General features: G+C 45.6%; 1 protein-coding gene across 1 annotated transcript; it reads left to right on the top strand.

Annotated features, from left to right (window-relative positions):
* Positions 1 to 43,258: 43,258 nt before the first annotated feature.
* LOC308161409 (leishmanolysin-like peptidase) lies at positions 43,259 to 64,100 on the top strand (the record flags this gene model as incomplete). The annotated part of the gene is made up of 17 exons (XM_080535425.1): positions 43,259 to 43,393; positions 44,207 to 44,304; positions 44,451 to 44,481; positions 44,627 to 44,709; positions 45,263 to 45,380; positions 46,392 to 46,570; positions 49,218 to 49,323; positions 49,513 to 49,607; positions 54,282 to 54,399; positions 54,616 to 54,723; positions 57,371 to 57,447; positions 58,502 to 58,612; positions 59,360 to 59,492; positions 60,339 to 60,498; positions 62,325 to 62,455; positions 63,011 to 63,221; positions 64,000 to 64,100. The coding sequence occupies 17 exons, from the start codon at positions 43,259 to 43,261 to the stop codon at positions 64,098 to 64,100; spliced, it is 1,995 nt and encodes a 664-aa protein (XP_080391551.1).
* Between the last annotated feature and the right edge of the window lie 7,989 nt (positions 64,101 to 72,089).

Genomic DNA, 72,089 nt, shown 5'->3' with positions numbered 1-72,089 from the left:
TGAAACTAGGCCATCATTGTCATACAGGTCTCTGAGAGTATTTACACCCAGAGAGCTCCATGTTTGCTGGGTGAATGGTCGGTTACCTGACATCAAGTTTAGGTTATTCCATAAAGGAGTGGAGGAACCGAATCGCAAGGAACCTCCCATGATTTTCTCAGACGCTTTCCACACCTTAAGGGCGTTATCTATAATGCAACCAAATCTATGACAGAGTCCTATGTCCAGTGCCTGAGAAAAGTAAATCCTCTAATCTGACTGGACTGACCAGGCCTGCCTCTATTGACCTCCAAGGTACTTTGGAATTTGGATTCACCCAGGTACGTAAGGCTTGAGTCTGGAAAGCTAAAGGTGCGAAAGAGCTAAAGGTGCGAAAGAGTCACAGTCACCAAACTCTACACACTCCTTCTCAGGTACCAGCGGTCGGTGCGCCGGGCGTTAGGATGACCTATGATAGCAGTAAGGCGTGGCTCTGCGCTGGGTGACAACAGCCTCAATTAGGTGTGTACTGTTAATGTATGTCCGAGGGTCCCCCCTCTGGCTCTCGGCGTCGCTCTCCGTCCGGTTGTGTTCGCTGTCCGACCAGTACTCCCCGTCGCACGGGTCCCCCCTCTGGCTCTCGGCGTCGCTCTCCGTCCGGTTGAGCTGCTCGTCCTCGGGGATCTCCCCCACCTTGCGGTTGTCCGAGTGCACCTTCATCTTGGCCTCCCACACGGTCAACGGTCACATCTCACCTTTATTATTGCCTATCCCCCACCTTGCGGTTGTCCGCGTGCACCTTCATCTTGGCCTCCCACACGGTCAACGGTCACATCTCACCTTTATTATTGCCTTGCTGGGAATCTCCCCCACCTTGCGGTTGTCCGCACACGGTCAACGGTCACATCTCACCTTTATTATTGCCTTGCTGGGGATCTCCCCCACCTTGCGGTTGTCCGCGTGCACCTTCATCTTGGCCTCCCACACGGTCAACGGTCACATCTCACCTTTATTATTGCCTATCCCCCACCTTGCGGTTGTCCGCGTGCACCTTCATCTTGGCCTCCCACACGGTCAACGGTCACATCTCACCTTTATTATTGCCTTGCTGGGGATCTCCCCCACCTTGCGGTTGTCCGCACACGGTCAACGGTCACATCTCACCTTTATTATTGCAGGGCTTAAAGTGGGGAAAAATCCTGTGCCTGAAACTTTTTCTTGGGGAGGAGGGTCACAGTTTGAGATATTGGGAGAGCGGGTACAGAAGACAGCTTCTTGTCTCAATGTTTAAATGCATTAATACTATTTAATAGTCAATACAACATATATGTCTCAATGTTAAAATGCATTAATACTGTTTTATACTCAATACAAAATAAAATAATTTATTTAGATGTCTTTAAAAGAACAAACTGATTAAATCACTTAAGGCCTGCATCACTTATTAAGCCACTATCACTATAACAATACATAATAACATATATACATGTCTTTAAAAGAACAAACTGATTACTTATTAAGCCACTATCACTATAACAATACAGAATAACATATATACATGTCTTTAAAAGAACAAACTGATTACTTAAGCCACTATCACTTATATTCTCTCTCATAAACAAAGCCCTGCAATTTCTCAGAGACACTCCTTTTCAAGGCATTAAGTGTTCCAGGGGAGACAGAGGACACTTTGAGTGGTGCAGTGGAGGCAGTGGGTGGTGCAGTGGAGGGTTTGAGTGCTTTGGGTGGTCCAGTGAAGGCTTTAGGTGGTGCATTGGAGGATTTTAGTGCTTTGGGTGGTCCAAAGAAAGCTTTAGGTGGTGCAGTGGAGGATTTGAGTGCTTTGGGTGGTCCAGTGAAGGCTTTGGGAGGTCCAGTGGAGGCAGTGGAGGCTTTGGGAGGTCCAGTGGAGGCTTTGGGAGGTCCAGTGGAGGCAGTGAAGGCTTTGGGTGGTCCAGTGGAGGCTTTGGGAGGTCCAGTGGAGGCAGTGAAGGCTTTGGGTGGTCCAGTGGAGGCAGTGAAGGCTTTGGGTGGTCCAGTGGAGGCAGTGAAGGCTTTGGGTGGTCCAGTGGAGGCAGTGAAGGCTTTGGGTGGTCCAGTGGAGGCAGTGGGTGGTGCAGTGGAGGCTTTGGGTTGTGCAGCCATATTCCTGGCCTGGTGCACTAATTTGTTTACTCTCACTGAAGCCAGAACCCTTGCTGCATCTGTCAGCTTTCTCTTCTTTAGTGCCTCTTCCCTCTCTTTCTTCTTATTCAGGTGCAGCTGATATGTTTGATATGACGCTAGGCAGGACCTCCTCAATGGCTGGTCTATCATCATCGTTGAGGCTGTCCACTCCCTTGCTTTAATTGCAGATTTGACAATTGCAAGACTCTCGTAAGTCTCCACATTCATTGAGCATCTGTCTGCTTCAAGGATGTCATCCATGAGATTGAAGGATCCCTCAACCAGGGGGCCAGTGAAGATGCTGAGAAGTGCTTTGACCAGCTTACCCAGAGTAGGAAATTTCGCATCTCTCAGGATTCCACTCCACCAGTCTACATCAAGTCGACTTTCTTCCTCAATGTAACTCTGGCCACGAGCTACCAGGTCCACATCTATTTGGTATGCCCGTACCTCTTCATCTAGTTGACCAATCTCCTCTGGTTCAACTACATTAGGCAAGGCTAATGTGATGAAAGCACCTAATGTGATGAAAGCCCCACAGACAGATTCATCTTGAATCAAAGAAGGAGTCAAAGCCGAGAGTGCAGTGATGATGTGGTTGTCGAGAGGAAGCTTTTTAAGAAGGAAATCTGCTGCCTTCATATATAACCTTCTCTGAGAGAGCTGTAGAGATTGTTAACCCATATCTTCCCCTCGACACGAGCCTTGTTCAGTGCAGAGTATCAATGTGTGCCGACAAACAGCCTTTTGTCAGACAGTTGCAAGTCTCGACTCTGGACATCAACTTTGACTAGCCTCTTTGCACTCAGTGGGATGGCGGAGGGCATCATGACATTGGACAGCAGTTCTCTGACCAGGGCCACCATCTCCACATGCAGCAAGTGCACCAGGGGTTTCTCATGCTGCAGTTTTTTCAGAAATCCCTGAAAGGTTGGAAGGACACCTGCAAACAAAGTACAAAATATCAGAATCAGAATCAGAATGACTTTATTCGCCAAGTAGGTTTTCACATACAAGGAATTTGCTATGGTTGTTGGTGCATACAGACAACATAAGAATAATAATAATAAGAAGAAGAATTAAAAAGCAATTACATGACAGAACATTTAAATATATTCACTACCAATCAAAAGGTTTGACACATATAATATGTTACACTAGCAGTCATTATTACTCTGTTCTTGTTGGATTGAGAGGAATAAAACATCAGTCAGGGTTGTGCGCTCATGTACAGCTATTGCCACTCGAGTTATCCTACTTGTAATATACCTCTGAACATGTCAATCAAGGCTGTCAACCTATCAAACTCCAAGAAGAGCACAGAGATCCGTGCCTTCCGGTTCTGATTCTCTGCTGTTCTCATCCGGGACGCTGCCGCTTGTTCTTGCTGAAGAACATCTACTCTGGCCCTTTCCTCAAATGTTAGTGCATGCCTTTCAAACACTTGGTTAAGAAGCCATCTGCAGTACACACAAACACACACACACACACACACACACATTTTGTTTCATTGTGGATTACAGATTAAAACTCAACCTGTTAACTCAAATAAATTGTCAATGTCAATGGCCTTGGATAGGCTATAGTTAAAAACCAGGAAAATAGGCCGAAACTGAAAACGTATTCTCCGGTAAGGAAATTGCAATGCTCATGTTGATGCTCATGTTACATACTAATTTAACTAATTCATGAATTTTATTTTATTACATTTTTAGCAAATGATTATCTTTTTATTTTAGCAATTGATTATCCGAAATCTAGTCTCTACATTAACTACAGATTAACACAAGCAATACAGTACAAATCATTAACAGTGAACTGTTCATTTAACACTAACATAATTTGCATTACCTGTATTTATGCTCTTCATTTGGATCCAACACATGGGAGTAGTGCAACACTAGTACATCCATAAGTTCATGTAACCTGTTGCACACCTATGAGGGGTGGAAGTAATACACATTAATTAATATTAAAATCTTTTTTATGAATAGCCTACATTTTTGTTGCTTTCACCCCTCATTATACACACCTCCAGGATCTGTAGAAAGCGGTTGCCGATGGGCCTGATTAAGCTCTTGACTGGTTGATGAAGAAGAGACCGGAACTCTGCAAAGATCTCCTTCTGTTTTGGGGACTTTTCTATATCATAATAGATGTCATTGCAGAATCCTTCCACCTCAGAGGTAAATGGGCTCATCATGGCCTTGGCGGCATTGTTAACCATGTGAACTGTATCTCCACATATGTCGAGCAGGTTAGGGTTCTCCTTCCTTGCTTGTGTCTCCAGTCCAGTCTTCTTTCCTCTCATCACTGCACAGTTGTCAAGCAGAATACTGATGACTAGTGACCAGTCAAGACCATTGGACTCCAGGATATCTTTGAGCTCCTGCATGAGGGCTGAGGAGTTGGCGATGTTTACTTTCCTGCTCGCTAGGTGTTGTGTTGTTACCTTGGCCAGATCATCATCAAAAAAACGAACAAGGACATTGAGGATTTTGTCCATGTTAAGATTTGTAGCTTCGTCGATATTCATTGAAAATGTAGCTTTTTTTAGCTTTTCACGTAGCCGTTTTTTAAATTCCGGGGCAAGGCCATGTGTGTTTAAATAGCTGGCGTGCTGGTTGGAAATGGACAGTTTTGTCAGTGCATTTTTATCTTGTGATAGCGTCTTACACAAATCGACGAGTGGCTGAGCCACTGTGAAAGACAGATCATGTTCGGCTATAAACGCACACACTCGGATCTTTTGCTCGCAAACACGGTCGGTCATTGAAGATGAAGTGGTACCTGTAGCCGTCGCTCCCGGCAAGGTTGTTGTGTGAGCGAGTGCTCGAACCGATGCTTGGTGACCGGGATCTGAGGCGTGTCGAGCGATCACCTTCTTCCCACTGCTGCCGTAGAGGAGTCTCTTCGAGCACGGAGTACAGAAACAAGCACCCGGCTCCCTCAGTTTGAGGCACCACGTCCCATAAGGCTTTCCGCCACTACTCTCCTCTATCCATGCCCAGCGCCATTTATTTCTTACTCCTCGTTCTAATATAGCTGTGTCTTCGCCAGTTTTGAGAAACTTGGCTTCCATTTTAATAGACTAAAGTTAGCGAGATAGCGGGCTGCTAAAAGCGAACGTCTCTACAAGCTCACATTACACTCATTCAAACTTCTTAAGGCCCGCCCCACTACTCTGCCTCCGATTGGCTAGAAGTCGTTGGTTGGCTTGAGCAATGTGATACCATTGGTAGGCGGAACTGTCTCTTTGCTGAAGATGACTCTTTAAATTACGATGTAAACCAATAGCGTGTGATATATATATATATATATATATTTATTTTTAATTCCCCCGCGCCGGAAATCCGGCACTGTGCCGGAGTACTTTAAGCCCTGTTATTGCCTTGCTGGGGATCTCCCCCACCTTGCGGTTGTCCGCGTGCACCTTCATCTTGGCCTCCCACACGGTCAACGGTCACATCTCACCTTTATTATTGCCTATCCCCCACCTTGCGGTTGTCCGCGTGCACCTTCATCTTGGTCTCCCACACGGTCAACGGTCACATCTCACCTTTATTATTGCCTTGCTGGGGGTGAGGGGAGCCAGCGTGCCGGACCTCCGTTTTGACGACCGCGGTCTTCTCCGGCGTCTCTCCCGACGCGGCCGCCTTCTCCTGCTGCTTGCCTTTCTTCTTCTCCGAGGCGGCCTTCTTGGCCTCCAGGCGGCGCTGTCGGCAGGACTTGGCCGGCTCGGGGAGCTTGCGGACGGCGCGGCGGAAGTTGTCCAGCACCTGGATGGCGCCGGACTTCATCTTCTGCCACTGGCCCTCCTCGCTGCCGTGCTCGTCGGTGAGCGAGACCTTGTAGAGGGGCAGCACATGGAGCTGCTCGTCCTCGGGGATCTCCCCCACCTTGCGGTTGTCCTCTTTCGTCAGGGTGCACACCTGGGAGAGAGGCGGTGGTGGGGGGGGGGAAGGGGAAGGGGAGAGGGGGCGTGCCGCGTCACGGGCCCCTCTCTCTTGTCCTTGGTCTGGCCTGGTCCCGGACTAGCCCCTGCCGCCGCCCCGTACTTGCGCTTCTTGCCGTAGGCCTTGATCTCCTCCTGGGAGAGGCCCAGTAGAGCAGCCTCCTGCTGCCTCTGCCGCGCCCGCTCCGCGTGCACATTCATCTTGGCCTCCCACATGGCCAGGCCGTGGACGGGCTGGTTCAGGTTCTTGTGCTGGTAGAAGACCAGGGAGATGCGCGTGGGGTGGGAGCGGTCGGGCCTCTTCAGCGGCGTGGTGGCATGCAGCTCGCGCCGGGCGCACTCGATCAGGATGGAGCCGTGGGCCGGGGCCACCGCCACGCCGCCGATGTTGGGGTCCAGGAAGTTGTGTTCGCTGTCCGACCAGTCCTCCTCGTCGCACGGGTCCCCCCTCTGGCTCTCGGCGTCGCTCTCCGTCCGGTTGGGGTCCCAGCAGGCCTGGGGATCCGGCGGCTGCAGGGCGTCGGGGAAGAGGCGCCCCTCCGGGGCCGGGGACGGGGTTCCGGCCATGGAGCCTCCGCACGACTTCCAGGCGTTCTCCTGGAGCCCCAGCGGGGTCAAGCCTCGACTCTCTCCCGCCTTGGGCCACATCTTGTCGGGGAAGCCCCCTCCGGCTGGGTTGCCGTACCCCATGGGCCAGGCCTTGGGCTGGGGGCTGGGAGCGGGGCTGTCCCAGTGGCGGGGGGTGCCTGGGTGTGGGGAGGGAGAGGGGGAAGGGGCGACCTTCAGTGAGGGTGATGGGGAGGGGGCGTGAGAGGCCATAGGGGTGTTTGGACCGGGGTAAGTGTTCCACTGCTGCTGCTGCTGCTGGGGGTAAGGGGAAGACTGTAGGGAACGCTGGTGGAACTGCTGCTTGTCTGGAGTGAAGGGAGAGTCTGGAGGGCCTGGTGGTTTGGGGTTACTGTCCCAGCTTTTCGGCATCATGCTGCCGTTGGGTTTGTGCCCGGGCCAGGCCTCGGGCTGCAGTGTGACGCTGCCAGTGCCCTCGTACACGGGTACGTCCATGGGCTCCTGCTTGATGACAGGGGTGCCTCTGTGGGAGGCCAAGGGGGAGGCCGAGGGTGGCCGCGATTGGCCGAAGTCCGGAGGCTGGTGGGGGTAAGCGCTGCTGCGTTGGTTGGCCGCGTCTCCGTGCTGCTGCTCGGGGTGGCCAGGGTAGGAGTGAGCCAGTCTGGCCTGGAGACTCTGGACGTCTGGCTTCTTGTCCACGGGGGGAGGAGGAGCAGCCTTGGCTCCGGGACCGGCTTTGGGCCAGTTGGAGCCGTTCTGGCCCTCGTAGCCGAGGAGCTCTGGGGGGAAAAGTGCATTGGGAGGGTAGTTGTAGTACCCGTAGGGCAGTGCCGGAAGATTGGGGTGGTAGCCGTTGACGGGGCCGGGTGCAGGGGGCTGGCCGTTAGAAGGGAGGCCGGGACCCCTTGCATAGTAGCCAGGGTAGGAGTAGACGTTGTAGGGGTCCGCCTGGGGGTAGCTGCTCAGGGCTCCGTTGAAGGGCTGGAGGCAGTCCACAGGCTCCTTCTTTATGGTGGGCTTCACTTCCTGTTTACGTTGGTTGGCAGCTAATAAAGAATAAAAGCCATAGAATTGCTGAATAAATACCCTAGAAACACAGCGTGTTCACTGTAACGGTCAAAGGTCACATCTCACCTTTATTATTGCCTTGCTGGGGGTGAGGGGAGCCAGCGTGCCGGACCTCCGTTTTGACGACCGCGGTCTTCTCCGGCGTCTCTCCCGACGCGGCCGCCTTCTCCTGCTGCTTGCCTTTCTTCTTCTCCGAGGCGGCCTTCTTGGCCTCCAGGCGGCGCTGTCGGCAGGACTTGGCCGGCGCGGGGAGCTTGCGGACGGCGCGGCGGAAGTTGTCCAGCACCTGGATGGCGCCGGACTTAATCTTCTGCCGCTGGCCCTCCTCACTGCCGTGCTAGCTAAGCATAACTGACCATGTTAAACTCCATTGACTACGTGAGCCTTAGCTAGTCTAGCTAACGTTAGTTCAAGCGTCTTCTTTAACCTAAAATCGTTCAAAGCCCTCCAACGAGTGCATAGCTAGCTAGCTAACCAACACTTAGAATAAATTGCTAAAATAATAGCATCCACAACACAACGTTTTTGTTGGTTTCGCCAGCAAGGCTCCTCTGTCTGGGGACTGGGGCTGATTAACACTTAATGGGGGAGTCTTGAAGCTACAGCAATGAATAAGACGCAGGCTACTAGGCTAGGCCTACTGACATTTTTAACCTTGCATGAACATTATCAATAATACCAAAAGCAAAATATTATCTTAAGCATTGTAAGCATGTGCCATCTCTAAAGGACCGTAGGCAGGAAGCTGCAGTTTCTTTACTAAAAGAGATCAATCAATCAATCTAAGCTTTATTTGTATAGCACATTTCATACCCAGAGGCAACACAATGCGCTTTACAGAGAACAAGGGATGCGGGTCCCACCCCTACATATTCCAGAAGTTTCACCAGGGGGCCAGAAAGGTGAGCTGTAAAAAAATATTCCCTGACCTCTCTTAATGAGAGGATCGAACAAGCTCTTGGAGCTTATGTCTAAAAGCTTGTGTCTAACAGCAGCATTTAGAGAGCGATAAGAGAGCAAAAGAGCTAAAAACATCACAGGAGAGATATAATATTACAAAATATTATGTCCTGCCTCGAAGGAACGATGAGAGAGGGGCACTGTAATCCACTGTGTCGCGCCTCTGTAGTGGATGAGGGGCACTGTACGGTAGTGTCCTGCCTCTGTACTGGATGAGGGGCACTGTACGGTAGCGTCCTGCCTCTGTAGTGGATGAGGGGCACTGTACGGTAGCGTCCTGCCTCTGTAGTGGATGAGGGGCACTGTACGGTAGCGTCCTGCCTCTGTAGTGGATGAGGGGCACTGTACGGTAGCGTCCTGCCTCTGTAGTTGATGAGGGGCACTGTACGGTAGCGTCCTGCCTCTGTAGTGGATGAGGGGCACTGTACGGTAGCGTCCTGCCTCTGTAGTGGATGAGGGGCAGTTCCTCAGTGCTTTTTGGCCAGGCTGGTGTTTGAGGCCACTGCAGAAGTCAAGTTGTGCCGCTTGACTGGTCGCCCAGCAGACAAGCGCCTTTTTGAGCCGCAGCTCTGCTTCCTCCGTGCCACAGCTGTGGGCTGGCAGCCAATCATTGGGCCTGGCCGTTTGGCGGCCCGCCTCAAAGTGACTGCCCGTCTGCTGGTCAGAGTACTGCTCCTTCCAAAGGTGTGGACAGCTGACAGTAGTGCAGCTGGGTTGTTCTTCAGCAGCTGATGCTGTTCCTCTTGGCCTCTTCTTTTCAGATCCCCCATCATGTTTTCCACGATGGAGGCACCACCAGAATCTGTGATATCCAAGAAGAAAATAGGTTTGAATTAATTTACATACAGTGAAGGAACAGTTCTAAAAATTTCCATTATCCGCAATGCTATCCCAATCTCAGCAGAATCGTTGAATACTACAGTGCTCTGTCTGTATGGCAGTCACACTGAACCACATTCACCACTATTAACAAACACTGTTAACAATGATGATGATACAGGATGATACGGACCAGGCAGAGGAACATGTACTTCAGGGTCCTCTTCCATTGGACCAAAATAATCTCCCTCATCAGCAGGACATTCACGTCTGCACACACTGCTTTTAAAAAGGTGCATAAGTATTACTGTCTGTCCCACCCACATGATTGATTATTAACCTTTTTTATTTTTTTTATTTTTTTTAGTTCACAGGTCCAAAAACATTTTATTCATTTCTGAGGTGAGGGTTCAACACAAAGAATACCCAACACACATGATTGAGCGGATTTGCCCCCCCCCCCCCCACACACACACACACACACACACCGTTTAACAAGGACACCTGTTTCCTCAAAAGCAGGGTTCCGTTGTCCAGCAGTCCCCTCTGCACCTCCGCTCTCTGGGGGAACATCCTGGTCTGGACCTCCTGCAGCTTCACACAGAATGGCAAACAAACTATATGGTGCACTACTAGGGAACACAGAGCAAACACAACTGTAGTCGAAAATGTATTCTTCTACTAGAACCTGTTGCTACTTTGACACAGTGTATTGTGTGACCTAACCTGACTGTGATCACCTACCCAGGAGTGACTGATGTGGCGTTCCCTCCAGCAGACTGAACTGTCTCAGAGGTTGGAAGAAGTCCACAGATACGGTTGCTTGAAAATACAAAAACAATGTTGAGATGAGCAAGTCTAATAGACTACAGTAGATTGTACCATGGTGATGGAGTGATGATAGCACTCCAAGCATAAGAATTGTTATAATTCTTAATGCCTGTTGCTAGGCACGTTGTTTGGGTTACGTAAACATAGCAAAGCACAAATAATTTATATTTTACTGTAGGAGTATTTCTTTGTTTTTGGTAGGCAACTGTGTTATTAGGGCAGTAATTAGCTAAGGTTCTTTGCCTCCACGATCGGGCATTAGTACTGTCCAATGCCTGCCTGCCTGCGTACCCGCTGACATCTTCATACAAATAATCTAGTACTAGTCCTTCCTTGTCCCCCTTCTCCTTTTTACCCTCTTCTTCACCTCTTCACTAGCTGATGTGTGGTGAGCTGTAGTGTGCACAAGCTGCAGCCTAAGCATCACCCAGGTGGGCGCTACACATTGGTTGTGATGTGGTGTGCCCCTTCTTCCTCTCCCACTGCACTTTGAGCATTGTTTAATGGAAAAGGGCTCTATAAATGCAATAAATTATTATTATTTTATCATTATAAATCATTAAAACCCAAAATTACCTCGTGATGTGAGCTTCAGAAGCTCAGCTTTCTGCTCAGCAGTAGTGGGAATGTAATTGTTGGACAAGCAGTGGTAGTGTTGCATAGAGATGCTCCGATCAGGGTTTTTGGTGCCGATCACCGATCACCGATCACTGGAATCAGTGATCTGCCGATCCGATATCACCGATCACCGATCACAGCGTCGAAGATGGCAATTGAAGCATTCTATTTATTGTGTAGCATTATTTATGTTTTTAATTGTTCTTAACACCATTGACATTGTATATTAAGTATTCAAATGAAATTAGGAGATGAGAAAGTATCATGAATTGACAACCATCTGTTTTATTGAATTCACAACCACCTGTAGCTTACTTCAGGAAAAACAAATAAAATGTCAAAATAAAAATCATAATAAATAAAATGTACACTGTCACATCAAATGTGCAACATTCCACTCGAATGAGAGGAACTAGGGGCTCTTAGAGAACTTGGAGCTTATACTGTAGCTTTCCTGAGGAACAATAAACATACCCAAACTAAACTGCAACATAAACAGGCTATAGCCAAATATAAAATACTGTTTCAAGTCATATTTAGGAGGAGATAAGACAGCAAGTCAGCAATAATCAATAAAACAAAAAAACAAAACATTGCACCTAAGGAGATTTCAGACTCAAACCTTACTTCTGATTAAGCACTGGCAGATTAGCCTTGAGAAATACAAGCATCTCAGCGTTTTTGGCACTCACCCTGTTCCTCTTATCATCTAAAATATGTCCTGCTATGCTGAAAAGTCGCTCGCTATCTACACTTGTGCAAGGTGCACAGAGGAAGACCTAAAACTCGCGCGCTAATAGTTGTTGCTATGGGCCTTAGCCGAGCTTAGTGACTTCCTGCTCGCGGGGTCACATGACGTCGCTGAACACTACCTACACTACGCTCGTGAAGTCGCGCTGGAACTCTGACCAGCACTCGTGCAACGCCTCTCGTCCAATCAAAGCACTCGGTCCCTTTATGACGTCGAGCCCAGTGTGCGCTTCGGCGCTCTCGGAGCGAATCGACGAACGCAGCAAATGCCGTATGATATTCGTGGTATTGAAAGACCTTGCGTGCGTTCCTCCGCAAGGTATTTCTTTTGAGCAGACATTACAAACTGCATATTTGTTGTCTCTTTCCGACACTGTGTAATATTGCCAGACTGGCGACGCCATTTCTCTATGTAAACTGATCAGCCGTGTTTGATCGGCCGTTTTGAGAACTCCGATCAAAACCGATCAAGGGCATATCGGCCGATATCGATCGGCGCCGATCAGATCGGAGCATCTCTAGTGTTGCACCACTGCTTCTTGGTGCCTGCATGGTGCCCCTGTCTGTCCAGCTGGACAGGTGCACAGCTCAGACTCCATGTCCACCTCATACATTGCTGTCGACCCCTTGACCTTGAACAGCTTCTCCTCAATCTGTCAGACATTAAGAAAGAGAAGATTCTGTTTAAACACTAACTCAGTGTTGAAAGTTTCTGTGAATCTAATAGTAGTAGTAGTAGTAGTAGTAGTAGTAGTAGTAGTAGTAGTAGTAGTAGTAGTAGTAGTAGTAGTAGTAGTAGTAGTAGTATTTAAAACTGTTACCTGCTGAATGTCGCTGGCTTCAATGCTGCTGTCATGAGCCAAGAAGCGGGAACGCTGGAAAGCCTCTCTGTGGCCAAGGGCAACATCAGTGATGCGGGCTACATAGTATGTCTCCAGCCGGGAGGTGAGCATATCAAAGAGCTGCGGAGGGTTGAACGCTTTGGTCCTCAGCATGATCTTGTCTTTGAGGACACGCATCGCCGCCTCCACAAAGTTATTTGTGTCGTTCCCTCGAGTACGCAGCTCCACTCTGAAGCTCAGCGCCCAGTTTTCCCTCCTGTTGTACAGCCGCTCCAGGTAGACCAGGTATTTACGGTACCTGGAATGGATTACAAGACAAAAAGTGTATTACATTAACTATAGAGGTGCATCTCCTTCTGTATGTATGCATTGTTACAGGCATGAAATGTGTGAAATTACCATTTGTCAACTAAGTATCTTCACTATTGTAAAGCTAACTGTCTCTAAACTCCACACTAACCTGACAGCAACTGGATTTTCCCTGGCCTGCCTGTACAGCCTGTCTACCTCAGAGACCTCCCTGCTGTACAACATGTCCCTGATGAAGGCAAAGAGGGTTTGCCTGTCTCCCTTCTCCACATCACTCTCCTTACTCCACAGCCACCTCCAGGTAGCTTGGAGGAGGTGGAAGGAGCAGAGCAGCAGTGTAGCCTCAGGAAATGCCTGCTTTAGAGCTCCCCTCTCTGCACTGGAGTCATCTGTCAGGAACACACCAGGTCCTGCCTGTCCTTTCCCTGTAAAGCCTTCCCTTCCAATGAGCCCTTTCAGCAGCTCCAGCCCCTCAAAGATTGTACCTTTGTCCTCCGCTTGAGTGATGATGATCCCAAGGGGAAGGCCACCTGCACATGTGTGTGTGAGGAGGAGGAAGACCCGGCATTTCTCTCTGTCCATGTTCCCAGAGGAGTCGATGAAGCAGAGCTCCCCACTGTGCTTGTTGGTGTGAAGGCGTTTCATCTAGCAATTCAACAAGTTGGTTCAGGGTAGCTGGCTCTGAATCCGTTCCCTGCTTCTTTCCTCGTGTTCCCTCACTCTTGTCAGGGCCCGAATCCATTTTCTTACTTTTAATCACCTTTTGGCTCGATTTTCTTTATCTAACCGACCTCTTTATTATTTCTCTTCTACCTTGAATATATTTGTTGAATTATGATTTATTTTTGCCGAGTTGAGAGAGACTGAAAATGTGCGACTAATCACTCCGCCATCATACCGGAAGCCTTGACTCTCATACTTTTTAAAGAAGGTAAGCATACATACATCGCCCCGTTTGCTCTTCTTCCTTCGTGTTTGCACAGCTGACTAGGCTACCTCGGTGCTTCGTTCCGTCCCCCACGATCGGCATAAAAGCATATCCTTTGTTTTTCTCCGACAAACGTTTCTCGTGTTAGAGCAATCAGCGACAACAAGAAAGTTAGTTTCACAAAGAAAAGATGCATTCCTTCTTTTCTGGTATCAAATTATAGTATAATTCCACGTGGAGATATCATAGATCCTGTGTATTTTCCTCTCCGATAACCCCAAAACTTTCAAATCATCATTTCGTAGATCCAAAAAGTGAGCGTTTTGCGGCGCGTCTCAGTGCAAAGAGCAGAAACGGCAGCCACTTGTCCCAGTCCTTACCAGTGTCGGACACAAACTTCCTCAACATCCGCTTCAGCGTTTGGTTGAATCTCTCCACAAGGCCGTCCGTCTGGGGATGGTAGGGAGTTGTCCTCACGCCCTTTATCCCCAGTTGTTTGTGGAGTTGTTCCATCAGCTTGGTCGTGAAGTTGGTCCCCTGGTCGGTCAGGATCTCCTCTGGGATGCCTACACGGGAGAACAACTGTACAAGAGCACTGATCACTTTGGGGGTGGTTATGGATCGCAGTGGAAAAGCTTCAGGGAACCGGGTGGCATAGTCACATATCACCAAGATGTACTGGTACCCTGAGCTGCTCTTCTCCAGTGGGCCAACAATATCCATGGCTATCCGTTGGAAAGGGGTCGAGATCACCGGGAGTGGATGGAGGAACGCTCGGTCGGACCTGCGGGCGGGACTTGTGCGCTGACAGATGGGGCATGTTTTGCAATGAGTGAGCACATCAGTGTACATAGAAGGCCAGTAAAACCGTGACTCTAACCTCAGGTAGGTTTTGTGACGGCCTAAATGGCCTGCCCATGGAATGGTGTGGGCAAGGTTAAGTACCAGCTCCCGGCAGCTAGAGGGCACCACTAACCTCCTGTGCTCTGGGCTCACACCATTGTACAACAGACCATTCTCCAGCCTGTATACCTCTCTCCCCACGGACACCGTCTGGTTCAGCCCAGCTAGTGCTTTTGAGTACAAATCACTCACAGAGGGGTCGATCTTTTGCAGGGCCCCAAGGTCCTCTGGTAGTTCCCATGTCACTGGCAATCCTTCCACAGCCTCAGCGGCTGGAGATCCCACCATTTTCTCCAGTCGCCTTTGTCTGCGTGACTTCCTAGGCCCATTGGTTCCACCCTTGCATAGACTACTGCATAAGTCTGGCAATGGTTCTAACCCTGCCTTTGTCTGTGACCGGGTAACTGCTAGGCAGTGCACGTCAGGCTGTTGTAATGATATCTGCTGACTACCTGCAGACCCCACTAGGTCTGACAATACTGGCAGATCCCTCCCCAGCACCATCTCAAAGGGCAGATTATCTACCACCCCCACCCTGAGAAGGTATCCCTGGCCTTGGACGTTAACAGTGAGTTCTGCTGTGGGGTAGTGCTTCCGATCACCGTGGACACACTCAATCAGGGTCTGGTGACCATGGTTAACACAATGAGCAGGCACATTGACCTTTCTTATCAGTGACAGTGAGCTACCAGTATCTAACATGGCCACGAGGGGTGTCCCATTAACATGTACTGTAAGCAACCCAGTGTTGTCACCCATCCCCTCCTTCTCGTTGTCTGTTGCTCTAGGGACACAACACAATCCTGACAGTTTGGGCTTTCTTAACGGACACACAGCTGGTTTATGCCCTGACTGCTGACAATAAAAACAGACCAGTCGAACCCAGGTTTGCGTGTCCAGTGGTAGAACCCGCAGAAGCTGCTCCAAGATGATTGTCTCCCCGATCTGGTCCTTCGTCTGCTTCTCGGGCCGAATCCAGCGTCGGTAGAGTCCTCTCAGGCGGTGATACGTCTCTGTCGGTGATTCCCCTGGTGGTGTCGTTGCCGCCCGGAAACGTTGTCGGTGGGACTCGGATGAAATGTCAGATTTCAGCAACAGTGCCCCCTTCAGATCCGCGTAGACATTGGACATGTCCTCGTCCATGGCGGTGTAGGCCTCTAGGGCTTTGCCCGTCAACAACGGGACCAGCCGACACGCCCACTCACCCTCCGGCCACTGCCATGTCCTTGCCATTCTTTCGAACCGCAGGAGGTAATTCTCAATGTCCTCCCCCTGCTGGTACAATGGCATTTTAGGCTCTTTCCGCTGAAAAACCGGCAAGTCATCCCCGCTGACGAGGTCAGGCTGGCCGCTTGGGCTGCTGGCACGCTGCCCCCAGCTGACCGACGAAACACCCGACCTTCTTGGGGCTGGAGTCGGGAGTGCCCATCTGGGACTACTGCTGGCTGACGTGGCTGGACCCGAAGAGACTGCTGCCCCAGCCCCTTTGGACGGTGATGGGAGGAGTGATGCCTGGAGGCCGCGGAGTTCCTCCCGTAGGTCCTCATCTCTCCTCTGTTGTATAGACAGAAAATTCTGAAACAGGGACACCAAGCCAGGGTCCGCTGCCGATTCAACTGGGGCTGACCCAGTCCGCCTGGAGCTCGGTCCGGGCTTGTCATACCCCTGGCTGTCCTCTTCCTCAGAGGTGGTCGCTGTCTGCCATGCCTTCTCCTTTTTCCCTGCTGGGGCCAACCGATCTGAACGCAGCCCCGTCCAGGTCTTCTTCCGGCCCAGGCCCGGACGCACTGGTTTGCGACTTGCCATCCCACCGCTGCCACCAAAGGGGGCGAACAACACCTTCTCCTGACAGCCAACAGGGTCATGGGATAATCAGACAGAGCCTTACAGTGGAGATCTCTTTTTTTGTTTTTTCGATACCAGGTTTTCTTTTTTCTTTTTTTCTGGAAAAAGTTCAGGTTTTCCTAGTGTGAGAGGTGAGCTAAGAGGGCCGTGACTGGTGGACAGGAGCGGTGAGGATGAGGGAGCAGCAGCAGCAGCAGCTGGTGTGGTTGTTGGGACATGGGGGAGGGGGTGGGGGTGGTGCAGGCCCAGACAGAAGCCTGGGGCTCTAGTAGAGGAGGATGCGGCGCTCGATGGCCTTGCGGCAGATGGGACACTCGCTCATGCGGTCCCCACACAGCTGGCAGGTGCCGTGGCCACACATGAAGATCATGTTCTTCAGCCGGTCCAGGCACACGGGACACATGGTCTGCTCTTTGATGTCCTGCAGCTGCTGCTGCCTGCAGCTTCTGCACGTCGGCGTTGACGTTGGTGTTGTCCTTGTCTCTCTGCATGGCCGGGATGTTTCCACTGGACCAACTGAGGGCCAGATTGTTGGGCTGCAGAAGGTCCTGGGAGCCCCCTGCCATAGAGTTAGAGCAGGGGTGCTCACACTTTTTAGGCTTGTGAGCTACTTTTCAAATTACCAGCTCAACAAGATCTACCAACCAAATAAAACATATTGCCATTGCTGCGAACACAAAAATGTACTGTAATAATAACAAATTAAGGCCACGCTACACTGTTTCAAAATCAAAGAAGAGATTTATTAAACTATATAACAAATATTCACACTGTTAGTCCACTAACATTAACATTAACTCAGGAGCTCTGAGTGATTTACACCAGACTGGCCAGTGCCAAGCCAGGTGCCATCGACGTCTCCGGGCGGCGGAGTGTGTGTGTGTGTCTGTCTGTCTGTCTGTCTGTGTGTGTCTGTCTGTGTGTGTGTGTGTGTGTCTGTCTGTCTGTCTGTGTGTGCATGTGTGTGTGCTTGTGTCTGTCTGTCTGTGTGTGTGTGCTTGTCTGTGTGTGTGTGTGTGTGTGTGTGTGTGTTGTGAGGCGGCGCGGGGCTGAGTGATGCCCTCTCCTGTGTGGTCCAGACGGGAGGCGTCCCCGGCTCCTGCCTGGTTTAGGCTGGTGTGTTTATGACGGGCCCGCCTCATTCCGAAGAGATTTATTAAACTATATAACAAATATTCACACTGGTAGTCCATTAACATTAACTCTGTGTCTTTATTTTAGTTTGTAGTTCCAGTCCAGGTGTAGAAAAGTAGCAGGTTGCTAATTGATGATCTTTGTCCCTCTCTCAGACTGCCCATTCACTTCCCTGCATGGGAAAAGCACAAGAAACAATCATGCTAAGAAACCAAATTAACTAATAGAGCTGTACAATAGTCCTGAGCACACAGCAACACAGCACAATAACCTATATTTCAACAGATTTAACACGTGCACCCTTTTAGCTACCCTTCCTGACTGTGCTGGTCAATGGATAAGCACCATTACACACAACCAGCAGAGCTGTCCATGGTCCTGAGCATACATACACAGCAGAACGCACGCACTCATAGCGGCATAATAGCGATTCTTTTTGTTATGCTTGTTGCAAAGAAAATGTCTATAATGCATTGAAATTACATTAAACTAAGATAATAAGATGGTTATCGTAATTTTCCAAATATTTATTAATAAGTAATTACAGAAAAAGTAAATGACATTTCTGTCATGGCTTCTGCATTTAGGCCTACGAGAGAGTCGGAATCATGTCGGAATGTGCTACCAAGCGGACCAATCACCAACCAATAACACACAACCAGCAGAGCTGTCCATGGTCCTGAGCACACATACACAGTAGAACCCACAGCACATTTAGCTTACATTTCAACAGATTTACAGTAGGGTACCTACCTTACTCTGATGACTTGCACTGAATGGAATCAGCCAGGGCTGCATAGTCCGGGCAGTAGCTGCTGGTAGCCATCCTCAAGCAGGCTTCCAGATGATCATCAGTCATGGTGGACCGGTACTTTGACTTAATGATCTTCATGTGAGAAAAGGCTGACTCACATAAATAAGTGGAGCCGAATAATGCAGTCAAGAAGGTAGCACAACTCCTCATGTTTGGGTACTTTTCCTCTGTGAGTAAGTTCCAGAACTGTCCGTGAGCCCTGGCCTTCAGCTGAATGTCAGCTTGTAGTGTCGAAATCTCATCCTCCACTCCAGAGGAGTTCAAGTGAAACAGCGTTGCAACTTTTGATGCGAGTGAATCAACCTCAACATCTTCCCGAAATGGGTAGCACATAAATGTAGCGACTGGCTCGAGTAATGCAAAGTCTTGAAAACGTTTGTTAAACTGTGACACAATTGTCCCAATCTGTTCTGTGTAACGCGCACTGTCAAATTGCGCACACGCCTTCCCTTGTGTCTCCAGCTCTGACTTGAGGTTTTGGAAGTTCCCCAAATCATGGCGCTGCAGCTTTGAGGACTGATGTTGCAATTTTCGCTTAAAAGCATTGACTGAGCTAATCATATTGATCACGGTTTTATCTTTTCCTTGCAGCTCTAAATTAAGGTCATTTAACATGTTGGTCAGATCCGTTAAAAATGCCAAATCTAGCAGCCACTGGTCGTCATTTAGCTGATTATATTCGGAATGCTTAGTGACCCGGAGAAACTCTTTGATCTCCGGACAGAGCTCTCGGAATCTTTGCAGGAATTTACCCCTACTAAGCCACCTCACATCCGTGTGTAGCAATAACACTGTGTGATCGGAGTCGGCCTTTTCCAGATGTGCACGAAACAGTCTTCTTTGGAGAGATCTAGCTCGAATAGAACAGGCGATCTTCATTGCCACATTCATGATCTCTGTCATATTCAGCATCTTTGTGCATAAAGCCTGTTGGTGTATGATGCAATGGTAATTGAGGAAGTCGGGGAAAGCATCGTCCTCCCTACACTTCGCAATAAATTCATTGGTGCGGCCAACCATTGCGGGCGCACCGTCCGTGGTGATTGACACCAGCTTGCACACAGGGAGCTGGGTCTTCTCGATGAATTGTTTGAAAGCCTGAAAAATGTCCTCTCCCCGCGTGTGTTCTTTCATGGGCAATAATGTCAACATCTCCTCTTTTGCAGTCATGTCTGTGAACACCATCCGAATAAAGATGCACAACTGAGCTACATCACTTGCGTCTGTAGACTCATCCAATTGTAGTGAGAAACAATCACAGTCCGCGATGTCCTTCTGAAGCTGCTGTGTCAAATCCTCGGCCATGGCTTCACAGCGCCGTGTAACTGTAGCTCTTGATAGCTGGAGAGCTTTGATTGAAGCTAATATTCCGGGTTTGTTTTTAAAGTCCCTAAACAATGAGTCAGCTGCTTCAATGAATGCCTCTTTTATCATCTCTCCATCTTGGAAGGACGTCTTGTGCTTAATGATGGCATGACTCACCCTGAACGATGCCTCGGTGGCTGCCGTCGCTTTTGAAGTCACCTTTGTGAACAATGCCTGCTGTCCGGACAACTGTGATTTCAGTTCCTTCACCTTTTTCTTTCTTAGCTCGCTTTTTGGAGGGAAGTCAGTGTCGTACTTTCTGTGAACTGTCCGAAAGTGCCGCTCCACATTTCCCTTCTTTGAAATGGCTATTGTACATTTACAAATCAAACAAACACACTTGGAAAATGATATTGTAAAAAAAAAAAGTCCTCCTCCCATTCTGAATGGAAGTGGTAAGTTTTGGGTTTCTTGCTTGGTCCAGCTTCCCCACTCATTTTATCCGCTTTCTATAGTAGCCTAAAAAGAAATAGCTAGCTGGCAGGTGTTTTGTATTCGGCGCGTTGAACGTGCGCATGCGTGGTGAACCGTGTGTTAGAAACGATGAGATCTCAGACTGGCTTACCTGTACGTCAATCAAGTCGGTGGCAAATCGTGAGCTTAGAATTATAAGGTTCTATCTCCGTTTAGGGTAGGATGATAGGCAAACTTTTTTTTGTTCTTATTTTACTTTTTTTTAACTTTTTTTTTCAATGCCGTGTGATCTACCCACACTACCTTCGCGATCGTAATGAGCACCCCTGAGTTAGAGCTACCAGACCAACTGAGGGCCAGATTGTTGGGCTGGAGCAGGTCCTGGGAGCCCCCTGCCATAGAGTTAACGCTGCCTGTAAGGTCCTCATCATCATCATCAGCATCGGCATCATCATCATCATCCTCCATACCTTTCCCTCTGCAGCACAGGACGAACGGTGTGCGGCGTTCTACAACGGCCCGACACTGTACGCACTTCTTCATGAGGCTAGCGCAGTTCTCACAAGCGCACATGTGACCGCAGGGCTCGAAGAGGACAGACACCTTTTTGTCGGAGCAAACGACACACTCCTCGATCTTGGTTCTGGACTGGACCTGGTCCTTGCAGATGAGACACTTCTTGACGCGGGGCGAGCAGAGGGAGCAGGTGGCGATGTGGCCGCAGGGCCCGAACAGGGTGTCTCTCTTCATGTCCGAACACACTATGCACTCCTCCAGGGTCTCGCTGCTGCTGTTCAGAGACGGGCTGCGGGACCCCACCTGACCGCTGCTCTTCTCCTTGTGGCACTTGGCCAGGGCCTTGCAGAGGCTGGGGTCGGGGCACATTGTCCAGGGGCGACTGGCCCTTCTTGTTGCGGACGGTCAGGTCGGCGCCGTTAGCGGCCAGGAAGCAGGCGATGGAGGCTGCACTCTTCTTCTCCGCCCCCTGGGTACCCAGGCCCATGATCAGCGTGTTCTTGGAGGGCTCCCAGGGTTCCACCTTGCTGACGTCCTGCATGTCCTAATGTTCATTTAGAACTTTATTTCAGCTATACGTTTGTTTTTAAAAGCACTTAGCAATACAGAGTGAACAGCTTTCATTACATGTTGTACTGCATACATCAAACATTCATGCCAAAAAGGAAAGAATACTACTGAAACCTTTTTTTTCTGCTTTTTTTTTCTTTTTTAAATCAAGACACATGACCAACTGTACAAGTACATATGACCAACTGTACAAGTACACATGACCAACTGTACTTCTGTACAAGTACACATGACCAACTGTACCAGGTTCCATTTTCCTCGCTTGTGTAGCCTCGACCACCGTTGCCTGTTGTAAACAAAGTAGTTACTGGTGCTGTCATGCCAAAAATGAATGAATGAATGGTCTTTATTGTCATTGATATAGTACAGGTACCAAACAACGAAATTTGGGAGGGGGGGCTCCCCTGGTGCTAGGAAAAAACAACAACTAAAAAACAAGAAGGGAAAGGAGCTGGTTTACATAAATAAAGGCTATGTACACTATCCACTATACTATACTATACAAATAAAACACTGTGCTGTACTCTATGCTATGCTATACCTATTCTAACATTTCCTATTCTCTGAACCTTATGTACCCTAGGGTTGTCATATTGCACATAGTGTTATTGCACATTCATTTAAAGTGTCGCAGTTTGCAGGTTTGAAATGTTCACAGTTGTGTTTCAGTATTGCACTTGATTACAATCTAGTAGCTGCCATCAATTTGTCTAGATTGTCCAGGGCCTAGAACCTAGGTCTTTGCTGTGTTCAGGGCCTGAATGGCCCTGGGGTAGAAGCTGAGCTTCAGTCTGTTTGTCCTTGCGAACATGGTCCTGAACCGCCTGTTCGAGGGCAGCCGAGCAAAGTGTTCGTACCCAGGGTGGGATGGGTCTCTGGAGATCTTGGAGGCCTTCCTCAGGCAGCGTGTGTTGTACAGCTCTTCCAGAGAGGGGAGGGGGGCGCCGGTGATCTTCTGGGCCGATCTCACGACTCTCTGTAGCGCATTCCTCTCTGCGGCTGTGCAGCTGGAGAACCAGATGCAGATGCAGTAGGTGAGGATGCTCTCCACTGCGCAGCGGTAGAAGGTCACAAGCAGCTCCTGTCTGAGGTGGTATTTCCTGAGGACTCTCAGGAAGTAGAGCCGCTGTTGTGCCTTCTTGATGATGGCTGCTGTGTTGGTCTTCCAGGACAGGTCATCCTGTATGTGCACCCCCAGGAGTCGGAGGGTTGAGACTCTCTCCACGCTCCCTCCATCGACGAGCAGGGGCTGGACCTCAGATCTTTTCCTCCTGAAGTCCACGATGATTTCCTGGGTCTTTGACTGGTTCAGCAGCAGGTTGTTAACCTTGCACAGCTTGCCCAGCTGCTCCACCTCATCCCTGTACGCCGCCTCGTCCCCCCCCCGAGATGCAGCCCACCACGGTGGTGTCGTCTGCAAACTTTACGATGGAGTTGCTGGGGTGGACGGGGGTGAAGTCGTAGGTGTAGAGGTTGTAGAGGATGGGGCTTAGCACGCAGCCCTGGGGGGACCCAGTGCTGAGTCTGAGGGCTGTGGAGGTGTGGGAGCCCACCCGCACCCTCTGGGGGCGGTCAGACAGGAAGTCCTTGATCCATGCACAGATAGAGTGTGATAGTCCCAGGTCTAGTAGTTTGGTCACTAGCCTGTCTGGAAGGATGGTGTTGAAGGCAGAGCTGAAGTCCACAAAGAGCAGTCTCGCGTAGCTGTTCCCCCTCTCCAGGTGGGATAGAGTGGAGTGGAGAGTCGTCGCGATGGCGTCCTCTGTGGACCTGTGGGCTCTGTAGGAGAACTGGTATGGATCCAGGTTGGGCGGGAGGCGTGTGACTATGTGGGCCCGGACTAGTTTCTCGAAGCACTTCATGATGATTGGTGTGAGTGCCACCGGGCGGTAGTCGTTTAGGCAGCTCACCGTGCTTTTCTTCGGGACTGGGATGATAGTTGAGGTTTTCAGGCAGGGTGGGATGGTGGCCTGGGACAGGGACTGGTTGAAGATGTTGGTGAAAACCCCGGCCAGCTGGTCGGCGCAGTCCCTCAGCACCCGTCCCAGGACACCATCCAGCCCTGAGGCTTTTCTGGGGTCCACCGCCTTCAGCACGCGTCTCACTTCATGCTCTGTGAGGGTGAGGCTGCTGAGAGCTGGAGAGAGTGGTGTTTGTGTTGTGGTTACCTCCGTTCGCCCCTCGTCGAACCGGGCGTAGAAGGAGTTCAACTTCATCATTATCCGCCAACTCGGCAGCTTGTCGTGGAGATTTTACTTCACGTTCGTTTAGGTAGATCTCCACCTCCTTGGGAACACTGGTTTTGAACTGCTCTAACACTACCAAGTCTCTCAGTTCAGAAAAATCCCATACCTCACCTTACCCAGAAAGCAATTTCATGTTTGCGCCATAGATCTAGGTAAGACTCGCTAGTCTGACTTCTTAATTCCCTAAATCTATGCCGATAGGCCTCAGGTACTCTGCCATATGCCTCTAACACTGCTTTCCTGAGAGGACCATATTCAAGGCCTACTCTGCAGTCTAGAGCAGCTACTGGCCTCTGAGCTTTCCCCGTCAGTACGCTTTGGACTAGGAGACCATTTATCCTCTGGCCACTCACTCTCTTTGGCCACCTTCTCGAACATCTCAAAGATGTTCAATTAGCAGTACAAATAGTCAAATCAAATCAAAGGTTATTTGCTATGTTTTCCTAAATGGCAGGCAATTGTGTGGTGTGTGAGGTTTGCAGGCTAACGGTGCCAGCATGTGCAGTTCCCTGCCTTATCTCGGTGTCACAACCCAACAGCTCTCTATGTACAATGTACATGAGCTTACCATGACAGATATATATATATATATATATATATATATATATATATATACAACAGAAGTAGTTTAGGATTGTGACAACATATATATCATTACATCTTCCATGTTGCATGGAAATTCATTTTCAGCAGACTCACGCTTATTCATGTCAGATTGCGCTATTAATTTCCCCCGCTTCTCTGCGCATAGGAACATATGCATTTTTACAAGTAGCGATGTTGTAATTTTTCTCTTCTTGTGTGACATGAAGCCAAGCTACGGACCGTTTCTTCCTCAGCCATGACTCCTTGGCTTCTTGGTTTCAGAGTTTCAAGTCATTTCAGGCTGTGGAGCCAGACTAATGTACAAGTGGCGCCATCCAGCGAACCTTGTGCGTCAGTACACAGCTTCTCACTGTAAAGAGTGGGGGGTCGGTCATTTGACATCACCTAAAGTAGGCAAAACAGTGTCGTGCTCCTAGTGTTAAGAGAGAGTTCCTCCCAGTTTAGTACTCTACGTCCCTCTTAAATGTAAACGTAGTGATGTAAAAGTCAGCAAGCACAAATAAGCAGACCTTTCTTCATAGAAAAATGTTTTATTTGTTTAATTGGGTGCTTATTGAAATGTATCAGATTCAGAGCATGTTCTGTGATAGACAGTGTCTCCTGTTATTATCAAATAGAGAAACAAACCCAGTAACACTTTAAGGATCCAATATAAATTAAAATAAACAATATTGATACACATAATAAGCAACTTTTGTCCACAATAGTAGGCATCTATATTTACTGCAATACATCTCGGCATGGGACATGCTATAGATAATAGAACTGATTTCATATAGACATAAGATTACCTCTTCATCAGTACACAAAGCGTCATAACAAAATAAGCACCAGAGTAGTCTGTTTTTCTGTACAATTAATACATTGCTATTTTAGTAGATATGCTTATACTGCAACCATAGTGTTTTGCATCATCACCATGTTTTCTTTAAAATACATGATGTGACGCTGATTTGAAGGGCAACACAAACAGAGCAACAGAATGGAAAAAATCTGTCAACAAAAAGGAACAGAACAATGTTCAAGTCATTCAGACTCTTCACAGTCTAAAGAGTCTGGTTAGGATGATTTCTTCTTTGGAAATGTCTTGTTATACTCTGATAAGCCTCCACTAGAACTGACGGATATAAGCGTCTCGGTAAGCCACTAAAGCATGATCTCAGGAGGATTATAATGACCCCAGTCATGGACGAACTTTACAGGACAGGTACTGTACACTGTGTTGTATTATATAAACAGACAGGTACTGTACACTGTGTTGTATTATATAAGAGACAAAAGAGTGTAGTGTGAAGTGTGTGAAATGTGTGGCTGGCTTACTGAAATAAAGGCATATGATATAAATGAGGACATAGAAAGGATCTATTTCAAAATAAAGGATTTATTAAATAAATATACAGGCAATATAGAACTGTTTTTTTGTGCAGAGTTCAGCAGGGTGCACAAAGTTCAGGGTGCGGGGGGTGGTGGGGGAGGTTGTCCCTCACGCTCCCTCTGTTTCCTCTCCACCAGCCACTGCTCAGGAGTCCCCCCGTCGGCCCGGGCGCAAAAGGTCTCCCGTTTATAGCGGCTGTGGCCATATTCCCGAGTCTTGGGTTGGCCACAGCGCCTGCACGTGAAATGTTTTGCCTTCGTGAAGGGCTTGAGGAGGAGACCTTCCTCCCGGGCTCGACGCTCCTGTTCTTCCTGGAGCCGGTGCTTCCAGGCAGTAGAGCGGGGGACGGCTCGAGCGATGACGGCCAGAGTGATGGTTGGAGCAGTGGCTGGGGCTGGGGAGGTGGTGGTGGTGGTGGTGTCGGTGTCCAGTGGTGAGGCAGAGGCTGAGGAGGTGGTGGCACTTTTGTCACAGAGGAGCTCAAACAGTTCCGGGGCCAGTGGACCCCTGATGGTGACAGCCAGACCAGAGGCGTCCACGGGCAGGTGGTGCTCAAGGGGCTGGTCTGGCTGTTGGGGTTCTCGGAGAAGACTCCGTGGGGCAGGCAGGGGCTCCGCTGCTGTCTGCGGAGCGCTGGGCCCCGGAACGGCGATGGCGACGGTGTCTCTCATCACTGCTTTGCTCCTCTGATTGCGCCTGAAATAAAAAAACAGACAGAAAACAATGCATTATTTATCGTGACAAAGATATTAATCATGACAACAAACACAAGTATATTGACTTACCACAGCGCCAGGGTCTGTTGGTTTACATCAAACAGCTGGATCCGGGTGCACGCCATGAGGGCAGGACAGTTGACCAAGTTGTCCTGGATCAGTCTGTAGTCCCTCATGACGGCAGCCCAGCAGTTGATCCGGACCCCGGCTATCGTCTTGGCCTCGTGAGTGTGAGCTCGGCACAGCTCCAGCATGACAGCTTCAACAAGCCTGCTGGCTTTGGGAGACTGTGCCGCTCCCGCCCCCTTGCCCAGGACGACACTGCAGAGAGAGAGAGAGAGAGAGAGAGAGAGAGAGAGAGAGAGAGAGAGAGAGAGAGAGAGAGAGAGAGAGAGAGAGAGAGAGAGAGAGAGAGAGAGAGAGAGAGAGAGAGAGAGAGAGAGAGAGAGAGAGAGAGAGAGAGAGAGAGAGAGAGAGAGAGAGAGAGAGAGAGAGAGAGAGAGAGAGAGAGAGAGAGAGAGAGCTCGTTGGTAGACATGATGACTGAGCTCCAACGTCCTGGCCACCGTCGTCTACGACCCTCGGCCTCGACACACCCTCGTTCTCACTGGAACATTCCTCTTTTTGAGCTTTCTTGATTTTCCTCTGAGTTGCCATTATCTTCGTTCTCTCTGAAATCAGGGAACATTTCCAGAAACCACATTGCACGAACTGACACTTACCCGCATGCCCCTTCTGCGGGACGATTAACCCATGGTTGCGACACCTGGCACACTTGGGATTTCGTGGAGCTTTGTTGTGAGAGACTGACGAGTTTTGCGCTCTTGAAAGATTTGGCATCTCGAATATAGAGAGAGAGATTTTTAAAGTACTTTATTTTGTACTATATCAAAAACCTTTACACAAAGCCTTTAAAAGACTTTACAACTACAAGATTAAAAAACAATACAATACACAACAATACAACAATACAGCAATACAACAATATAACAATACAAACAATATATATATATATATATATTTTTTTTTTTTTTCTGACTCTAGCCTTCACATTACAGCACCACACTAATACTGCATCTTGGTCCGGTTTATCTTCCACTCTGTTTCTCCTGTTTACATAGACTGCAAGCTTAGCTTCCCCCACCAGAAAATTAAGCAGTTGCCATTTTTTCTTACAATTTTTTTAATAACCTGCTCCAAAAATATAACCAATAACAGAGAAGGTTTCACCAAAATGACTGAAAATGTCGGTGAGCAGCTCAAATAACCCTAAAAGCCTGTTACACTCTAAAAATGCATGAAAAACAGTCTCAGTTAACCCACAGAAAGGACATTTATTATCCACCTCTGGGTTGATGATAGAAACAAAAGCGTTCACTGCTACAGCACCATGCAGAATCCTCCACTGAAGGTCTGCCGTTTGTTGTTTTAAAGGAGGCTTGTATAAAACCCTCCACACAGGTTGAGTGTCACTACCTGCACACAGCTTGCTCCTCCATACAGTGTCCACTCTGTTATTTAGCCATTTCTTATTAATTATTTTGACACAGTTTCTGTACCATGACTTCCTGTCCATGTTGTATAATGTTGAGTCCTTTATAGAAAGTAGAGGACCAGACATCTCTCCCAGTACAGGGCTCAGACACACATTTGGAAAACCCTTCTGTTTGTCCGGTTTTAATGCTCCACTGCTGTATAAGCTGCATGCCCAGTTCCTCGACAGTCAACCTCTGTCTCCAGAGACCCAGCATCCTTGTTGCATAGCGCTGCGACCTCAAGCCCAATAAAGAACACACAGCCTGAGCATCTTTTAACTCTGGTCCTGCTGTTTCTACCAGTTGTCTCAGGCATACCACTTCGGCAGCACACAGCAGTCCAGTCAGCCCAGGGCTTGCACAGTCGCTTATGTCCATTCTTGCACCGTGAACAAGAGGCTCCTCCAGTAACCAGTGCAACGAATTAGTAGAAGCAGTTCTTATACACTTAAAACATTTTCAACACTTAAAAATCCCCTGATAAAAAGGAGGAAGTGCATTTAGCCTTAAAGTCGTCGGGTCTGTTAAAAACAAAGATACATCAAGACCAAGACTATTCACTTTTCTAAGAATAAAAGAGGCAACTTCTCTCCAAACTAAATCTTTTGGTCCTAACAAATATCGCTGTATGAACTGTAGCCTCAAAGTCGCTGTTCTACTTGCTAAATGAATCAGGCCTTGCCCTCCCTCTTCTCTGGGCAAATACAGAACACTCGGAGGAACCCAGTGCAGGCGATCCCCCCAAAAATTAACCATCCTTGCCTGCAACTGCACCAACATGCCTGAAGGAGGCTCCACACATGCCAACAACTTATGCCACAAGGTAGAAGCCACAAGGTTATTTATTATCAGGACTCTGCCTCTATAGGAAATCTGAGGCAGCAGCCATCTCCACTTAAACAGCCTTCCTTCTACTTTCTCCACCACATTTCCCCAATGTTTCTGTACAAACGTGTCATTTCCAAGGTACAGTCCTAAATATTTAAAACCATCCCTTTTCCAGGTCATGCTTTGAGGTAACACAGGTAATCTGCTACGCCAGTTACCAACAGCTAAAGCCTCACTCTTCCTCCAATTTATTTTGGCAGCGGACACAGCCCTAAAACTGTCAGCAATTCTCGCCAATATACCTACATACACCCATCATTTTGTTTTTTTTTACAAAAACAACTACATCATCAGCATAAGCAGATAAAACAATATTATCTTGAAAACCAGTTATAGCTAACCCCCTCATCTCATTCCTCAAAGTTTGTAACATGGGTTCCAGAGAAATTGCATATAACATGCCAGAGAGAGCGCAGCCTTGTCTAATGCCCCTCTGTACTTTAAAAGGAGCACATAGAGCACCATTGAATTTTAACACACTCTCAATGTTCTGATACAAAACTTTCACCATAGCAATGAGACCATCGCTGAACCCAAAACTCTCCATAACCCTCCAGAGATAATTGTGCTCAACGCGGTCAAATGCTTTCTCCTGATCTATTGAAATAAGAGCAGTATTCAAGCCCAATGATTCAGAGACACCCAAAACATCACGAATTAAATATACATTATCCAATATTGACCTGCCAGGTACACAATACGTCTGATCCCGATGTATGATCTGGTCCATTACTTCTCTCAGACGGTTTGCTAAGGTCTTTGACAGAATCTTATATTCGGTGCATAAAATTGACACAGGCCTCCAGTTCCTGATATCTTGCAAAGTCCCCTTTTTTGGCAGTAAGGTTATCACTGCCCTGCGACAGGAAAGCGGCAAAGCACCCTCAGCCAGACTCTCATTGAATACCTCGAGAAGATCGTCTTTCACAATGTCCCAAAAAGCTTTGTAAAACTCCAACGTCAAACCTTCAATACCAGGGGCTTTCCCGCCACCCATGCTCTGTAAGGCAGAATAGAGCTCTGACTAGTCCAAAGGTCTCTCAAGCAGCACTTTAGACTCCCGTGACACTGTAGGCAATCCCTCACAAAAGGTCTGTAGAAGGAAATCATTCTCAGTGTACTCACTGCTATACAAAGCAGAATAAAACTCAACGGCCCGTCTCCGGATCTGACTGGCATCAGTGATGTCCTGTCCAGTTTCTGACAGAAGAGAATGAATGAATTTGTTTTGTCCATTCTTCTTCTCCAGACCAAAGAAGTAACTGGAAGGCACATCCATAACATTCATAAATCTTGATCGTAACAAAGCTCCTTGAGCCTTCACACCTAGCAGGTCTGCTAAAAGCATTTTTTTTTTATTAAGGACTTCAAATTGTCCTTGATTACCTGTGGACCCAAACATTTTCTCAAGGTCCACAGACAGACACACACACAGACACACGGACACACACACACACACAAGCAGACACACACACACACAGACACGCACGGACGGACACGTACACACACGCACGCACAGACACACACACATACAGACACACACACATACACACACACGTTAGGCTTTATACAACAACAACAACATCCCAGTGTTTGTTTGTTTATTAGGATCCCCATTAGCTAATGCCATGACATTAGCTAGTCTTCCTGGGGTCTGACACAAAAATCTAATTTAGCGTGGTCTCAACTACCTAGGGGCTAGGTTAGGGGTTAGGGGCTAGGTTAGGGGTTAGAGTTCTAATAACAAAGAGAGGCAGCACACCAGCAGCGTGTCCAGGGCATCGATCAGAGTCAGAGAGAAGCTGTGAAGAGAAGAGAGAGAGAGAGAGGAGAGAGAAGAGAGAGAGAGGGAGGGAGAGAGAGAGAGAGGAGAGAGAAGAGAGAGAGAGGAGAGAGAGAGAGGAGAGAGAAGAGAGAGAGAGGGAGGGAGAGAGAGAGAGAGAGAGGAGAGAGAGAGGAGAGAGAGGAGAAGAGAGAGAGAGGAGAGAGATGAGGTAATAGCCTTTGTGCAGGAGGAACTATCGGGAAGTGGCCAAATGCAAGGCTATCGTTGGATGCATCTTTGTGCCATTCGAATGGGATTCGTGGTGCAACAAGATGTGATACGACAGATTATCAAATTAATTGACCCTCAAGGTGTGGAACTGCGACGGACACATCGTCTGCGGCGATGGCAGCACTCTACCTGAGGTCCTAATGCACTCTGGCATATGGACTCTTACGACAAACTGAAGCCGTATGGAATCAATAGGGATCAATGGTTGCATCGATGGCTATAGTCGTTATGTGGTATTGATGGAAGCATACACTACAAACAACGACCCGAAATATCCCGGATATTATATTCAAAGTGTTAAAGGAGCACAGTCTAATACTGAGCTACTGAGATGCTAACCCGCGGACTCTGGTTGACGCGCCGTGCGTTCTAGTTTGATGTGTTCTGTTGGTTATACACGATCCGTAGTCATTGGTTTGCTGCATAAAAAACCTTTATTGCGTTACTAAATGCCATCTTCCAAATGGCTTAATCACTGGTATAAAACAATAACAATCACAAACTCAGCGCCCTTGCGGTTGTCGTAAATTCCTAACCTGTTGGCTACTAAAATGAAGAACAGTTATTGAGCAGTTTAAGACCATTTATTCAAAATGCAAAAGTACACAGACATCAAAGATGGACGCTGGTCTGGCAAAGAGAGACAGAGAGAGCGAGAGGGGGAGGGGACAGAGAGAGAGAGAGAGAGAGGGAGCTGCTTGCTCAAGAGGTGAGGGAGAAGAGAGCCAGGGCCAGAGCCCACATCCTTACTTATAAACTTGGTCAAGATGCAGTCACAGCCAGTGGTCCTATCAGGTCAGGGGGAGGGGCCAGGAGGTAAATACCTTGCCCCACAGTCAGGAGCAAACATATAGGCCCATTATTAAATACAAATAAACTACAGATTCCCCCCTCGGAATACCCAGAGGGTGTTCCGAAACTAAATGACCACAAAACAAAAACAAAAACACAAAACCCCACCGACTGCAACTAAGAAACCAAAGAGAAAAATAAATAAATAAATAAATAAAAAATTCAAAAAATAAACAACATGTTCCAATAAACAACAGAAAAACTACATCAACACACAACACAAGAAACATAATAACACAGACCAACCCAGCACCAGTACCAGCAACCAAAGATATCATATAAACCAAATACAAACAATCAACAATAAAAAAGAATCCTAAAAATAACAATACAAATTAATCTAAACACAGTACATCATACATATTTCAACACAAAAACTTCCAACGACCGATGTTTTCTTTGTCCTTGAAGCGTCAGGGTCAGAGGTTGCTAGCACTTGAACCCAGTTGGAGAACAGCCTTTACCGCTGTCTCAGATTGATAACACTTTCATAGTCAGCAGCTTCCATTTTCGTTGCGCTAGGAACAGAACCTCTTTCCTATCTTTGCATAACCACTACATCACTTCTCAACTGACATCAATCACATACGATATAGAAATAAACAAACAATACACAAATAATGACATTCAGTTATCATAACACATAATTTTCCAACAGTAAGCATAGGACAAAGGGAATGCATTAATGCATAGATCTTCACCTCAGGTGAGGACTAGTCTTCTGAAAAGTTCATTAACGTGGACTGAGTGACTGATTTTCCAAAAACAGTCAATGAGGCCCTGCCTCCTAAGAAAGTCAAAAATCATGTCTGCTATAATAGGTGCTCCTATCTTGGCAAAATAAGTTTCCCATGCCCCTAAGACCGTTTCCAGCCATGCTATCATCTGCTGTCCATTCCCGTCGTTCCCTTTGATCTGCTGCTTCACTACCCTATTCATAGTCTTTAATCTTTTCCTAACTGGTCGTCGTCCGTCAGTGTCATTGAGGTTCAGGCAACCGCCTGGTCCCCTCCCACGCTGATCAAGGTCTGGGGAGTCGCCCTCAGCATCATCTGAAGCATGGTGCAGGCACTCGCCAGCATCCCCAGTAGCACAGGTGTCCAGGCTTTGGACACTCCCAGGCTGGACCTCCAGACTGTCAGCACTCTCTGCTTCGTTGGTTTCTGGTTCATTGGCATCTGGACAGCTTTCCACTGTCCCCTCGGTTTCAGGCACTGCCGGTAATGTCACTGGCTGTAACACTGGCATTGCCACTGGCTCTGGCAACACCACAGCATCTCCTCGTAGCTCCTCCTTCTCAGGTTCTCTGGGGACCTCGGCACCTGTTGGCACAACATCCTGCCTACTCTGTACATCCACCCCCCTGTCCACCACCCGTGGCCCTATTGGGGTAGGGATATGCCCAGACACCACTGGTGTACCCACTCTGATGTTGTTTCTCCAACAGACCCCACATTGACCTAAAGCATGGTCAATCTGTTCCATCAAATATGGACTCCAAAACCCATATTTCTTGGTGATCTTGCGTCTCACCTCCCCCCTAGCCACATGTGCTAATCCATGAGCTTCCTGTATTAACATGCCTAATAAATCTGAGGGTGCTACAACCAACCCCTCATGATTCCTCCATAGACCTGTGTCATCCTGACTTGCCCCCCTTGCTAGCCAAACGCTCTTGTCTAACGTAGTTACTCTACTCTGTAACATCAATAAATCCTCAAGTGTGACCATGCCCTGTAATTGCTTTTCATGTGTGACCAGAAGACCTTTACCTGCCTTGTCTGCTCCTGTAATGGCTTTGGCTGCATCCTCTGCAGCCCTGTTACCTTGTGTGACATGTGATGAGTCAGACCTGTGTGTGGCACACTTCACTATAGCTAATTCCTTTGGCTTCATCATGGCTTGTAACAGCTTCATGATCTGTGCGTGATGCTGTATAGGCGTACCATCAGTTCTCTTAAAACCCCGCCCCCTCCATACAGCTCCATTAAAATGACAAACATTATGTGCATAGGCAGAGTCGGTGTACACTGTCACTCTCCGTCCGGTTCCCAAGTTGCATGCTTCTGTGAGGGCAATCAATTCAGCCAACTGAGCCGAGCAAGGCTGAGGAACTGCCTCAGCCTGTTCTACAATAAACTTTGAATTCTGTGCTTTAACTAAGGAATACCCAGCGCACAACGTTTCTCCTACCCCGTAACAAGACCCATCAACCCAATATTCTATATCAGCTCCCTTTAAAGGCAAAGCTTGTAGGTCTGTTCTATGCTTAATCACTCGGGCTGTCGATGGAATCTGAACACCGGATGGCACCGTCACCTGACAGCCGTTAGGTGTGCATTTTACTGTACAGTTCAATTGGCATAGAGCATCTCTCCCTAGCAGCCCTGTTGGCGTGTGTTCTGACACAAGTGTTGACAGAGTTGCTCTCTGTCCCTTGTACTCTAAGTCTACAAGCTCAGTTGTAGGAATCAGCTGTTTAATTCCCTCAAATCCGATTGTCTTCACATATTCTCTAGACATAGGGAGGTGCGTGGCGCCTTCAGGCTTCTGTGTCACCACCAGCTGGCACCTCCCACTCGGATCTTCCGGGCACCCCTATAGGCCAGCTGCTGGGCCTCCGTAAGGGTTCATCACTCCTGGAGCAGGTGTAGTAGGGGGCCAATATCCTCCTCCTTGGCTCCCCCCTGCGCCCCCCTGGGGCCTGTTGCAGCAGGCACAGGCTAGATGTCCATTCTGGTCGCATTGGCATGGTTCTAGCATCTCCTTCCCTGCTGCTGTCCATCCCCCTGGTGGTGGTCCTTGGCCAGCCTGTGTGTACATCTGGTATGGAACCGCTTGCACCCCTGGTGGTCCTTGTGGGTATGGATACCCCCCTTGTGGCCCCTGTGGGTAGGACTGATAAGTAGCAGGATACCCCCCTTGTGGCCCCTGTGAGTAGGACTGGTAAGTAGCAGTCTGCACTCCAGGTGGCTGTTGCTGTGGGGCTAAAGCCTGCACTCCCTCTATGTTCCTCTCGCTTTCAGTCAATTGCAAATGAGTCAATATTCTGAGGGATTCTTCGTCTCGTGCCTTCTGTATCTGAATGTTCTTTCGATATAACTCAACTTGATGAGCTACGTGGTCTATATAAACAGCTTTGTTCATGTGTCGTAGCCCCACCACTTCTGCTAGCTTATCCTTAACTGGGGTAGGAAGCCCTTCTTGTATTTTTTCCCTGATTATGGATTTTTCTAAGGGGTTATCTTCAGCATCTTTCCCTGTCACACTTCTCCATTGAGAGTGCATACGGGCAACATAACCCCTGGGATTCTCATCCCCCCCCAGTGGCTTCACAATGATATTGTCTGGGTGAATGTGAGTAGGGTAGGTCTCTCTGATTGCTTTCCACAGCCTGCCTCTGTTTGCTGCGAAGAGCTCTGGATCATAAACTGATGTATTGATATATCTATGAAGTCCTGCCTTCATCAATATTTCCTGCATTGTATCCAATCCTGCAATAAAAGCTAAGAGTCTTTTCAGGTCTCCCATCGCGGCCTGCGTTCCTGTCAGTATCACGTCGACCTCTCGCGTCCACGAATGTCCTCCCTCTTGAAGAACTGGGAGTTTCTCGATCACTTCAGACAAATCTGTATGATGCCACGGATGATATTCCATCTTGTTACCCCGAATCAGCACTGGACAGTTCTTTAATGTATTTGATGACATTCGGTGACAATCTCCCTCTTTCTCCGGGCGTCTTCTCCCACCTTTCCTTTCGGCTGTGGCTATCATCTTCCTGACCTGCGCGTTGTAGCCTCCATCTGCATTGTCGTCATCACTTGAGTCTGCACTGCCATCTTCGCTGTCATCTTCCTCGTCACTCCTGTCGTCCCCTTTTCCCCTTGGCTCCTTCTTCTTCTTCTGGGAATGATCCTCCAGTGCCTTAGCATATGGAGGGGGACTGGAGGCAGAACACAGGTCTAGGGATGAAATGTTCAGTTTCTGTTCCAGTGTCCTGGCCAATTCTTTTTTCTTTTCCGGTTCCATCTGAGCTATTTTCTGTCCCTCTACCTTAAATAGATCTAAAATAGCTAACTCTAACTTGCGTTTCTCTGATCTAATCTTTCCTCTTTGATGTGCTTTGTGCCCATTGATAAGTATCTCCAATGTTGCAATTAATTGTAAATTAATGCTGCCCTCCTTCGGCCACGGCTGTTCAATGTATGCCCAACGGCTATTCCATTTCGTAGACATTTTGCTAATTTCCCTAACAAGAGGATTCATTTTTTCCACTACAGCCATAGGGGATAACGTAGCCAACATTCCACGATGTTCACTAATATCTTTTAACAGCTTCGTGGAATTCGACCCCATTCTACTTTGCTCAATATGCTGACAATATTCTATATTAGATAAGGTGTACGCTTCTTACAACCCACCTTATTTTGTCTTGTTTGCTAAACAAATGCTAGTCCAATATAACTGTATTAACCATCCCCACAAAAACCCTGCAACTTCAGAATAACAGACTTGCCTCTTGTGTATGTCAGTGCAGTATTAACTTAAATCTAATAGCTGTGTAAGTACTTTATACTTAAATGTGTTTCCTAATTGTTTATGAATGTGTCACTTAATTACTCATTCAATACTAATTACAGTTCTGGTCAACACAATTATTAAATCACAAAAGCTGGTCACACCTAAGTATTCACCGATCCACAAAAACCCTTTTACTGCTCAACTATCAAATATGTACTATTCTGCTATTCCTTAATCAAACACTGTGGAAATGACCTAACTAAAATAAAATATGTAAATTACAAATATTAATTATAACCTGTAAAGAAATCGACTTGTTATTTGGAAAAGAATGAATGATTAATTATTAATTACAATCTGTAAAGAAATCGACTTGTTAAGTGAAAGGAATGAATGATTAGTTAGAATTATTCATTGACACTTCATTGATGTAAACCTGTAAAGTCAATTAGCTATTATCAACCTATCATTAGATTGTCACAAAACAATTGATCAAAGTTTTGTGAAAACAGAGCAATAAAATGATCTGAATAATTAATTCAACCAATTAGTAATTAATTAAATTAATTAAAGTAATTTAATATAGAACATTTACGAACATCATCAATGAAGGAGGGTTGTATTTCATCTTTCTACAGAGAGCCAATGTTTTAAAAATGTCTTGTCGTATTTCGTCCAGCAGATGGCGCCAAGCAACCGACTTGCGTATCGATTGCGCATGCGCCAGCGCCTCCGTGTAAAAATGGAGTAGGGGAAGGAGGGGCCTTCTCCTCTGAGGGGAAACCCGCTGTGGACTCCCAGATCAATCCTTACAACATAACATTGCTTTTCCACAATAATGCCATCTTCCACGACACAACCTCACGATTATCCCTCAATCCAGTTAGACTATTATTTATCTCATTCACTTTTAACAAACAATGCTTAAACTTTAAACTACTTTAAAATACCCCAATGATCAATTCACTATCTTTCTATCTCTAAATTACTACACAACCTATGTGAAATGATCTGTAAGAAATAAGGAATGTAATTAATCAGTCAGGTTCCTTTCTAAAGGAATGCTTTCTAAAGGAGTGTTTGTTTGCAGAGGCAAGAAGAGGGGGGCTACAACCCGTTTCCCTTGAAAAATCACCGCGTGTTTGTAGCCTGATGTGTGAAAAGGCCAGAGGGCAGAAAGCAGGGGGGTCAATTTAACAACCCTTTGTCTAACCTCTGGGGAAAACCGCGCCCTCTGTGCGTGTCTTTTCTCCGGACAAAGGGCAATGGCGTCTATGAATGGATTCTATGACACAGTTCTGAAGAATTGATTTCTTAATCTACTTCAAATAATGCTCTTATTTACAAAACAGACTCCATAATCCAGTTACACTTTATCAAATTTCAATTTTACACACATCAGACTCTTTTCTGATCTAATATACTTACAATCAATAATATATATCAGTTTGTTGCTGGCAGTCTACACTTTTTCATATAGACACTATTAGAGTCCGTCTTCCTCTAATACCGAATTTTACACACATACACGATATTCCATAACACCATGCAAACAATATCTATTAGTTACAAAAATAGACTACACAATATTACACAAAAAGGCGAATTACAAAATTCGGCCCTTATCACCAATATACCAATCTAATCGTATATTTACAAAAACGGGCTTCTTAACCCGGCTCTCACCCCCAGTTTAAAGACTATGAAAGATGTGTTTCCTTTTCCAACAAGTTACTGTACTTTAAACCTTAAAGTTGAAGGTTGTTTTTAGTCTCAAAGAAAACGCTTGAAAACCCAGCTGTTGCACACGCGCCCCTAGCGGTTTAAACAGAAAATAGCGCTATTTTAATTCTTACCGTCTGCGCCGTGGATTCAGCTTAAGTTTTCAAACGTAGATTCCTTTTTATAGACCTCCTGGCTGGCTCGCCATCTGTCGTAAATTCCTAACCTGTTGGCTACTAAAATGAAGAACAGTTATTGAGCAGTTTAAGACCATTTATTCAAAATGCAAAAGTACACAGACATCAAAGATGGACGCTGGTCTGGCAAAGAGAGACAGAGAGAGCGAGAGGGGGAGGGGACAGAGAGAGAGAGAGAGAGAGGGAGCTGCTTGCTCAAGAGGTGAGGGAGAAGAGAGCCAGGGCCAGAGCCCACATCCTTACTTATAAACTTGGTCAAGATGCAGTCACAGCCAGTGGTCCTATCAGGTCAGGGGGAGGGGCCAGGAGGTAAATACCTTGCCCCACAGTCAGGAGCAAACATATAGGCCCATTATTAAATACAAATAAACTACACGGTCAAACCTATTTGCCCTTCTGGGGTCAACACCTGACGATAACAACAAATGTACTACCTTATAAAGACCTGCCTCAGGTATTGTGACAGCGCCACCCCATGCCCACACAGTGAATTACAACACATGACAGGACCATATCTGGCTCCTACACAAAGCATTGTGTTGGAGGATGTCCAGAGAGGCTGCGAACTGATAGGGGCACTGAACAGGGGCGCCGCTAAGGGGGTGGTAAGTTAGGACGATTCTAAGGGCCCAGCACTGACAGGGGCCCATGAGATTTTTTTTTTATTTTTTTTTATTTTATATATTATATTTATAAATATTATTATTATTATTATTATTATTATTATTATTATTATCATAAGGACGTTAATGTAGCCGAATTCAAATTATAATTCTATGTAATAAAAAAAGTCACAAAAGAAACAAACTGGAGTTTTGTTTCTCTATGTTTAACAAAATTAAGCCTTATTATTTACCCCTCTATTTAGTCATTGCATGGTTCAGTCCACCGCGCGCGAGCTGCTAGACGAGAGGAACGTTACCGCAAATATTCTGACAAGGTTTCCATGACCAACACGTCCTGCTGTAGTATGTGTGTGGGACAGATGGAGGACAGCCAGATTGGAAATGCATCAAATGTACGTGTGCGTGCGTGGACGATGTCGTGAAAGGCAAAGCCAAAGTCAGGGTCTCAAAAGAGAAAAGTTAAAAAATCACTAAAAACAGTGGTTTAGTGATCTAATCACTGCGTGGATGATCTAGTTAGCTCGCTATCCGCTTGTTAAGTCGTGACGTGTTTCCGGGACCCAACGTTGGCTGAGGTGCTGTCTTCGAAATGGAGAAATAATAATAATAATTAATTATATTTATATAGCGCTTTTCCGGGGCTCAAATACCCTGACAATATGGAGAAAACGGGAAAGTGCTGTGTCCCTTGTTGTATGAATAGATCCGAGTCTAAAAAACTATTAAACTGTCATTCTACCGTTGTAGTTCAGAGGTATTCTGGTGCGGAGAATTTCTGGTTTGGACTCGGAAATGGCTAAACGTCACTTTTGACGTCAGGCTTAACAAGTGGATAGCTAATTAACATTAACTTCAAGTATAGTTAACTTACAGTGCACTGTCAGTATAATTTCAGTTAAATGTATGAGATGAGGGCAATTTTGGTCCAAATATAGGTTATTAGAGCTCAGTGAATTTGTATCCAGCAGCTATGCACTCTTGCTATTATAGCTAGCTAGCTAGTATAATGTTACATGCTAATGACGTCATGCACAGATGCACCTCCCAGTTGAAGGAGAAGGGGGTGAGCAGTAGGAGTTTGGGGTTAACAAACATATTTAGAATATTTTAATGTATGCTGCATTACCATGCAAGCATTGAATACAACTTTAGCTAATATTCATATTTAGTTAATAGTTCTTCCAGTAATTGCAATAACATTGACCACACTGGCATCTTAATAATATTGTTAGCTAGCTAGATAACATTTAAGTTAGCTAATCTGGTGTAATGTATGTGTTATTATGTTAATACTATTATAGGACATATTATGAATTATGTACCTATGGATACTCCATGCCAGGGCCCTCTTCAAGCAAGGCAGCCAGAGAGGAGAGCAGAGGTGGGGGGGTAGTGGTGGTCTAGTAGTGGATAGTGAGTTGGACTTGTGATCGGAAGGTTGCGAGTTCAAATCCCGCCTGAAACCACACCACTACTAGTGTGCCCTTGAGTAAGGCACTTAGCCTTCAGTTACTCCAGGGGGAATGTCCCTGTAATTCGTAATTGTTTGGATAAAATGAATAAAATGTTTACAAATTAAGAGGTAAAGAGGCAGAAGAAGAAGAGCAAGAAGTAACAAAGGACAATGACAGCAGCACAGCAAGTTGGCTTCATCACTAGATTTTAAGGATCTTATTAAAGATTTTGCTACTAAGAAGGCCCAGCGTTTAGCTTTGATTTGATTTGATCTCTTTACTCCTATCTTGAATCGTTGTGCATTAGGCTAGATATAGTTTTTAGCTCTCCAGGTATACTATTCCACAGTACTGCCAGTGTAAAAATAAAAATCTTCCCATTTCACATTCAATTTCGCTGGCACCATGTCTGTGTTGCTCCCTCTTGTATAAGACACGTTTGTCTTTGTGTGAAACAAGCAATGCTGAGTCAGTAAATATCTCTCTGCTGTAATTCTTCATTGATCTAATCCTGACAGTATTATGGCCAACTGATCTTTACAAGATCTACATTTATTTAGACACAATACCACCCCATTCAAATTATATTTTTATTTTTAATTATAGATTTATACTTTTATAATTGGGTTCCAATCTTCATTTAATTATACTTTTGTCCTTGTGTTGTTCAAGTCTTAATTTAATAAGTTAAAGAATGTTGAGATTTCTTTGCTGAATTGTTGATTCCTGTATTAACTGTAATTTTAAATTACATTTACAAAAGATGTCCATCATTGGATTTCTTGCAGTGCATCAATAGTTCATCAACTTCAACTGGGTTTAGGTTGATGGGTGGTTTAGGTGGGGGGGCCCAAAATGTTATTCTGTCATGGGGCCCAGAATCTCTAGCGGCGCCCCTGGCACTGAACATGGGTCAATTAATTTGATAATCTGTCGTATCACATCTTGTTGCACCACGAATCCCATTCGAATGGCACGAAGATGCATCCAACGATAGCCTTGCATTTGGCCACTTCCTGATAGTTCCTCCTGCACAAAGGCTATTACCTCATTTAAATCTGAGTGATTTCTCCTTCTGTAGCCTAAAGACCCAGTTCGCGACAACGTCGCTTCAAAGTACGAATACTTGTTATAATAAGGTGATTTTGTGCCAATACACAAAGAATGTCCTTATTACTAAAGTCAATTCCAAAGTATAACTTGATAAGAACATTCATGTCATTCATTTTAACCAGAAGGACCAATAAACACTAATACATTTTGACCTTTTATCTCATAAATTCTGACTTTAATCTCATAAATTCTGACTTTTTTCTCAGAAATTCTGACTTTAATCTCAGAAATTCTGACTTTGTCTCTCAGAAATTCTGAGTTTTTTCTCAGAAATTCTTACTTTAATTTCAGAAATTCTGACTCCACCCCCTTTCGGGAGAAAAAAAACCTCAAGTTGGTGGCCCTAATACGCTTCCGTATATTACGGAGCCCCCCTGGGGTCACATGGTAGAAAAAAAATATTTGATGTGTGAATCCGTTCCCTCCATTTAGTAAATCTGTTCCCTCGGTTTAGTAATCTGTTCCCTCGGTTTAGTAATTCGTTCCCTCGGTTTAGTACCGTAATTCGTTAGGGTTAGGGTAATCCTTGCGATCGTTCTGGCTCCTAGGGCCTAACCCTAACCCTAACGGATTACTAAACCAAGGGAACGAATTACTAAACCGAGGGAACGGATTCACACATCAAATATTTTTTTTCTACCATGTGAACCCAGGGGGGCTCCGTACTGGATAAATAGCATACTTATATGCTATATGCAGTATCAAAATGTCAGTGCCTGAAAGTTACAAAATGCGTGAAGTTAAAATACACACCCTAGTAAGCTACATACAAATGTGCAGGTTTTATTTTTATTTTACAAACATCATTGGTAACAGACATACAGTTTAGGGGCAGGAATCAGGATCAATCAATCAATCAATCATTCACTTTTTGGAATGTGGTATTGTTGTACTAATCCCCCCCCCCCTTACATTAACATTGCTTTAACAGATCACCCCACACAGTATTAAGTTGTCTGCATTCAGAGCATTTGACTCCGAGTACCATCTTGCTGGCTGGGAAAATCTATTCATCACACTGTACTTGATGTGTTCAGGGACAGCAAAAAACATGGAATATGTCACAGGCATCAGCTTTATTCATCCTCGGTAGCATGTCACACCTGTTGGGACAGTTAAGGTGTTCACTGGAAGGGTACAACAGACTCACAGGCATTTGTAAGAGCAGAGCATTACTGTATACAGACTGGATAACACTAGCTTCTAATACTGACGTTATTACTGTATACAGACTGGATAACACTAGCTTCTAATACTAAGAGAATATGTCCACTATGCAGTGAAATCGGCGAAAAGTAGCTTCAAAATGAATGAATACTAATGTTGGAAGACTGGATGCTCTCCCGCTTTCTACTCTGCCGAAATGGTATATTAAGTATATTACTCGGATTTCCGGGTTGCGTGACGTCAACTACCGGAGCTCGGCGTGAGTACCTCTGAGACTTCCGCTCTCTTCACATAAACAGGAAGTTGATGGGCGGGGCTTAGTGGCAGATCCAACTTTAAGACTTCCGTTTTTTCGTTTTCGCGACTTCAATGTAAAAGCCCCAGATAAGATATCACTGGAAACTAACGGGATCACAATGCATATTTTTCCATGAAATAAGTAAAATACGACGTGGCCACTTCGAAGACATTTCCAGAGATAAGTCAAACATAATTTGTGGTTCCTGTATCCATATGTTCTATTTGTAAATGCTTAAACATGTTTTAACGTAGGCGCCTTTTATTTTGAAGAAATCCTCTCATATCCATCCGAGGTACCAGGTGGGCGGAGCTGGACTGTTATCCTCACGACACATCTCACATCACATCTTAGCTCGAAACATACTAGTTGGTGGCCGGTGGTCTCCGTCGGTGTCATGTTAGATTTTCAAGAATTTGACATAATATGAATAGAGGTTGTCAAGATGTGTCTCTCGTCCCGTCAACTGGTCGCATAGCTATGAATGAAACGAGCGTCGAGTCACGCCTGGTGTCGCTGGTGTCGCCTGACACATGATGGCGCCGGGGCTCAGAGGCTTTAGGAAGCTGCCCGGGTCACTGAGCCTTAGTGTCTGCACACTGTCCCTTCTGTTTCTGGTTGTCCATGGCCATCATGCATGTCAGCATCAGGTTCCTACTCCGTCAGAGGTGAGTTCAGCATTTCACATGATGCTTCATATACTCTGTCACCTGTGTGTGTCTCTGTCACCTGTGTGTGTCTCTGTCTCTGTCACCTGTGTGTGTCTCTGTCACCTGTGTGTGTCTCTGTCTCTGTCACCTGTGTGTGTTTCTGTCACCTGTGTGTGTCTCTGTCACCTGTGTGTGTCTCTGTCTCTGTCACCTGTGTGTGTCTCTGTCACCTGTGTGTGTCTCTGTCACCTGTGTGTGTCTCTGTCTCTGTCACCTGTGTGTGTCTCTGTCACCTGTGTGTGTCTCTGTCACCTGTGTGTGTCTCTGTCTCTGTCACCTGTGTGTGTCTCTGTCTCTGTCACCTGTGTGTGTCTCTGTCTCTGTCACCTGTGTGTGTCTCTGTCTCTGTCACCTGTGTGTGTCTCTGTCTGTCTCTGTCTCTGTCACCTGTGTGTGTCTCTGTCTGTCTCTGTCTCTGTCACCTGTGTGTGTCTCTGTCTGTCTCTGTCTCTGTCACCTGTGTGTGTAAGTTCAGCGTTTCACATGCTGCTTCATATCCACGGTGTGAGTCTACCAAAGTTACAGCTTCCTCTCGCTGTCATGACAGACTGGCCAGCTAGTTGATCCTGTTCATTCAGATGTCATTCAATGCAACCCATTGTATTCTCACCTTGACGAGTGGATGTTCTATGATTTGAAGTCGTATACCCAATAATGAGTTAAATGTTTAATTACACTCATGACAGTTAATGTATCACTTAACGTATAGAGCTTAGGTGATTGATTGATTAGGCTATATTACCTTTCTCTATCTTTTTCTCTACTTTGTAGGTTATCCATAAAGTATATTTGAAGTCTGAAAGGCTAGCAAAGAGAAGTTCTGATCAACAATTGAAGATAAAGATTATCTATGATTCAAGTGTTGACAAGTAAGTTGATTTTACTGTAACTTAATACTGTTGTTAATGTTTAATACTAGGCCTGTCTTGTCTGTCTATTTTCCATAAACTAGGCTATCTGAAGCCAGTGTATGAGTTTCAAAACTGGCACTGTAAAAACACATGTTCGTCCTCAGGTTAGTTCCAGAGAAAAGAAGACTTGTGAAGGTATGTTTGCTCAGAGATGAAGGCAGAGATGGGCTATGCCTCTCATTCATTCTGTAGTTGCATGACAATTAGATGGCAATGTCACTTTTGGTACAGTAACAAGCATCGTGAGCTATTTTTCAGTTCTGTTCTTTGTCTTATGTAGGATAAACTATTTCCACAAGCAATTGATTATCTTCAGAAGGCGTTTCAGGTGCGCCAAAGAGTGGGCCCCGTTGTACTGAGCAGGTAAGTCTTATTCTGTCATCCCTTAGCTCGACACACGAGTCTGCAGCCAGGAAACGGTCAAAGGTGTATATATGTATATGAAGTCACTGTCTGATTTGATCCCTGGACGTGGGGTTTAAACAAGAGGTTGCAAGACAGCTTCCTTGTTTCTGATTGACTAAACAGACGATAACCTATAGTGCTATTTTGTATCGACTCCCATAGAGAAACGATTGGCTCAATCTGTAATTAACGGAATCAACAGACTAGTAGTGTGGCCAATCAAGCGAGAGTTGTTGAGTTGTTAGGTTGCAGAGTATTCTGTTTCAAACCTCACACCCGGTTTCCATGCATCAAATCAAATAGTGACTTCATACTTGTATGTTTTTGAAGCCCCCGCCATACTAGTCTGTCAGTAAACGTAATTACTACATGTCTGTAAGTTAGACCTACATGTTTCTCATATTGGATAACAAAAAGTTCATACTAATCTCAGTGATGCCACGAACAAAAGGTGTCTTATTGCGATAAGTCATGGACCAGGAAGCTGTTGACATATTGTGTTCCTCCTCAGACAATGTGCGACCAATCAATACCTTCGGAAGAAAGATGACCCTCACCGCTACTGCCAGGGGGCATGTGCTAATGTCACTAAATGTGGACCGATCATTGTCCCCGAGCATCATCTACAGGTCAGTCATCTAACAGTAGCAGCAAGTGTTGCAAGCCATTTTAAATGCATTCTAGAAGTATGGTAATATACCCTGTGGTAATATTACTCGTCCTATGTACAGTATGTTCAGAAGCCTATGGAGTATGATGTTAGTAATCATGTAGTGCTGTAATCAGTAGTGCTGATACCATTGGCAGAAGACTTGGGGGAAATTCAATGAAGCCAATTGTTGCTTGTAGCATGTGGTCAAGCCATTGTCCAGGCTCAACACTGGTTCTGGAGCCTGCTGCTGTCCTGGACCTAGGTCCTCTACACACTGAATCCAAACACAATGTCGTTGCAAACAGATAAACGTCCATCTATCCAACTTCATATAGACAATTCACAATATCCAATTACCACTATTACCAATCGGCCTCCATGCATCTCAACAAATCTTTTTTGCGATCAGTAGACACTAGGTGTCTCCTCATTTCTCCATTGTCATTCTAATCCAACAACCGTCCCATAACATTGGATTGTATACGTTCTCCCATGACCTGACGCCAAGCAAATAGGATCGAATTTTGAAAATCTACAAATAATATGATAATATCTGTTGCTGCATTTATTGTGTTGTGTTGGCATGCCAATGCCATATGTTTAGCAGAGGAGGGGTTATATATTTAGAACTCACAACCTTCTGCATGTGAACCACCTGCTCTAGATGCTAACCAGTAGGCTAACTGCCGTGGCGGAGATGCTAGTACCTAGATGGTGTCATTTGGATTACAGGGTTGATGTTGTTAAGGCTTACTACAGGAGGTTCGTTCTGTGCAGGCAGTAATTTTCAAAGCGTCAGAAGTCACGCTAATGTATTTCTTTGTGGTCTTTGCCTTAATATTGGTTTAAAAAACTATTTTAAAAAGAAATTCGCTGGTACAAAGAATTTTCACACCTTGGCTGGTAGACCATGTTATACCCTGTTATACCCCAAAATGTTCTACCCTGATAACGGGGTTGTTGATGGTGTTGTGCTCATCATTTCCAGCAATGCAAAGTGTGCAGCGAGACAGGGAAGTCCTGTGGCCCTGCCGGACCTCCAGACGGGGCAGGAGTGGAGGGCTCCGACTTTGTCCTTTACGTGAGCGGGGTCACCACCGAGCGCTGTGGCCAGGAGAACATCGTAGCATACGCTGCCTACTGTCAGCTAGAGGCACAGCTGGACAGGTAAGCTGCCTACTGTCAGCTAGAGGTAGAGCTGGATAGGTAAGCTGCCTACTGTCAGCTAGAGGTAGAGCTGGACAGGTAAGCTGCCTACTGTCAGCTAGAGGTAGAGCTGGACAGGTAAGCTGCCTACTGTCAGCTAGAGGTAGAGCTGGACAGGTAAGCTGCCTACTGTCAGCTAGAGGTAGAGCTGGATAGGTAAGCTGCCTACTGTCAGCTAGAGGTAGAGCTGGACAGGTAAGCTGCCTACTGTCAGCTAGAGGTAGAGCTGGATAGGTAAGCTGCCTACTGTCAGCTAGAGGTAGAGCTGGACAGGTAAGCTGCCTACTGTCAGCTAGAGGTAGAGCTGGATAGGTAAGCTGCCTACTGTCAGCTAGAGGTAGAGCTGGACAGGTAAGCTGCCTACTGTCAGCTAGAGGTAGAGCTGGATAGGTACGCTGCCTACTGTCAGCTAGAGGTAGAGCTGGATAGGTAAGCTGCCTACTGTCAGCTAGAGGTAGAGCTGGATAGGTAAGCTGCCTACTGTCAGCTAGAGGTAGAGCTGGACAGGTAAGCTGCCTACTGTCAGCTAGAGGTAGAGCTGGATGGGTAAGCTGCCTACTGTCAGCTAGAGGTAGAGCTGGATAGGTAAGCTGCCTACTGTCAGCTAGAGGTAGAGCTGGATAGGTAAGCTGCCTACTGTCAGCTAGAGGTAGAGCTGGATAGGTAAGCTGCCTACTGTCAGCTAGAGGTAGAGCTGGATAGGTAAGCTGCCTACTGTCAGCTAGAGGTAGAGCTGGATAGGTAAGCTGCCTACTGTCAGCTAGAGGTAGAGCTGGATAGGTAAGCTGCCTACTGTCAGCTAGAGGTAGAGCTGGACAGGTAAGCTGCCTACTGTCAGCTAGAGGTAGAGCTGGATAGGTAAGCTGCCTACTGTCAGCTAGAGGTAGAGCTGGATAGGTAAGCTGCCTACTGTCAGCTAGAGGTAGAGCTGGATAGGTAAGCTGCCTACTGTCAGCTAGAGGTAGAGCTGGATAGGTAAGCTGCCTACTGTCAGCTAGAGGTAGAGCTGGACAGGTAAGCTGCCTACTGTCAGCTAGAGGTAGAGCTGGATAGGTAAGCTGCCTACTGTCAGCTAGAGGTAGAGCTGGACAGGTAAGCTGCCTACTGTCAGCTAGAGGTAGAGCTGGACAGGTAAGCTGCCTACTGTCAGCTAGAGGTAGAGCTGGACAGGTAAGCTGCCTACTGTCAGCTAGAGGTAGAGCTGGATAGGTAAGCTGCCTACTGTCAGCTAGAGGTAGAGCTGGACAGGTAAGCTGCCTACTGTCAGCTAGAGGTAGAGCTGGATAGGTAAGCTGCCTACTGTCAGCTAGAGGCAGAGCTGGATAGGTAAGCTGCCTACTGTCAGCTAGAGGTAGAGCTGGACAGGTAAGCTGCCTACTGTCAGCTAGAGGTAGAGCTGGACAGGTAAGCTGCCTACTGTCAGCTAGAGGTAGAGCTGGACAGGTAAGCTGCCTACTGTCAGCTAGAGGTAGAGCTGGACAGGTAAGCTGCCTACTGTCAGCTAGAGGTAGAGCTGGACAGGTAAGCTGCCTACTGTCAGCTAGAGGTAGAGCTGGACAGGTAAGCTGCCTACTGTCAGCTAGAGGTAGAGCTGGACAGGTAAGCTGCCTACTGTCAGCTAGAGGTAGAGCTGGACAGGTAAGGCCCCTCTTTATACACATCTCCTGTGTGTTCAGATAGAAGATGAAACATTCTAGAACATCTAGATAGAAATAGGACCTGTAGAACAAAAGATGATTCTTTTTCTGAAAGAGTATGTATGTATTCGTCTTAGCTCCAGACATTTTATTTCTACAAGGGATAGAAATAAGGTCCTCAACAATGACTGGTTATTCGTTCCAAAAAGTTCCACAGTATCAAGTTATGACCCACACCTAACCTGTGCGATTAAACATGGGTGTGCACAATTAATCAATTAATGTTTCTCAGAAAGGATTATTTAAAAAAAAAAAAATTAAATGCTACGAAAGACTCATATACGTGACATTGGACTTAACATTGGAACCAGCTTACTGCTGGGTCAGTGGCAGCATGGCATCGGTCACGAGCGAAAATGTATTACAGTCGGTTAGCTGGCTAATCGTTTAGCCTTGGACATCCACAATGTTTTGTATACTGTGAACTTAAACTTAAGGCCAATGCACACAGCGTGCGATTTTGTCGCACCGCCGAATTTGATTCCATTGTTTTGAATGAGATAATGCACACGGCGTGCGATGCGATATTGTCGCACGACAACATTGGATTCTCAATTCACACCACCGAAGTCAACAACACGGCCCATCTCATATGGGATTACAAGACACCTATATTACATAATAATAACAATCGAGCATGTAGGTACAATATGCCCAGTTGTATGTTGTAGAAATTGTGGAAGCAAGGCAAGCAATATTGGTAGAGCCTATAGTAATCAGCCTGCCTGGTCCGACTTCGGTGGTGTGAATTGAGAATCGAATGTTGTCGTGCGACAAAATCGCACGCCGTGTGCATTGGCCTTTACAGCTAGGCCTAGTATGTGAAGAACGTTTTTTTAATTAATTTTTTTTAATAAAATCTCTGTGGTGATTAGTGTGTCATCTAATGTCCCCTGTCTGTGCCTCCTTAGGCCCATCGCTGGATATGCCAACCTGTGTCCTTATATGATCTCTCCCCAGCCTCAGGAGTTTGAGGGTATGCTCTCCACAGTCAAACATGAGATCATACATGCTCTGGTGGGTACATTTCAATCCAAGTGAAACACTGAACAGATTAATCCCTTATTACATGTACTTTATGTTTTGGGCTAAGGCTGAGTTCAAAGAACCATCATGAATGAAGTAGTAAATGTGTTAAATATGCTTCCACTTGTTATTTATTGAATGTGGAACGTGGCTTCATAGTTTTGCATGTCTGCCCTACAGGGCTTTTCAGCAGGGCTGTTTGCGTTCTATCACAATGATCATGGTAAACCGCTGACACCTCGATTTGCAAGTGGATTACCAGCATTCAATGAGAGGTATGTATATAATAAAAAAGAAAAAAAAGAAAAGCCAGTCGAGAGAGGACGCTGGCATTGCTTGTTTTCGCTGCTTCTCCGCCTGAAATCTAGATACACTTGCAGTATACAGAGTAGATTGTCCTACAAAGACACTTAGATTTAGTAATCTAAAAATGAATTGGACCCCTATACTTTATTTTATTTATTTATTTGTTTCTTTTATTTTACTACTCAATCTTTTCAGTTTGTAAAGCGTCTTTGAGTGTCTTGAAAAGAGCTATATACGTCTAATGTATTATTATTATTATTATTATTATTATTATTAGGGTTAGACATTTTAAAAAAAATGAAAGAAATGAAAAAAACATCTACTGAAACCCATCTACTGAGTGGGGATAGCTGTAAAATAAGAAGAAGATGGCAAGGTTGGGTGTTGTCAGCTCCCTATACTATGCATGCTAGAGGGGGTGATCCTACTCCATAACTCTGTTCCACTACAGATCCAGAATATAATTAGGGACCAAGCTGTTAGATATAATATGATCCAGGGTACTTTATTATCTGGAAAGCAGTGGCGGGCGGTGCATTTCACACCTAGGCCTTCAGTGATGTCCTACCTGAATTATTCCACCTCTTAATACCATCATTATGACACGCCATGGCTCTAGAAACTATACATTTAGACAGAAACGCAGTATAACCGGGCGTTGCCATTGTTATTATAGCGGCACCTAGTCTGGGTGTATTCAATTCATTGCATGAAAACGAAAGCGTCAGTTATTTCCCGAACTTTGCGGTCTGTCGATCTCGATAGGAGAACCGTATCGAGGTTCCATTTAAGGCCGGTTATCTTCCTCGTGTTCATACGGTCACGGGGGTGTGTCGTTTTCCATGGTAGCAGCCCGGGAAGTGGTTAAAAGATCGCATTGAAGCCCCACTTACTCACACAGCTGAGCCAGTGCACCGCACCACACCACACACTCTATCTACGAACCCCAGGGTCGCTCCGTATATCTACATCTCTTGCAGAAAACATTAAATGCTTTGTACTCACCAAAACAACTGATTATTTGAACACAAAATCCATCCTCCTTTCTTTCCTCAAGAAGACTTCAATGGCTTGTAGAACAACAGCTTCCATCTACACAAATTAGCGAGATCAAGTTCAGTGTGTTAGCTCCGCCTCCCAATAGTTTGTATCCAATCAAAAGACGTGCAGGTGCTGATCAGGTGCTCCGCCATCCAGAAGGCCCCTTCGTCGGATTTGCTTGGATTTGCTCGCCAACTCGAGATCTGACCACGGTACGCCACAGCTCTTTTCTCGCTCACTTTAAATTACAATCTGTACTCGCGCCACTGTTGAATCTGCAGGCGGGCAGATTTCTTGGTACCCTGGCAACACATTATGGCTGAAATTGATTGGATAAAAGCTAAAGGCCAGCCCTCCAAATGTCTGGAAGCAGCGCAACCAAGAGGAAAGCTATGAAATGAAGAGAATAGACTACGGGAATAATTTAATACATATTTGTAGAAAAAATATATACAAATTAAATGTATATTCTGATGATGTTTAGGCCAGCAGAGAAGGCCTTGCTGGCCCTGACGGACCACCACTGCTGGAAAGTTACATCTGATAAATGTGTATGGCCCCAATGAAGATGATCCTAAATTGTGATCCTAAATGATAATGTATTTCTGATTATTTAGCTGGTGACTTTAATTGCACGTTGGATCCTTTAAGTGACACCTCGACCTCGTGTGAGAAATACTGAAAATCTGATCATGCAGCTGTATCCTTGACTTATAAAGATTCTAAACTTGTGAGTGACCCCCCAACATGGCATTTTCAATCAGGATGTCTTATACCTTCATAGATTTTTCAGACAAACAAATTGACTTGTATTTTGAATGTAACACTTCACAAACATCTGGCAGCATAAGATGGGAGGTATTCAAGGTCTTTATTAGGGGTCAAATAATTGGCTTTACTAGTTCAAAGGAAAAAATCAACCTTAACAACCTTAATATTCCTAAAATCTCTGAAGAGGAAAGTAGAGCATTAGATGGGAAATTGACACAATTAGAAATTGCAGAAGCGGTTGACTGTATGCAGGGACCGGATGGCATCCCTATAGATATTTACAAGAGGTTTCAGTCCAGATTAATTTCACCCCTTTTGGAGATGTTTCAGGAGTCCTTTGAGAAAGATCTTCTCCCCACATCTATGAGAGGTGCCCTAATCACATTACTTCCAAAACCAGGAAAACAAACACAAAATGTGAAAGTATGCGCCCAATCAGTCTCCAGAACTCGGACACAAAGGTGATTTTGTAACGTTTTTGCAAGAAGATTGGAGGGCCTACTTCCTCGACTGGTGGGAGAGGATCAAAGTGGATTCATCCAGGGCAGACAGGGATTCCATAATGTTAGACAAGTGCTCAATATCTTATACAGCCAGAGAGGGGCGTCAGACACAGCTTTACTCTCACGTGATGCAGAGAAAGCCTTTGACCGTGTCGAATGGGCATATTTATTTGAAGTGCTCACCCGCTTTGGCTTTGGAGAAACATTTTGTAAATGGGTTGGGATGCTTTGCACTGGACTTATTGCGGAAGTCTTGACAAATAGTGTGATTTCCAAACCTTTGAATATCTCTAGAGGATGCCTGCAAGGAAGCCCTTTGTCACCATCACTCTTTATCCTTGCGATAGAACCATTTGCTATAGCGGTGAGGATGGACATATATGGAATTCGAGAAGGTAAAAAAAAAAAGTTTATGCTTCTATTTTTAACTCAATGGACAATTTCACATATCTCGGTATAAAAACTGTCCCTGAGGTGAATAAGATTGCTCAGATAAATGATGACCCAATTATGAAAGATACCATCTCATCAGTAGAGCGTTGGACATTGTTACCCATTTCAATGATTGGCAGGATAAATATTCAAAAAAATGAATATACTCCCTAAGTTTATTTATTTGTTCCAGAACATCCCCCTACCCCCTCCCTCGTCTTTATTTACTAGAATTAAGAAATTGTTTACCAACTTCATTTGGCAAAATAAACGTCCCAGATTGCGCCTATCTTTATTACATTTCCCATATGACAGAGGAGGCCTTAAATGTCCAAACATCCAGTGGTATTACTGGGCAGCTCAACTGGTCCATTATGTTTTATTTTTCATCTGAAAACCACCCTGCTTGGATGAATTTGGAAGCCTGTTCCGTCACACCAAGCTTACCATTGCACTTGTATTTGTATTCAGCAGATCGTAAATACTTGAGGAAAAATACAGACAACCCTACTGTATTGAATTATGATTAATGTGTGGTTTGACACCTGTAAACATTTGAATATAAACTCTTCCTGGTCACGCTTCAGCCCTTTGAGGTAATGTGAATTTTAAACCAGGGAAAAACTATGCAGGATTTAGAATATGGGCCGAAAAAGGGTTAAGGAAAGTGCAAGACATGTACAGTAAAGAGGAAGTACTTATGTCAACCAAATATGACATTCCAAAGAATAATTTCTTCAAATACCTTCAATTTAGGAGTTTTATATCCTTGTCTCAAAACCATTCATTGGTTATACCTGTCATTTCCCCATTAGAGGTAGCAATCACAAGACATTGTTGTGATAAAGGTTTAATCTCAACTCTGTATGACTTGTTTGTGTCTGGGTCTGGTGAATCATCAGAATCCAGACTGAGATTATGGGAGGAAGACATCGAGGAGGAAATATCTTTAGTATAAATGGCTGATGCGTACATATGTAACTCCTGTTAAATTACATATGTTTAATGATAACATACCTGATACATGTAAGTAACATACCTTAAGTGCAATGAAAGAGGGACACTGTACCACTGTATATGGAAATGTGTGAAAGTGAAATAATTTTGGCAAGATATCATTAATATGATGGATAACATTTTATCAATGAAATGACCGATGGAAGCTTTTTATTCTGGCTTTATATCCCACCAACACACAATTACAAAGCAAAGAGTTTAGATTCATAGACATGTGCATATTACAAGCTAAACATGTTATCGCTCTTAATTGGAAAAATGTTGATGGGCCAATAATTGGAATGTGGGTTAAAGAAATGGCATCAAACATGTAAATGGAAAAGACAACTTATATTGTTAGGCGTCAACAGAACGTTTTTCATGATATCTGGAGACCCTTTCTATATTTCTTAAGACATAATGTTAATGTTGGTAACCTGCTTCAGCAGGAACATGCTCTGAGGGAGGAGGGTAGATCCTGTACATCCATCTGAAAAACACACCATTATTATTACTATCTATTTGTATATTATGTATATATATATATATATATATATTTTTTATCTACTTATTTAAATTAAGTTAATTTAGTTTAGTTAAGAATACATTATTTATTTTCTGTTAAGTTAGACTATGCAAATTCTGTTTATGTCTGTATTCAATTGTTAGAGAGGGTGAATAAGGTGAAAAATATTTGCCATGTTTTATATTGTTATTCAATGCACAATTTGATGTAATTTGCAAACTGAAAATCAATAAACATATTGTAAAAAAAAAAAAGAAAAAGACATCCTCAACTTTCTGGTTGTGCCTTTTGGAGTGAAGTGTTGCATGTTTGTGTTTCTGTCGTAGTCTGGGGTTATACCAGTGGAGTGATGCATGTTTGTGTTTCTGTCCTAGTCTGGGGTTATACCAGTGGAGTGATGCAGTCATACGGAGAGTCACTCGACTATGGGACATCCGTGGTGGAGCCATGGTCCGTCATGAAGTCCATGTCCTGGTGACGCCACGTGTGGTGGTAAGGCAGCACTTCCACTCAGCCCCATGGTCAGACATGGAGGATTAAAGACCCACTCCAGGGAAAATGATCTGACCTGATATGTCACTGTGTAGAGACTGGCCTGTGCTGCAGTCGGCCGATAAGGAACGGCTGGTGACGATGGTGCGGTTGGTGTGTATTCATGTCTGTGTGTGAAGTGTTTCTGGCCTGATGCCCTGAGGTGTTTTTTTGCAGGAGGAGGCGAGGAGCCATTTTGGGTGCCCCATCTTAGAAGGCATGGAGCTGGAGAACCAGGGTGGCGTCGGCACTGAGCTGAACCACTGGGAGAAAAGGCTGCTAGAGGTGAGACCAAGCTTCAAGTCTTAGGGCCAATCCCAATTCCCTTTTCTACCCCTATGGCTCGTTTTGGAGTGTGACTCGATTCGAAGCCAAGGCCTTCGAACAGAGCCACAAGCAAAATCTACCCCTATGAATTGGGACAGCCCTTCATGACGTCAACAACAGTGGTTTAAATAGACCGGTACGGGTGACGCGATCTCGCAATGCCTTCTTCAGCTGTGTTTATTTCTGTTGCGTGTGCTATAAGGATCTTTTTTTCGTTTGTTATCAACACACTGTAGTGTTTAAACGTTCCTTTTTTAGTCTCTTCCGTCAGCGATGTCTTTTTTGTGGACATCGCAATAATGACAATGAATGACTCCAACCAAAACACAGAGTATTAACCAGATCTGTCAGCGCACGATGTTCCTCCAAAGATACCCGTGACTCAATCCTCAGCCACCACATACACACGAGTCCATCAGTAGTCATAAAGCGTTCATAAAGCGTAGCATAAAGCAAAAATCACGTTACCAAGCGCCTTTCTCAGAACAATTTGTCGTCTAGAATCCAAAAATCAATCCATCATAGTGGTGGTAAAAAACGTAGAAAGAGGATCTCTTGGGGACGCGGCCACATTTGCCCATGAAGGAGAGATGACAAATAAGCGGAAACATTTCTCAGTAGAGTCGAACGGTGATAGATCATCATCCTTTACACTTCGCGTGTCATATGCCATTAGACATGGAAATATCAATGCGCGGCTGTCATGCACAAATCAGCTTGTAACGTTAGACACACAGCACACAGCACATCGGCATGATAACGTTTTGTTGTTGTTGTTGTGCTTGTTATAAAGAAAAGGTCTATAATGCATTGAAATGAATGATACAACCCATTAATAATATTACATAATAACAACTGCTCGGATTAGATTGCGGGTGGAAATAGGTCAAAATGCGCATCATGTACAAGTCAGCCGAACGTTTGATAGATAACTTTACATATGTGTACCATCATCCGCTGTCAAACGCCACAGGTAATAATTGATTTATGATTGTACATCTCTGAAATGCTCGACTGTCATGCAGCGTTGCGTTACTGTAACGTTAGACACAGCACCGACATAAAAGCGATTTTTGGGTTATGCGTGTTATAAATAAAAGGTCTATAATGCATTGTAATGACATTAAACTAAGACAATAAGATGGTTATCATAATTTTTCAAATCTTTATTAATAAGTAATTACAGAGAATTAAAATGACATTTCCGCATTGAATAGAGCGACATAAGATTTCTGTAGATGATTCGCAATGCATCCTGGAATCAAGGGGTACGGCTTCAAAGCTAGTCTGGTCCTGAAATCGCTCGAAACGAAGTAATAGTTAGCCCTCCCCCTTACCCCTAGCCCTCGATGAAATATGAATTGGGACAGCCCTACCCCTAAACGTGAACGCGCAAATCGAGCCATAGGGGTGAAAACGAAGGGCTAGGGGTGACGGGGCCTTATTGTCACAATACACAAGTGAAAGAGAGGAAAATTCTTAGGCTTCAGTTCTTGACATTGCAGCACACGACAATAAGGCAAGGCAAGATAAATAAAGTGACAATAGTACAACACATAAGTGAAACAATTGGACAAGTGACAAGTTGTGGGAGTCAAATAAGACAGGATACAATTAGCAGTGCAAATACTAAAACCAGGTGGCTCTGTTCAAATGCATTTTTACTAGTTTTTCTTTTTGAACTACCGGTAGTCCTTAAAAGAACGACTACATGCCGTCAGTGTGGATTTTAGCGGTGCTATATGAACAATCGTCACTGTTAACAAGGGAATTTATATGTAAAGCTGCGTTCAGTCCCACGCCTTTAAAAAAAAAAAAAAAAAAACTAATTTTAATTGAGACAGTGGGAAAGCAAAGAGGGACCGATAACAGCACAGAAGCATTTATATTACATGACATCTTTATATTACATGACATCTTTATATTAGATTACATCTTTATATTACATGACATCTTTATATTACATGACATCTTTATATTACATTACATCTTTGCATTTAGCAGATGCCTTTATCCAAATCGACTTAAAACAAATACATTTGTCTAAGTAAGTGAATCATCTATCCATCAGTCATCGCAAGAAAAAGTTATCTATGCCTGGGCCAGAGGCCATTGGCAGTCAAAATGCTAGAAGAAGGAAGAATTATGGGCTTTTATTTTATTTATTTTAAAATACAGTAAATGGACTGACTTATCTAGTGCCTTATTCCCAAAGCGCTTTACAACGGCCTCTCATTCCTCCGTTCACACACACATTCACACGCCAATGGCGGCAAGCTACCATGCAAGGCGCCGGCCTGCTCATTGAGCAATTTGGTGTTCAGTGTCTTGCCCAAGGACACCCCGACATGTGGCCAGCCGGGGTTTGAACAGCTGGTCTGCCGACCTTGCGACCATTAGACGCCGGCTCTACCTCCTGCGCCACTGCCGCCCAGTAGAGCAACTCTACAGGGGCATAGAGGGGACGGAGAGGTTTCAGGAGGGACAGTTAAGGTCTAGCCTGAAGAACCAGCGAGGCCTTGAACCCTGTGACCTTGGAGAAAGTATGCATGCAATGCTGGAAGCCAAGACTTCTCCATTCTACTGCTGTTTTTGTCGTTTCCAGAATGAAGCGATGACTGGATCCCACACTCAGAACCGGGTGTTTTCTAGGATTACCTTGGCCATCATGGAGGACACAGGGTAGGCTTGATATGACACAAACCTAACCCTAACAACCTGTTTATGTTGTAAACCCAGCTTTGACTATTAGATCACCTGGCTCTCTCTGTTTGAGTAGGAGAGTTGTGTGATTGATGTTTGTCTATAGTAAACAAACTTGTACTTGATGATGATGACTATTGTTTTTGTTAAAGGAACAGCTAGTTCAGCTAGTTATAAGTGGTCTTTGTTGTCTAAATAGCCAGGAAATATAATGAAATGTGACAGTGGCTGGTTAAAGGTGTTCCAAGTGTGCAACTGTGAAGTCGCACAAATTGAGAAAAAAGTTGTTGGTTTTTTTAATATTACAAAAGCTTGAATGTCGAAGAGACCACTCAATATAACAAACAAGAGTTTTAGCAGAGCAGCTATCTAGCTAGCGCAATGTCCTCTGTTGTTAGCCAGCTAGCTAGCTAGCGTGATGGAGCACAGTCTGAAACCAGTGTATTTGTGTGTTTTGGTTCAGGGCGATTTTGTACACTAATTTAATGCTTACAATCTGATAATCGGGATAATCTGTAAAACAACTGAGAAATTACCGTGCCGACTTGGTCCACCAGTTGCGAGAAAATAGCCTTTTATCAGACCAGGAAGTTATAAGTCGGAATGATGGAATCCTACAATGACCATAGTGTGACCATAGTAGCTGCTCCCAGCCAGCCACGGAGGCTTGTCTAAGCTAAGATACGTAACTATACATAACTATATAAAGATATATGTTAGTAAACACAAGTGATAGATGTATGTTATTAATCATTAATCATTTTGAGGTAGAAAAATCTGTGTTCTTTTAACAAATAATGTTGGTGTCGTATAGCATGTCAATATTCAGGTTGACAGACATACACTACACAATTTGCCCTATTCCTAACCTAACCCTAGCTCTGGTGTTTGTCTGCCTGTTTCAAACCTAACCTCTGTTGTGTTTCTGCCTGTCCCTGTGTTGGTCTAGCTGGTACAGGGCTAACTACAGAATGTCCCTGTGTTGGTCTAGCTGGTACAGGGCTAACTACAGTATGTCCCTGTGTTGGTCTAGCTGGTACAGGGCTAACTACAGCATGGCAGAGAGGCTGGACTGGGGCCGGGGCTTCGGCTGTGACTTCGTCATGAAGAGCTGCAAATTCTGGATGGACAGCCAACGCCAGAGGCAAGTGGCCACAGAGACATAACAGCCGTCCATAGAGATAATAGAACATATCAAAACATGTTACATATTACTTCTTTTGGTGTGCAGACGAACCCGATTGTTAGGGTTTTACTTTTAAAACGAAGTGTTGTGTTACCAGCAAACTGTTCCATGTCTGCTCAAGATCCATGAATTAAAGCATCCGAGGGTAAAAAACACGTTGTCTCTGAGTCTAATCAGTCAAATGTCTGATTTCATATTCATGGGTTTATAGTTGCCTGAAGAACCAGCCATGTTCAATGGGAAGACTGAATCGAGGCACGTGGATGAGCCCTGATCCCCGCATCCTTCTGATCCTTCTGCTTGTTTATAAAGCTCTCACTGGCACAGCACCAGAATATCTGAAAGACCTTTTGCTAGCATATCAGCCCAATAGAGCTCTCAGGTCTTCTGACGTTGGTTTTCTCTGTGTACCACATGTACAAAAGAAGAGATTTGGTGAGGCTGCATTCTCATTTTATGCACCCAAATTGTGGAATGCACTGCCAGTTAGGGATGCAGCCTCAGCAAATATGTTCAAGTCAAGACCCATCTTTTTAATATTGCCTTTAAATGACTAAATAATTAAATGATGATTATATAATGATTGGAGCACTTTGAGCTGCAACATTTGCAGGAAAAGCGCTATACAAATCAAAGTTATTATTATTATTATTATTATTATTATTATTATTATCTCCGTCTGATCCTTTCTGCTCTGGGTTTCAGTCGACGTCCGGTGACCCCCTACTGTGACACAGTGCGGGCCACCCCACTCCACCTCACCTGCCGGCAGGACCAGCTGGCCGTGGCGGTGTGCAACCTGCAGAAGTACCCAGAGGACCTCCCGCTGGACTACCAGGTAACACAGACCTCCCGCTGGACTTCCAGGTAACACAGACCTCCCACTGGACTACCAGGTAACACAGACCTCCCGCTGGACTACCAGGTAACACAGACCTCCCACTGGACTACCAGGTAACACAGACCTCCCACTGGACTTCCAGGTAACACAGACCTCCCACTGGACTTCCAGGTAGAGACAACACAGACCACCGTAACAGGACTTAACACTAGAACAACCATGAGGGGTCATTTGACCCTGTGAGTAAAAACATTTTTACATCTTTGCACTCAATCAAATTTCAGGACCCTCCTTTCATGACTTTTCCTAGATATGTGCATTCTACCACCCAGTATCCTTACATTTTCTAAAGGATAAGCTAGTATATATATATTCATTTTATTTTGTCATTGTTCCAATGTTGTGATGAGGTTTTGATTGGTTGCTGCTAAAATGCTGGTTGTTACTATGTGGAGGTTGTAATAGGGTTGTCATTATGTTGGTCACCATCCAGCATTGCCCCACAGTGACGCATTGGTTGAATGTTTTCTGAATGTCAGCATATGAAAGTCATCATCTAACATTTTGACAAGGCTGTCCATGGGTTAAAAAGGAAGGTTTTTCTGAACATAGGCAGCTGATGGTCAACATTAGACCATATCACAGTTAGAAATGATGTCTAAAATTATACGTCAATACAATATTCTACGCCTATTATTAGTGGGTTTCCATCAGCAAGCTCTTGATATTACAATGACTTATTTTTACTTTCACAAAAATGAATCGTGATTGAGTATAATGTTTTTAGTTTTTTGTGTGTTTTCTTGTTTTCTTGTTGTCTTTTCTTGACCTCCTGTCGTGCAGTACTTTGACCATATCCCTGACGTGGCTGCAGAGGACTTGTCCTCCTACGGGGGCGCTGTGGAGATCGCTGACTTCTGCCCCTTCAGCCAGGAGTTCAGCTGGCACCTGAGCGGAGAGTACCAACGCAACTCCTACTGCAGGGTCCAGGAGAACCAGCCTGGTGAGACTCTCTCTACTATTGTATGTAAATAGACTTTATTATTTAACTGCACTTATGTAGAGCCTTTATCCAAAGCGCTTTACAACGGCCTCTCATTCACCCATTCACACACACACATTCACACACCAATGGTGGCAAGCTACCATGCAAGGCCCGCTCACTGGGATCAATTTGGTGTTCTGTGTCTTGCCCAAGGACACCTCGACATGTGGCCAGCCAGGGCTCGAACCGCCGATCTGCCAACCTTGCGATCATTAGACGGCGGTTCTACCTCCTGCGCCACAGCCGCCCCTATGCCGCTCATATGTAGAAGTAACATACTTAAAATCTGTGTCAACAAACCATCTGAGGTCATGGATCACCTGTTTCTATTATTGACGCTCTGACGCTTTGACGCTATTGTATATGGGCCTACAGCCATTGTTGTCTCTATCCTGGGGGCTATTCCACATACGTTGGATTAGTACAGCGGTTCCCAAACTTTTTCAATCAGGCCCCCCTTGGGTAATTGGAAATATTTTCGAGCCCCCCCTAACCCGGTCCCCACCTAGATTGATATAATTAATTGTATAAAGTTGTACAAACATTACATTTTCTCTTCTAATAATAACAAGACACATATATCCAACTATAGTTTTATATTTTATTATGGGTTGAAAAGGAACATAAGTGCTTGGCAAATGATCCTGTGCCACTGAAATATTCAACATATCAACATTAACTAATTTCTACTGCATCACTATTCTTACTCTACACATTCCTATCACAATTACGATCAATGACTTGTGTGTGCTTGCTTTGCCTTGCAAATAGTGTTGTTCCGATACCATTTTTTGATCCCGATACCGATACCGATACCTGACCGTGCAGTACTTGCCGATACCGAGTACCGATCCGATACCACGGCGTTTGAAAAAAACAAAACAAAAAAACATGTTTTTTGAGCCGCATACTCACCTCGATGTAAAATTATTGCTAACACTTAGTCTGGCACTGCTCAAAACCTTTGTAAAACTCGTAAAGTTTTTGTAAAACTTAAGTAAAAAAAAAAAAAAAAAAAAACTTACGTTTTTGTCAAGTACTCGCCGATACCGATACCAGCATTTTTGTGCGTATCGGTGGCCATGCCGATACTAGTATCGGTATCGGAACAACACTACTTGCAAATCTTCTCAAAGCGGGGTTGTTGTTTTGAGACTGCCACTCTCAGTTCATTCTCAATGTTCAACTTAGACCTGTATTTGCTTTTGATAGCAGCAACAGCAGAAAAGCCTATCTCACACAGGTACGATGTTGCAAAAGGCAGCAGTATTCCCACAGTTATTTTTCAATTTTTTTTTATTTTTTTTTTTCTGCGCCCCCCCTGCAGTACCCCCGCGCCCCACTAGGGGGGGCGTGCCCCACAGTTTGGGAAACGCTGGATTAGTATATCCACAATTTTTAAAAAAGCCTCGCAGGGTTCGACAGTAACGCTTGCCCGGAGCAAGTAAAACATTTGATGGGTTTGTTTGCGCGAGCCCGAGGACGCTGCTAGATCCTGGATATTTTTACTGTGTGCAGGAAGAACAACAGATGGTGCAGGCGCCAGACCAGACTAGATGATCATGGAGTGAAGATATTATCAAAGCGTACGCGATGCGACGGGTGATCGACAGGCGCGTACGCTTTGATAATATCTTCACTTGTTTACTCCTTGTATTACATTGATGTAATAAAAGCAATTCTGATTCTGATCTCTGAGGGCGGCTGGTCCATGACCTGCTGGTGACCTCAGGCTGAGGCCACGTCCCCTGCAGCTGTTGACTCACCTGACTCTCCTTCTCCAGAGTCGTCGAGGAACTACGGCGTGGAGCAGTACGGCCCGGACTCTGTGTGTCTCTACCAGAAGTCTGCCTTCGTCATGGAGCAGTGCACCAGGAGGATGACCTACCCTGACTGGGGCAGCGGTTGTTACAAGGTAAGCCACCAGGGGGCGCCACAACCCCTTTTCAGCATCACTTTTATACTTCCTCCATATGGAAGTGTGGGCTGTGTGTGTTTCTGCTTTAAAAAAATATTATTTATTTTTTTACACACAAATGAATACAAGAACACCCCCTACCACCCACCTATCAAAAATATGTCAAAAATCTGTCCATCTGAATACCAGCTATGAAATAGATTCTTATAACAATGTCGTGTTTTTAGATTACTGGCCAATACTGATATCAAGGCTATGTATTGTGTGTACCTAAAGAATTCACCAACCAAACAAAAGTACTCTGATTGTGTCTGTGCCTCTGTGCCTCTGTGTCTGTGTGTCTGCGTCTCTGTGTCTCTGTCTGTGTGTCTGTATGTCTGTGTGTCTGTGAGTCTGTGTCTCTGTGCCTCTGTGTCTCTGTCTGTACCTCTGTGTGTCTGTGTGTGTGTGCCTCTGTGCCTCTGTGTCTCTCTGTGTGTGTGTGCCTCTGTGTCTCTGTGTGCCTGTGCCTGTGCGTGTGCGTGCGCGTGCGTGTGCGTGTGCGTGTTCCAGCTGTCCTGCTCCAGCCAGGGCCTGACAGTGTTGGTGCAGGGCCAGGCGTTCAGGTGTGTGCGTGCGGGCCAGCTCCTCAGCGTCAGCGTGCGCATCAGCGACTGGGTCTACAACGGCGTGCTCATCTGCCCCGCCTGCCACGACTTCTGCAGCACCTGCCCCCTCCCACACCAGCTCCCGCCCCTCAACACCACCAGGACGTTTCCTATTGGTCAGTTTTCTCCTGCTCGTCTTCCAGTCCTGTAGATTCAGATGCACGTCTAAGCTCACTAATTAAGCTATGTGTGTTGTTTTTATTTTCACTTGTTTACCTATTTCTTTTAACCTGCTATTACTTTTGCTCTTTAATTATGTATTTATAGCCTATGTAAAGCACTTTGTGACCGCTGGTCTGTGATAGGTGCTTTATAAATAAACTTTACTTACTTACTTACTAATTGTGCAGAATATGTTGACAGTGTCTTATAAGACTCTATGGGGATGGGCACTATGAAAGGTGGCTTTTACTTAATGATATACTGTATATATATATATATATGCTGTAGCCATTGATTTTTTAAGAATATAACTTATAAATGCCTCATGAGCTTAGTTCAACTGTCACCTGCCCATCAGAACCCCAAATAGAAACTTGTTTATTCCATTATTTGTAAAAACAAAACAAACAAGAACATAAAACAAAAAGATAAATAAATACAAAAATAATAAACATTTGTAAAAGTTTGTAAACAAACACTGTATACCTTCAAAACATGATTAAAATGATCATGTTTATGTCATGGATGGTCAGTCCTGCATCCATATCTCTGTCTATGACATTGAGGGTGGTTTCTCCAGTCCCTTCTTCCCTCAGCTGTTTACTGACAAAAGTGGCGAGTCATGATGCACCTTTTAAATGAACTCATCAAATCAAAATCTGATCAAATCATACTCAGGCACAGACACACATACAGTGTAATGCAAAAATGCTGGTTGTGTTTGTGTTCCAGACCCTTGCTCCAGCTCCTCCAGCCTGGCTGTGACTCTGTGGCGTCTCCTGGTCAACCTGGTCCCGCTAGTGGCTGGCTTCATCCTGTGTGTGTGGAACTGACGGTCACTGATGACAGGCTGGGAGCTTCTCTGTCTGGAGAGAAAAAAAAGTGGCACATGTTTGGTCCACTCCGGGCAGGCGTCCCACAATCTCAGACAGCCGATGCCAGGGTTACATCAAACCTGGAAATTCCTAGTAAGGGATTTCGTCTTTGAACGTTTTTGTGAAAAGCCTACAAGGTTGCGAAAGAATTCAGGAAGACAGCGGACAACACTCGGGCTAAAACCAGAGTCGGGCTAAAGCCAGAAATCACAGGAACATCGGAAAATGAGTCACTTAATTTTAAGTTTTAACTATCGATTTTATTATTCAGTTTTTCGTTAAAACAATGACTTTTTTGGCTCAAAAGGCCTCACTGTATAATCTCATTATCTATCTAAGTGAGGTAAATTTGTGATACTTGCTGAAACACAGTAGTTCTAATGATTGCAAAACATCCTCTCTTCCTTGGGGAAAGACTTGGAGATGTGCCCCACACATCCTCTCTTCAGTCCAGGTGGTTTGGGGAGTGTGCTGCACGTTCTCATTCAAACGGTTGACTGGCTACATCTAAAAGCCCAAAGCGGGGTCTGAATAAATGCTGACATTGACATTGACATTAAATGCTAACATTAACAAGTCTAGATGAACTTCCACCAGGGCACCGTATGGCATTTCAACACACAAGTAGGATATCCTACTTGTGGTGCCATCTTGCACCCAAAAACAACAGGCTTCCACCGCGCCTCGACCTCACACCTCACACCTCGGTCAATGTGCTCATGGCGTTAACCAGATTTCTCTTCACATAGAGCTAATTGTGGCTGGCGCCATATGTTACTGGGCCAGCTCTGTTTTTTAAGAGAGTCGAGCCATTCTAGAAAGTGCAATGTGAAATGGTGATGTTAAAAACTTGAATGTAACCTGTGAACCCGGGTTGGTGTGATGGTGTGGAAAGAGTACTAGAGCTCGGACACAGTCAGTGGGAACCTGAGTACTAGAGTTCAGTATTCTCAGTATAGAGTTCATCCAGACCTGCCTACCGTCAATACAATCACTGACAGTTTGGAATTGGGTTCTACATTACTACATGCATACTACATACTAACGACTTGCATACTGCATGAGTATGTACTTCATGTCCCAGGTTGTTTTTTTGTGTGAATGCGGTATGAAACCCTGGTCTTTCAAGTGTTCTGGTCAGTCAGCCATTCTTGCTTTACTACACAATGCTACGGTAGTATGCAATCTCAAACACAGCCAAGATGTATACCAAGTAAGTCCACTTTCAGAGGAAAAGAGGAAAAATAAGCCATTGATGTCACTTCACTCTATCAAACTTAATTAAGTGCCACTAAGCTGTAATCAGAACCAGAAGCCATACCTCCAGACCAGAAGATGATGATTCTTTTTATTTTGAGGTGGCGGTGCTACTCTGACACACACACACACACACCCACACACACACACACACACACGCACACACACACACTTCCACTTCCACCCCTCCCCTCCCCTAGTGGGAATGTAGCATGGGGGTTTTCAGGTTTTCTGTGTGTTATCTTCAACTCCAGACTATTGTGCATATAAGCCTGGAATAAGAACAACTGAAATATTGCCTTAGTGGGAGTGAATTTAGTGAGTAAATTATTTGTCATTGTTTGATTTCAGCTGCTGGGGGGGGGGGGGGTAGTGTTTTCGGTCTTTCTATTGGGTAATCAAAGGTCAAATTTGACACATTGGTCCACCAGACCTTCTGGGCAGAAGTGTCTGGGAACACGTTGTCTTTATTCTATCTGGACATGATATGAAACATCTCAGTTAAATGACAAGTTGTCCAATTCAGTGGAATCTCTGAATGTTAGAATGCAGTAGATAATCCAGGTGTGTTAGTTGAAGTGTGTCATTGAAACAGTAGGTAGGTGGCTTTCTCAGGATGGCCTGTTCATTTGAAATGGAGTTGTGTTTTTTGATAGGTGTCATTGAAATGAAAAGGGCACTATTTGACATGCACTTTCAGGCTTGCAATGGCGCACAGTGTTGATTGTAGAACCTGTAGTTGAAGCTTTTCTTTAATATTTGTATGTTAGTAGTAACTAATATATTATTTAAAAAGCGACTGGTGATACATGTTATTCATATTTCATTTAAAGACATGTTTTTATGATCTTTAAAGATTAATGTGTTTATAAAATTAGATGCCTTTTAAATCACCTGCAGTAAGACAGATAGAGCATATGTTAACGATTACAGTAAACCTACTATAAGGGTAGTGTGTGTCTGAATCTCCATCTGGTGACATTAGTGACTGTTAGTGACAGTACCCAATCCTCTCTCAGCTTTGTAGTTGGTTACTTTTTTTTTTTAATTATTGGGGCATTGTTCCACTGATGTGGTGAGCTTCCTGGTGCAAAATGGCTGCTGTAGCGTCACCCAAGTGTGTGCTACTCATTGGTAGTAAGAGCTCTCCCACATACATGTATGTAAAGCGTCATGGGTGTATAGAAAAGTGCTGTAGAAATCCAATCAATTGTACAGTCATTGTGTAACTGTAATGACGTTTTTTGTATGTACTTTTGTAAAGATATTAGGAAACATGCTATGATATCGTATGATCACAGCTGTGTAGTGTGTTTTCTCAGGAAAAGAGGGGCTAAAACATAGCAGATGATACTTGATTGGAGGACACCACATGGCTCATTCCATTTGATTACTCTAGCATAAGACTACAGTATATAAAGTGTACAGTAGTCATGTTCATCTGACTCAAGTCCCTGTTGTTTTGTAAATATATGTTTTGTTTTAGTTGTAATATTTACTTGTAGTTGAATGTCTCTCTTGCTATTTCTGAAATGCACTGAAAAAATGACATAACTGTTCACTGTACTAGTAACATCAATGAATAGTTCTGTTACACTAACCTCATGTAACAGTATGAGGTTTCAATGTGCAGGACATGGCGCTCATGAGTGAGGCACAATGACCAACACTCCACAACACTCCTTAAGCCCGGTACACACATAAGGATTTTCAAAATCTGAACAGATTTTTTATCTGAGACAGACCCCACACATGAAGATAAAAAATCTTGGATTGAACAGCCTTGATCGTATTGTGTGTGGTGTGCGCCGATATTCCCATTTCAGCACCCCACATACATAAAGATTATCGTTACGACAGTCTAGAGTCTCGTTCCCCAAGCCAGAAATCTCGCGTGATCAAACGTGATCTAACATAGTACCCTGACTGACCTGTACGAGGCAGCCATGTGTGACAGGGCAAATAAAGTGCAGAAGAACGAAAAGAAGAAGTCAGCTCGCTTCTTGATTGGCTACATTCCATCCACGTCACAATCGGACTCGCAAGCAGGGTTGCCAGATGGGATTGACATTTTCCACCCTAACCACAGTCTAAAAGCGCTAATTTCACACAAAAAAACAGAGCCCATCTGGCAACCCTAGTCGGGAGTTGTCGGGAGTCGGGAGTTGCCCCCACACATAAGGATTTTTGCTCGTTAATATTGAACACCTTTAACATTTACGATTGTCGGCCCCGACCATTTTCCGAGCAGATTGTCGGGAGAAATGGACTCTTAACACACCTCACACCACAGGATAATCTTGTAGGATAATCTGTAGAGCCATCCGATAATCGGGCGTTTGCTGTCTTTGGTCGGAAGGGGGAAAATCGGCCCGAAATCGGCCAGATTATCTTTATGTGTGTACCCGGCTTTAGTTCTTAAAAAAAAAGGACTGGATCTATTTTTGCATGGACTTGTCAGATACACTATATAATGGCTTTTATGTCTTGTGGCAACCACTAGAACTGGCCGGGGGGAAATACGCACCCAAGCTAGAGAACGACACAGCGATCGGGTACAATTAAGCCACTCCGGGTGTATTTACAGTAATAGGACAAACAATAGAAGAGGTAGGATAACATTGAACTAAAGACTTCCTCGTCTGGATGGAAAAGGGAATAATCCGACATAGGCTCGTCCTCATCAGTAGGGCGAAGCGGGAGAAGAAGGACCCAGGTACCTCTCATCTGGGCTGGGGCTGCGGTCTCTCCTCTGTGAGAATCCGGTCGTCCCTGGGAAGACAGAGTACAGCAGGTTGGTTGCACACAGTGTATATCGCTCCTGCCGGGTTCCGGTGCTCACCCTCTCTCAGTCGCTGTTTGCCGGTCGGCTCACACTCTTCCTTCTGGCGGTCTCTCCGCTCCTTTTCTGTGCATCCCCTGGGAGGCACAGGCGCGCCAAGTTGGTCTGATTAGCCCGTGGTGTGCTTCCCGCGGCCACCCGCCTGATTGCCGTAATAACGTCGGAGGCAGCTGCGCCCTGGGGTAGTATCTTCTGGCTATGATGCAGCCCCATGGCCACTGTCCCTGGTGCTAAGGCTCACTGTTCCCCGGGCAGGACAAGGGGTTGCCACACTTCCCCCTCCCTCAGCAGGTAGCCGGGGTCCCCCCCCAGTGCCTGGACAGTGCGTTGGTGTTGGCGTTCGTCTTGCCGGGACGGCGATCAGTCCTTGAGCAGGAGGAACCACCGCGCCACCCGGGCATTGGTGTCCTTCACGGCTGCCATCCACTTTAGGGGCGCCCGGTCCGTCGATAGGGTGAAGTCCCTCCCCAGGAGCTAGTACCGGAGTTTCTCCGCCGCCCACTTGATGGCACTTGACCGCCTCCTTTTCGACTGTGGAGTAGGCCTTCTCATGTGGCAGGAGCTTCCTACTATTCTAGGTAACCGGGTGCTCCTCTCCTGTGTGAACCTAGGACAGGACCACTCCTAGTACCCCTTTCCGAGGCATCTGTGTGGACCAGGGTTTCCGTTAACCGGTAATTACCGGTCTTTGTCCGATAAAATCTGTTGAAGTCCGACATTTTTAAACCTCTTCGGTCAAAATGTCCGGTGAAAATAATTCCCTTTAAGCACAATTTGAATACAATTTGCTAAAATTAATTTGTCACATATTCTGATTCCTTCTACATTAAAAAAGACGAATATATAGGCTATATGTTTTCTTTTATTATTAATGTGTAGACTAGCCTACGCGATGACAAACAGCGGCAGGGTTGCCAGATGGGATTGACAATGTACAGCCTAACTAGTCCGCTAAATAACCGCTAAACCCAGTAGCCCATTCGGCGGTAACCCCCCCCATCTGGCAACCCTGTCTCTCAACGGCGCGAGTAGTTTAGTCAGTTAATTTAGTTTGATCTAGTCTAAATAAAACCACTGCAGTGACCGGAGTCAAGGTTATTGTTCTGCGTGTTTTGGATGTGCTAGACTAGAGCACAGTGAATGACCACCGAGGGCCGTGAGATGCGGCTAGTAAAGGACGCTAGCGGCCATCTCAACCCCGTTCATTGATTGAGCCTGCCATGCCCGTTCCAGCCCTGAGTCGGGAGATTCAGAGTATAACATCCCCACCATTAGATTAGGATTGATTAGATTAGGTTGACAATACCACACTATATTTGAGTTTAGGGATATCAATGTTATATATTTGTGTATGTTTTATCTTTATGTATTAAATGTTATAGCCTAATTGTTCCACATTTGAGACCTGTCTTCCCCCCACTCAGTTATTCAGTCGGTGTCCATCATTTTAGTTCAATTTAGTCTATCTATAGTGTTAGAGTTTAATTTGTGCCACTAAGGTGAAATAGTCCACGGGTGTGTATCCCCCCGATACATCCTCCCCATTCTCATACTCCCGAGTCCGAGTAAGTATGATTTGACAGGCAGCTAGACTTAATGCCTTCCCAATCAGCGAGACGTGGTTATAGAAATTACCTTGTTTTATTGATAAAAAGGGTAAAACTGGAAAGAGAATATAGAAAACTTACATTACTGTCGTGAAACTATTTAACACACTTCAGTTAACGTAATGTGGAGTCCGTTCATTGATCGATGCAGTCTGTTCAGTTCTCAGTGTGGCGCGCGTTCAGCGCTGGACATAATGGCATAGCGCGCATGCGAATCATGAAAGCCTATATATTATGATATGTATTATATAGCTCGCATCTAATCGTATCGGATGAGAAATAGACATTAAACGGCATATATAGGCTACACAACAGTAATCACCGCGACAAACAGCTATATTATATTTTAATATGATGACCGGAATATCTCACGTTTGTCCGGTAAATTGAAATCTTCCCGGACACGTTGACCGGCGCCAATTTTTTCTAACGGAAACCCTGGTGTGGACCACAAAAGGGAGGGAAAAGGCAGGCGTTACCACCACCTGAGTGCGGTGAAGGCTCTCTCTGCTTCTGGGGTCCAGACGACGCGGTCATCGTCCTCTGGAAGGTGGCTGGGGCCCCAGGGACTTCGAATGGAAGAACGGTGTACTGGTAGAGGCCTCCCCGGGGTCGCGAACGCTGTCTTCTCGCGGGCCAGTGAGTACCCTCTCGTCAGGTCCAGGGTGGAGATGAGTCGTGCCTGTCTCAGCCTCTAGATCATCTCCTCTACCCGGGGCGTTGGATAAGCATCGAACTCCGAGACGTTGTTCATTATGGAAGTCATTACAGAAGCTGTAGCAGCTGTTGGTTTTGTGACGAGGAACACTGGGCTGGGGATTGACGTCTCCTCCTCCTCCTCCTCTGGGAGTCTCTTTCGTCTGCTGGACCTCAGGAGGCGGGGGCAAGAAGCTGGGCCCTTGGTTTGGTCCGTATGTCATGTCATGCCAGGCCACCGTGGTTCTCTCAGAGAGGTTGGAGAATACATCCCGGTGCTGCAGGACCACTTACTGGAGGTCCTGTGTCTAGGCTGGGCTCAGCTGGGTCCCCACCGGGACACCGAGCAGGGCGATCCGGGTGGTCAGTGCCTGGAGGGTGACAGACTCTGCCACTTTTTCCACAGGTTAACATGGTACAGTCGGGTGGGTTTATGGCGCCCTGGCTGTTTAACCTGGCAGTTAACCTCCCCCACACGGCTGGATACTTCATATGGGCCCTGCCACTTGGCCAGGAATTTGCACTCTAAGGTGGGGGGGCCTGCTGGTCCAGCTCCATGTGTTCCTGTGCCACCGTCCAGACCTGCGACATCCGCTCTTTCCACGGTTCTTGATGACGGTGCAATACGGCGAAGGCTGGTTCTCCCAGGCCTCCTTGGCAATATCCAGGAGTCCCATCGGCCGTCGTCCGTATGTAGCTCAAACTGAGAGAAGCCGGTGGATGCCTGTGGGACCTCCCGAACGGCAAAGAGCACATTCAGGGGCAGGAGCTCGTCCCAGTTTTTTGCCGTCGGCCTCCATGGTCTTCTTCAACATCTGTTTGAGGGTCTTGTTTGAAGCGCTCCACGAGGCTGTCGGTCTGGGGGGCGGTACACGGAGGTCCTCATCTGCTTGACCTGTGAGAGACTGAGGAGCTCCTTGAACACATAGGACATAAAACAGGATCACTGGTCGGTTAAAACATCTTTGGCCATCCCCAACCGACTGAATAATAAGAACCGCCTTGGCTGTGACGAGTCGGAGGGTAGGGCCTCGCCTGTTGGACTCCGGTGGTCACTGGGACAACAGAGTATAGCAGGTTAGCTGCACACAGTATCTCGCTCCTTCCGGGTTCCGGTGCTGCCACTCTTCCTTCTGGCGGTCTCTGCGCTCCTTTTCTGTGCATCCTCTGGGAGGCACAGGTCTGCCGAGTTGTATCTCACCGGCTATGACGCTGCCCCGTGGCTGCTGTCCGTGGTGCTGAAGCTCGCTGTTCCCCAGGCGAGACGAGGGGTTGCCACAGTCTATTAGTGGAGAGTGACTTAACATAATTTAAATGGCAGTTCCTATGATTCTTCTCAGCCTGCACTTTCTTTTTTTATCCAAATATTAGCACACCTTATTCAAAAACTCAGCCAGTCATCAATAGTCAACCTTAATGAGTTGAATCAGGTGTTGCTCATGTTAGACTACAATACAAAACCCTGATCCTGGTGAGGACCCAGGACGAGACTTTTTCTGATCTGCACAGAAGCCTCTTGCAAAGTCAGTGGCAAATACTATGTTA

The sequence above is a fragment of the Nansenia antarctica genome (genome assembly GCF_963989245.1).
Source record: "Nansenia antarctica genome assembly, chromosome: 7".
NCBI classification, from domain to species: Eukaryota; Metazoa; Chordata; class Actinopteri; order Argentiniformes; family Microstomatidae; genus Nansenia; species Nansenia antarctica.
The sequence above is the reverse complement of the archived record's forward strand: the minus strand, read 5'-3'. Positions and strand labels throughout refer to the sequence as shown.